Source organism: Delphinapterus leucas, chromosome 7, assembly GCF_059928025.1.
Source record: "Delphinapterus leucas isolate spDelLeu-1000000601 "Yukka" chromosome 7, BTC_Dleu_Yukka2, whole genome shotgun sequence".
Taxonomy (NCBI): domain Eukaryota; kingdom Metazoa; phylum Chordata; class Mammalia; order Artiodactyla; family Monodontidae; genus Delphinapterus; species Delphinapterus leucas.
In genome coordinates, this window is record NC_143135.1 from 117,613,363 (window position 1) to 117,685,451 (window position 72,089).

A 72,089-nucleotide genomic window follows, 5' to 3' on the forward strand; every position below is an offset into this window, starting at 1 on the left:
CTTGCTTGGTTGGCCAAAAAGGGCGTATGCGTTTTTTCCTGAATATCAGGAAAAAACGCATACGCCCTTTTTGGCCAAGAGCATCATTGTCGACGTTCTGCCTCTTTTCCTATGCTTTAAATGCAATTCCCGACTACCCCCTGAAATCGTTTTCCTGCAAATCTGTCCCGCTTACAAGTCGTCTTCGCAGCCTTCCTTCAATATATTTTTGGACGATAGCTCTCATTTGTAACTCTGCAGGTTTGTGAGTTACAGTGCCCCTGAGCTCCATTGTTCAACTCGCTATCTTGTGAGCTGCCCGCAAATCCGCAGGATTGCTTCAGGCCCTATCTGGTTCTGGCACGGCATGCTGAGCCTTTGGTTAATTCCTCTTCCTGGTGGGAAATGAGCGTTAAATTTGCCCGTGCAGACACCTACAGCTAGTCTCTCATTGGTTCTCCCTATTCCTTTTCATCTTGCGCAGAAATTGCAAACTGTGCCCAACAGGAGGTTAAAGGCACTGACTCTCCAAGTGGGGAGAGTGTTCGTAAAGGGTCTGGAATGGTGAACCCGAGTAAAAGGGGACGAAAACTGAGATGCATTTGAAAACGTTTGCCAGTCACACGGTGCACCATACTGTGGGTTTCCCATGCATGTTTTAGCTGAAGGAAGAATCCCTTAAACTTGGAGAGTTGGGACCCATGGAATGGGTACCATGCTGTATGACTTCAAAGGGTCTGCATTTGCTCATCGAACCTCACCAATGCTATCAGCCCGAAGTGCCCAACCTTATGTCTCACTCAGCTCTGGGTGTAGATGTGGTAAATCCAGGTTGCATCACAAGCCCTGAATGAATTATTTAAGAATTGCTCTCTATTTCACTGTCCTTGGGTTTTGTTTGTGTAATTCATTTTGATAATGGGATTTATCGGATTTTCTCTGCTGCATTCATGCCGCTGTACACACGCTTCATTCTCTTACAGAGACATATAAATCCATGGGTTTGAAGATTCTTACTAGTCAGGTGTATACCTAGGCGTTGAATATGGGGTGTTTAGTCCATTTCGTTGAGCAAGGGGTAGGTCTTGACTATTACATATTTGGCTTATGGAAAGGTATCTGTGCTAATTTCTATCTCTGGTTTTATGCAGCACCCCAACTCACCTTTCCCCTTAAGCAAGCATAAGTTGGTTTTCTAAATTTGAGACCCTGTTCTGTTTTGTAATTCAGTTCATGTGTAGCCAAGTTTACATTCCGTGTAGTAGTGATATCTTACGATGTTTCATTTTCTGTGTGACTTATTTCACTTAGAATCATCGTATCTGAATCCACTCATTATGCCGCGACGGGCCTGATGACATAGATTTCATTGCTGAGTGATATTCCATTGTACGTACGTACCACAACTTCTTTATCCATTTTTCACATTCTGGGATATTTACCTTGTACCGTAGACGAGGTTCTTGTAAACAGAGCCGTCCGACACTTTGGGGTGGCTGTGTGTTTTTGATTTTAATTTCCCTAAGCTATAGGACCTTAAGTGGAAGTGCCGTGGGCTCCATAGCTTTGTTTTTTCGGTGTTCCGGGAAACACCATACACTTCTCCAGAGTGGCTGTTGGCAATTTACATCCCGCCCATCAGCATAACAAGGCTCCCGGTTCTCCATGGCCTGTGCTGCCTTTCTGGATTTTACACCTTTTTCAGATGGCCCTTTTGACCGGGGGGCAGTGAGACTTCATTGTAGTGCAGATTTCTTTAACATGCTTGCTTGGTTGGCCAAAAAGGGCGTATGCGTTTTTTCCTGAATATCAGGAAAAAACGCATACGCCCTTTTTGGCCAAGAGCATCATTGTCGACGTTCTGCCTCTTTTCCTATGCTTTAAATGCAATTCCCGTCTACCCCCTGAAATCGTTTTCCTGCAAATCTGTCCCGCTTACAAGTCGTCTTTGCAGCCTTCCTTCAATATATTTTTGGACGATAGCCATCATTTATAACTCTGCAGGTTTGTGAGTTACAGTGCCCCTGAGCTCCTTTCTTCAACTCGCTGTCTTGTGAGCTGGCCGCAAATCCGCAGGATTGCTTCAGTCCCTAATCTGGTTCCGGCACGGCATGCTGAGCCTTTGGTTAATTCCTCTTCCTGGTGGGAAATGAGCGTTAAATTTGCCCGTGCAGACACCTACAGCTAGTCTCTCATTGGTTCTCCCTATTCCTTTTCATCTTGCGCAGAAATTGCAAACTGTGCCCAACAGGAGGTTAAAGGCACTGACTCTCCAAGTGGGGAGAGTGTTCGTAAAGGGTCTGGAATGGTGAACCCGAGTAAAAGGGGACGAAAACTGAGATGCATTTGAAAACGTTTGCCAGTCACACGGTGCACCATACTGTGGGTTTCCCATGCATGTTTTAGCTGAAGGAAGAATCCCTTAAACTTGGAGAGTTGGGACCCATGGAATGGGTACCATGCTGTATGACTTCAAAGGGTCTGCATTTGCTCATCGAACCTCACCAATGCTATCAGCCCGAAGTGCCCAACCTTATGTCTCACTCAGCTCTGGGTGTAGATGTGGTAAATCCAGGTTGCATCACAAGCCCTGAATGAATTATTTAAGAATTGCTCTCTATTTCACTGTCCTTGGGTTTTGTTTGTGTAATTCATTTTGTTAAGGGGATTTATCGGATTTTCTATGCTGCATTCATGCCGCTGTACACACGCTTCATTCTCTTACGGAGACATATAAATCCATGTGTTTGAAGATTCTTACTAGTCAGGTGTATTCCTAGGCGTTGAATATGGGGTGTTTAGTCCATTTCGTTGAGCAAGGGGTAGGTCTTGACTATTACATATTTGGCTTATGGAAAGGTATCTGTGCTAATTTCTATCTCTGGTTTTATGCAGCACCCCAACTCACCTTTCCCCTTAAGCAAGCATAAGTTGGTTTTCTAAATTTGAGACCCTGTTCTGTTTTGTAATTCAGTTCATGTGTAGCCAAGTTTACATTCCGTGTAGTAGTGATATCTTATGATGTTTCATTTTCTGTGTGACTTATTTCACTTAGAATCATCGTACCTGAATCCACTCATTATGGCACGACGGGCCTGATGACATAGATTTCATTGCTGAGTGATATTCCATTGTACGTACGTACCACAACTTCTTTATCCATTTTTCACATTCTGGGATATTTAACTTGTACCGTAGACGAGGTTCTTGTAAACAGAGCCGTCCGACACTTTGGGGTGGCTGTGTGTTTTTGATTTTAATTTCCCTAAGCTATAGGACCATAAGTGGAAGTGCCGTAGGCTCCGTAGCTTTGTTTTTTCGGTGTTCCGGGAAACACCATACACTTCTCCAGAGTGGCTGTTGGCAATTTACATCCCGCCCATCAGCATAACAAGGCTCCCTGTTCTCCATGGCCTGTGCTGCCTTTCTGGATTTTACACTTTTTTCAGATGGCCCTTTTGACCGGGGGGCAGTGAGACATCTTTGTAGTGCAGATTTCTTTAACATGCTTGCTTGGTTGGCCAAAAAGGGCGTATGCGTTTTTTCCTGAATATATTCAGGAAAAAACGCATACGCCCTTTTTGGCCAAGAGCATCATTGTCGACGTTCTGCCTCTTTTCCTATGCATTAAATGCAATTCCCGTCTACCCCCTGAAATCGTTTTCCTGCAAATCTGTCCCGCTTACAAGTCGTCTTCGCAGCCTTCCTTCAATATATTTTTGGACGATAGCTGTCATATATAACTCTGCAGGTTTGTGAGTTACAGTGCCCCTGAGCTCCTTTCTTCAACTCGCTATGTTGTGAGCTGGCCGCAAACCCACAGGATTGCTTCAGGCCCTAATCTGGTTCCGGCACGGCATGCTGAGCCTTTGGTTAATTCCTCTTCCTGGTGGGAAATGAGCGTTAAATTTGCCCGTGCAGACACCTACAGCTAGTCTCTCATTGGTTCTCCCTATTCCTTTTCGTCTTGCGCAGAAATTGCAAACTGTGCCCAACAGGAGGTTAAAGGCACTGACTCTCCAAGTGGGGAGAGTGTTCGTAAAGGGTCTGGAATGGTGAACCCGAGTAAAAGGGGACGAAAACTGAGATGCATTTGAAAACGTTTGCCAGTCACACGGTGCACCATACTGTGGGTTTCCCATGCATGTTTTAGCTGAAGGAAGAATCCCTTAAACTTGGAGAGTTGGGACCCATGGAATGGGTACCATGCTGTATGACTTCAAAGGGTCTGCATTTGCTCATCGAACCTCACCAATGCTATCAGCCCGAAGTGCCCAACCTTATGTCTCACTCAGCTCTGGGTGTAGATGTGGTAAATCCAGGTTGCATCACAAGCCCTGAATGAATTATTTAAGAATTGCTCTCTATTTCACTGTCCTTGGGTTTTGTTTGTGTAATTCATTTTGTTAAGGGGATTTATCGGATTTTCTATGCTGCATTCATGCCGCTGTACACACGCTTCATTCTCTTACGGAGACATATAAATCCATGGGTTTGAAGATTCTTACTAGTCAGGTGTATTCCTAGGCGTTGAATATGGGGTGTTTAGTCCATTTCGTTGAGCAAGGGGTAGGTCTTGACTATTACATATTTGGCTTATGGAAAGGTATCTGTGCTAATTTCTATCTCTGGTTTTATGCAGCACCCCAACTCACCTTTCCCCTTAAGCAAGCATAAGTTGGTTTTCTAAATTTGAGACCCTGTTCTGTTTTGTAATTCAGTTCATGTGTAGCCAAGTTTACATTCCGTGTAGTAGTGATATCTTACGATGTTTCATTTTCTGTGTGACTTATTTCACTTAGAATCATCGTATCTGAATCCACTCATTATGCCGCGACGGGCCTGATGACATAGATTTCATTGCTGAGTGATATTCCATTGTACGTACGTACCACAACTTCTTTATCCATTTTTCACATTCTGGGATATTTACCTTGTACCGTAGACGAGGTTCTTGTAAACAGAGCCGTCCGACACTTTGGGGTGGCTGTGTGTTTTTGATTTTAATTTCCCTAAGCTATAGGACCTTAAGTGGAAGTGCCGTGGGCTCCATAGCTTTGTTTTTTCGGTGTTCCGGGAAACACCATACACTTCTCCAGAGTGGCTGTTGGCAATTTACATCCCGCCCATCAGCATAACAAGGCTCCCGGTTCTCCATGGCCTGTGCTGCCTTTCTGGATTTTACACCTTTTTCAGATGGCCCTTTTGACCGGGGGGCAGTGAGACTTCATTGTAGTGCAGATTTCTTTAACATGCTTGCTTGGTTGGCCAAAAAGGGCGTATGCGTTTTTTCATGAATATCAGGAAAAAACGCATACGCCCTTTTTGGCCAAGAGCATCATTGTCGACGTTCTGCCTCTTTTCCTATGCTTTAAATGCAATTCCCGTCTACCCCCTGAAATCGTTTTCCTGCAAATCTGTCCCGCTTACAAGTCGTCTTTGCAGCCTTCCTTCAATATATTTTTGGACGATAGCCATCATTTATAACTCTGCAGGTTTGTGAGTTACAGTGCCCCTGAGCTCCTTTCTTCAACTCGCTGTCTTGTGAGCTGGCCGCAAATCCGCAGGATTGCTTCAGTCCCTAATCTGGTTCCGGCACGGCATGCTGAGCCTTTGGTTAATTCCTCTTCCTGGTGGGAAATGAGCGTTAAATTTGCCCGTGCAGACACCTACAGCTAGTCTCTCATTGGTTCTCCCTATTCCTTTTCATCTTGCGCAGAAATTGCAAACTGTGCCCAACAGGAGGTTAAAGGCACTGACTCTCCAAGTGGGGAGAGTGTTCGTAAAGGGTCTGGAATGGTGAACCCGAGTAAAAGGGGACGAAAACTGAGATGCATTTGAAAACGTTTGCCAGTCACACGGTGCACCATACTGTGGGTTTCCCATGCATGTTTTAGCTGAAGGAAGAATCCCTTAAACTTGGAGAGTTGGGACCCATGGAATGGGTACCATGCTGTATGACTTCAAAGGGTCTGCATTTGCTCATCGAACCTCACCAATGCTATCAGCCCGAAGTGCCCAACCTTATGTCTCACTCAGCTCTGGGTGTAGATGTGGTAAATCCAGGTTGCATCACAAGCCCTGAATGAATTATTTAAGAATTGCTCTCTATTTCACTGTCCTTGGGTTTTGTTTGTGTAATTCATTTTGTTAAGGGGATTTATCGGATTTTCTATGCTGCATTCATGCCGCTGTACACACGCTTCATTCTCTTACGGAGACATATAAATCCATGGGTTTGAAGATTCTTACTAGTCAGGTGTATTCCTAGGCGTTGAATATGGGGTGTTTAGTCCATTTCGTTGAGCAAGGGGTAGGTCTTGACTATTACATATTTGGCTTATGGAAAGGTATCTGTGCTAATTTCTATCTCTGGTTTTATGCAGCACCCCAACTCACCTTTCCCCTTAAGCAAGCATAAGTTGGTTTTCTAAATTTGAGACCCTGTTCTGTTTTGTAATTCAGTTCATGTGTAGCCAAGTTTACATTCCGTGTAGTAGTGATATCTTATGATGTTTCATTTTCTGTGTGACTTATTTCACTTAGAATCATCGTACCTGAATCCACTCATTATGGCACGACGGGCCTGATGACATAGATTTCATTGCTGAGTGATATTCCATTGTACGTACGTACCACAACTTCTTTATCCATTTTTCACATTCTGGGATATTTAACTTGTACCGTAGACGAGGTTCTTGTAAACAGAGCCGTCCGACACTTTGGGGTGGCTGTGTGTTTTTGATTTTAATTTCCCTAAGCTATAGGACCTTAAGTGGAAGTGCCGTGGGCTCCATAGCTTTGTTTTTTCGGTGTTCCGGGAAACACCATACACTTCTCCAGAGTGGCTGTTGGCAATTTACATCCCGCCCATCAGCATAACAAGGCTCCCGGTTCTCCATGGCCTGTGCTGCCTTTCTGGATTTTACACCTTTTTCAGATGGCCCTTTTGACCGGGGGGCAGTGAGACTTCATTGTAGTGCAGATTTCTTTAACATGCTTGCTTGGTTGGCCAAAAAGGGCGTATGCGTTTTTTCCTGAATATCAGGAAAAAACGCATACGCCCTTTTTGGCCAAGAGCATCATTGTCGACGTTCTGCCTCTTTTCCTATGCTTTAAATGCAATTCCCGTCTACCCCCTGAAATCGTTTTCCTGCAAATCTGTCCCGCTTACAAGTCGTCTTTGCAGCCTTCCTTCAATATATTTTTGGACGATAGCCATCATTTATAACTCTGCAGGTTTGTGAGTTACAGTGCCCCTGAGCTCCTTTCTTCAACTCGCTATGTTGTGAGCTGGCCGCAAACCCACAGGATTGCTTCAGGCCCTAATCTGGTTCCGGCACGGCATGCTGAGCCTTTGGTTAATTCCTCTTCCTGGTGGGAAATGAGCGTTAAATTTGCCCGTGCAGACACCTACAGCTAGTCTCTCATTGGTTCTCCCTATTCCTTTTCGTCTTGCGCAGAAATTGCAAACTGTGCCCAACAGGAGGTTAAAGGCACTGACTCTCCAAGTGGGGAGAGTGTTCGTAAAGGGTCTGGAATGGTGAACCCGAGTAAAAGGGGACGAAAACTGAGATGCATTTGAAAACGTTTGCCAGTCACACGGTGCACCATACTGTGGGTTTCCCATGCATGTTTTAGCTGAAGGAAGAATCCCTTAAACTTGGAGAGTTGGGACCCATGGAATGGGTACCATGCTGTATGACTTCAAAGGGTCTGCATTTGCTCATCGAACCTCACCAATGCTATCAGCCCGAAGTGCCCAACCTTATGTCTCACTCAGCTCTGGGTGTAGATGTGGTAAATCCAGGTTGCATCACAAGCCCTGAATGAATTATTTAAGAATTGCTCTCTATTTCACTGTCCTTGGGTTTTGTTTGTGTAATTCATTTTGTTAAGGGGATTTATCGGATTTTCTATGCTGCATTCATGCCGCTGTACACACGCTTCATTCTCTTACGGAGACATATAAATCCATGGGTTTGAAGATTCTTACTAGTCAGGTGTATTCCTAGGCGTTGAATATGGGGTGTTTAGTCCATTTCGTTGAGCAAGGGGTAGGTCTTGACTATTACATATTTGGCTTATGGAAAGGTATCTGTGCTAATTTCTATCTCTGGTTTTATGCAGCACCCCAACTCACCTTTCCCCTTAAGCAAGCATAAGTTGGTTTTCTAAATTTGAGACCCTGTTCTGTTTTGTAATTCAGTTCATGTGTAGCCAAGTTTACATTCCGTGTAGTAGTGATATCTTACGATGTTTCATTTTCTGTGTGACTTATTTCACTTAGAATCATCGTATCTGAATCCACTCATTATGCCGCGACGGGCCTGATGACATAGATTTCATTGCTGAGTGATATTCCATTGTACGTACGTACCACAACTTCTTTATCCATTTTTCACATTCTGGGATATTTACCTTGTACCGTAGACGAGGTTCTTGTAAACAGAGCCGTCCGACACTTTGGGGTGGCTGTGTGTTTTTGATTTTAATTTCCCTAAGCTATAGGACCTTAAGTGGAAGTGCCGTGGGCTCCATAGCTTTGTTTTTTCGGTGTTCCGGGAAACACCATACACTTCTCCAGAGTGGCTGTTGGCAATTTACATCCCGCCCATCAGCATAACAAGGCTCCCGGTTCTCCATGGCCTGTGCTGCCTTTCTGGATTTTACACCTTTTTCAGATGGCCCTTTTGACCGGGGGGCAGTGAGACTTCATTGTAGTGCAGATTTCTTTAACATGCTTGCTTGGTTGGCCAAAAAGGGCGTATGCGTTTTTTCCTGAATATCAGGAAAAAACGCATACGCCCTTTTTGGCCAAGAGCATCATTGTCGACGTTCTGCCTCTTTTCCTATGCTTTAAATGCAATTCCCGACTACCCCCTGAAATCGTTTTCCTGCAAATCTGTCCCGCTTACAAGTCGTCTTCGCAGCCTTCCTTCAATATATTTTTGGACGATAGCTCTCATTTGTAACTCTGCAGGTTTGTGAGTTACAGTGCCCCTGAGCTCCATTGTTCAACTCGCTATCTTGTGAGCTGCCCGCAAATCCGCAGGATTGCTTCAGGCCCTATCTGGTTCTGGCACGGCATGCTGAGCCTTTGGTTAATTCCTCTTCCTGGTGGGAAATGAGCGTTAAATTTGCCCGTGCAGACACCTACAGCTAGTCTCTCATTGGTTCTCCCTATTCCTTTTCATCTTGCGCAGAAATTGCAAACTGTGCCCAACAGGAGGTTAAAGGCACTGACTCTCCAAGTGGGGAGAGTGTTCGTAAAGGGTCTGGAATGGTGAACCCGAGTAAAAGGGGACGAAAACTGAGATGCATTTGAAAACGTTTGCCAGTCACACGGTGCACCATACTGTGGGTTTCCCATGCATGTTTTAGCTGAAGGAAGAATCCCTTAAACTTGGAGAGTTGGGACCCATGGAATGGGTACCATGCTGTATGACTTCAAAGGGTCTGCATTTGCTCATCGAACCTCACCAATGCTATCAGCCCGAAGTGCCCAACCTTATGTCTCACTCAGCTCTGGGTGTAGATGTGGTAAATCCAGGTTGCATCACAAGCCCTGAATGAATTATTTAAGAATTGCTCTCTATTTCACTGTCCTTGGGTTTTGTTTGTGTAATTCATTTTGATAATGGGATTTATCGGATTTTCTCTGCTGCATTCATGCCGCTGTACACACGCTTCATTCTCTTACAGAGACATATAAATCCATGGGTTTGAAGATTCTTACTAGTCAGGTGTATACCTAGGCGTTGAATATGGGGTGTTTAGTCCATTTCGTTGAGCAAGGGGTAGGTCTTGACTATTACATATTTGGCTTATGGAAAGGTATCTGTGCTAATTTCTATCTCTGGTTTTATGCAGCACCCCAACTCACCTTTCCCCTTAAGCAAGCATAAGTTGGTTTTCTAAATTTGAGACCCTGTTCTGTTTTGTAATTCAGTTCATGTGTAGCCAAGTTTACATTCCGTGTAGTAGTGATATCTTACGATGTTTCATTTTCTGTGTGACTTATTTCACTTAGAATCATCGTATCTGAATCCACTCATTATGCCGCGACGGGCCTGATGACATAGATTTCATTGCTGAGTGATATTCCATTGTACGTACGTACCACAACTTCTTTATCCATTTTTCACATTCTGGGATATTTACCTTGTACCGTAGACGAGGTTCTTGTAAACAGAGCCGTCCGACACTTTGGGGTGGCTGTGTGTTTTTGATTTTAATTTCCCTAAGCTATAGGACCTTAAGTGGAAGTGCCGTGGGCTCCATAGCTTTGTTTTTTCGGTGTTCCGGGAAACACCATACACTTCTCCAGAGTGGCTGTTGGCAATTTACATCCCGCCCATCAGCATAACAAGGCTCCCGGTTCTCCATGGCCTCTGCTGCCTTTCTGGATTTTACACCTTTTTCAGATGGCCCTTTTGACCGGGGGGCAGTGAGACTTCATTGTAGTGCAGATTTCTTTAACATGCTTGCTTGGTTGGCCAAAAAGGGCGTATGCGTTTTTTCCTGAATATCAGGAAAAAACGCATACGCCCTTTTTGGCCAAGAGCATCATTGTCGACGTTCTGCCTCTTTTCCTATGCTTTAAATGCAATTCCCGTCTACCCCCTGAAATCGTTTTCCTGCAAATCTGTCCCGCTTACAAGTCGTCTTTGCAGCCTTCCTTCAATATATTTTTGGACGATAGCCATCATTTATAACTCTGCAGGTTTGTGAGTTACAGTGCCCCTGAGCTCCTTTCTTCAACTCGCTATGTTGTGAGCTGGCCGCAAACCCACAGGATTGCTTCAGGCCCTAATCTGGTTCCGGCACGGCATGCTGAGCCTTTGGTTAATTCCTCTTCCTGGTGGGAAATGAGCGTTAAATTTGCCCGTGCAGACACCTACAGCTAGTCTCTCATTGGTTCTCCCTATTCCTTTTCGTCTTGCGCAGAAATTGCAAACTGTGCCCAACAGGAGGTTAAAGGCACTGACTCTCCAAGTGGGGAGAGTGTTCGTAAAGGGTCTGGAATGGTGATCCCGAGTAAAAGGGGACGAAAACTGAGATGCATTTGAAAACGTTTGCCAGTCACACGGTGCACCATACTGTGGGTTTCCCATGCATGTTTTAGCTGAAGGAAGAATCCCTTAAACTTGGAGAGTTGGGACCCATGGAATGGGTACCATGCTGTATGACTTCAAAGGGTCTGCATTTGCTCATCGAACCTCACCAATGCTATCAGCCCGAAGTGCCCAACCTTATGTCTCACTCAGCTCTGGGTGTAGATGTGGTAAATCCAGGTTGCATCACAAGCCCTGAATGAATTATTTAAGAATTGCTCTCTATTTCACTGTCCTTGGGTTTTGTTTGTGTAATTCATTTTGTTAAGGGGATTTATCGGATTTTCTATGCTGCATTCATGCCGCTGTACACACGCTTCATTCTCTTACGGAGACATATAAATCCATGGGTTTGAAGATTCTTACTAGTCAGGTGTATTCCTAGGCGTTGAATATGGGGTGTTTAGTCCATTTCGTTGAGCAAGGGGTAGGTCTTGACTATTACATATTTGGCTTATGGAAAGGTATCTGTGCTAATTTCTATCTCTGGTTTTATGCAGCACCCCAACTCACCTTTCCCCTTAAGCAAGCATAAGTTGGTTTTCTAAATTTGAGACCCTGTTCTGTTTTGTAATTCAGTTCATGTGTAGCCAAGTTTACATTCCGTGTAGTAGTGATATCTTACGATGTTTCATTTTCTGTGTGACTTATTTCACTTAGAATCATCGTATCTGAATCCACTCATTATGCCGCGACGGGCCTGATGACATAGATTTCATTGCTGAGTGATATTCCATTGTACGTACGTACCACAACTTCTTTATCCATTTTTCACATTCTGGGATATTTACCTTGTACCGTAGACGAGGTTCTTGTAAACAGAGCCGTCCGACACTTTGGGGTGGCTGTGTGTTTTTGATTTTAATTTCCCTAAGCTATAGGACCTTAAGTGGAAGTGCCGTGGGCTCCATAGCTTTGTTTTTTCGGTGTTCCGGGAAACACCATACACTTCTCCAGAGTGGCTGTTGGCAATTTACATCCCGCCCATCAGCATAACAAGGCTCCCGGTTCTCCATGGCCTGTGCTGCCTTTCTGGATTTTACACCTTTTTCAGATGGCCCTTTTGACCGGGGGGCAGTGAGACTTCATTGTAGTGCAGATTTCTTTAACATGCTTGCTTGGTTGGCCAAAAAGGGCGTATGCGTTTTTTCCTGAATATCAGGAAAAAACGCATACGCCCTTTTTGGCCAAGAGCATCATTGTCGACGTTCTGCCTCTTTTCCTATGCTTTAAATGCAATTCCCGACTACCCCCTGAAATCGTTTTCCTGCAAATCTGTCCCGCTTACAAGTCGTCTTCGCAGCCTTCCTTCAATATATTTTTGGACGATAGCTCTCATTTGTAACTCTGCAGGTTTGTGAGTTACAGTGCCCCTGAGCTCCATTGTTCAACTCGCTATCTTGTGAGCTGCCCGCAAATCCGCAGGATTGCTTCAGGCCCTATCTGGTTCTGGCACGGCATGCTGAGCCTTTGGTTAATTCCTCTTCCTGGTGGGAAATGAGCGTTAAATTTGCCCGTGCAGACACCTACAGCTAGTCTCTCATTGGTTCTCCCTATTCCTTTTCATCTTGCGCAGAAATTGCAAACTGTGCCCAACAGGAGGTTAAAGGCACTGACTCTCCAAGTGGGGAGAGTGTTCGTAAAGGGTCTGGAATGGTGAACCCGAGTAAAAGGGGACGAAAACTGAGATGCATTTGAAAACGTTTGCCAGTCACACGGTGCACCATACTGTGGGTTTCCCATGCATGTTTTAGCTGAAGGAAGAATCCCTTAAACTTGGAGAGTTGGGACCCATGGAATGGGTACCATGCTGTATGACTTCAAAGGGTCTGCATTTGCTCATCGAACCTCACCAATGCTATCAGCCCGAAGTGCCCAACCTTATGTCTCACTCAGCTCTGGGTGTAGATGTGGTAAATCCAGGTTGCATCACAAGCCCTGAATGAATTATTTAAGAATTGCTCTCTATTTCACTGTCCTTGGGTTTTGTTTGTGTAATTCATTTTGATAATGGGATTTATCGGATTTTCTCTGCTGCATTCATGCCGCTGTACACACGCTTCATTCTCTTACAGAGACATATAAATCCATGGGTTTGAAGATTCTTACTAGTCAGGTGTATACCTAGGCGTTGAATATGGGGTGTTTAGTCCATTTCGTTGAGCAAGGGGTAGGTCTTGACTATTACATATTTGGCTTATGGAAAGGTATCTGTGCTAATTTCTATCTCTGGTTTTATGCAGCACCCCAACTCACCTTTCCCCTTAAGCAAGCATAAGTTGGTTTTCTAAATTTGAGACCCTGTTCTGTTTTGTAATTCAGTTCATGTGTAGCCAAGTTTACATTCCGTGTAGTAGTGATATCTTACGATGTTTCATTTTCTGTGTGACTTATTTCACTTAGAATCATCGTATCTGAATCCACTCATTATGCCGCGACGGGCCTGATGACATAGATTTCATTGCTGAGTGATATTCCATTGTACGTACGTACCACAACTTCTTTATCCATTTTTCACATTCTGGGATATTTACCTTGTACCGTAGACGAGGTTCTTGTAAACAGAGCCGTCCGACACTTTGGGGTGGCTGTGTGTTTTTGATTTTAATTTCCCTAAGCTATAGGACCTTAAGTGGAAGTGCCGTGGGCTCCATAGCTTTGTTTTTTCGGTGTTCCGGGAAACACCATACACTTCTCCAGAGTGGCTGTTGGCAATTTACATCCCGCCCATCAGCATAACAAGGCTCCCGGTTCTCCATGGCCTCTGCTGCCTTTCTGGATTTTACACCTTTTTCAGATGGCCCTTTTGACCGGGGGGCAGTGAGACTTCATTGTAGTGCAGATTTCTTTAACATGCTTGCTTGGTTGGCCAAAAAGGGCGTATGCGTTTTTTCCTGAATATCAGGAAAAAACGCATACGCCCTTTTTGGCCAAGAGCATCATTGTCGACGTTCTGCCTCTTTTCCTATGCTTTAAATGCAATTCCCGTCTACCCCCTGAAATCGTTTTCCTGCAAATCTGTCCCGCTTACAAGTCGTCTTTGCAGCCTTCCTTCAATATATTTTTGGACGATAGCCATCATTTATAACTCTGCAGGTTTGTGAGTTACAGTGCCCCTGAGCTCCTTTCTTCAACTCGCTATGTTGTGAGCTGGCCGCAAACCCACAGGATTGCTTCAGGCCCTAATCTGGTTCCGGCACGGCATGCTGAGCCTTTGGTTAATTCCTCTTCCTGGTGGGAAATGAGCGTTAAATTTGCCCGTGCAGACACCTACAGCTAGTCTCTCATTGGTTCTCCCTATTCCTTTTCGTCTTGCGCAGAAATTGCAAACTGTGCCCAACAGGAGGTTAAAGGCACTGACTCTCCAAGTGGGGAGAGTGTTCGTAAAGGGTCTGGAATGGTGATCCCGAGTAAAAGGGGACGAAAACTGAGATGCATTTGAAAACGTTTGCCAGTCACACGGTGCACCATACTGTGGGTTTCCCATGCATGTTTTAGCTGAAGGAAGAATCCCTTAAACTTGGAGAGTTGGGACCCATGGAATGGGTACCATGCTGTATGACTTCAAAGGGTCTGCATTTGCTCATCGAACCTCACCAATGCTATCAGCCCGAAGTGCCCAACCTTATGTCTCACTCAGCTCTGGGTGTAGATGTGGTAAATCCAGGTTGCATCACAAGCCCTGAATGAATTATTTAAGAATTGCTCTCTATTTCACTGTCCTTGGGTTTTGTTTGTGTAATTCATTTTGTTAAGGGGATTTATCGGATTTTCTATGCTGCATTCATGCCGCTGTACACACGCTTCATTCTCTTACGGAGACATATAAATCCATGGGTTTGAAGATTCTTACTAGTCAGGTGTATTCCTAGGCGTTGAATATGGGGTGTTTAGTCCATTTCGTTGAGCAAGGGGTAGGTCTTGACTATTACATATTTGGCTTATGGAAAGGTATCTGTGCTAATTTCTATCTCTGGTTTTATGCAGCACCCCAACTCACCTTTCCCCTTAAGCAAGCATAAGTTGGTTTTCTAAATTTGAGACCCTGTTCTGTTTTGTAATTCAGTTCATGTGTAGCCAAGTTTACATTCCGTGTAGTAGTGATATCTTACGATGTTTCATTTTCTGTGTGACTTATTTCACTTAGAATCATCGTATCTGAATCCACTCATTATGCCGCGACGGGCCTGATGACATAGATTTCATTGCTGAGTGATATTCCATTGTACGTACGTACCACAACTTCTTTATCCATTTTTCACATTCTGGGATATTTACCTTGTACCGTAGACGAGGTTCTTGTAAACAGAGCCGTCCGACACTTTGGGGTGGCTGTGTGTTTTTGATTTTAATTTCCCTAAGCTATAGGACCTTAAGTGGAAGTGCCGTGGGCTCCATAGCTTTGTTTTTTCGGTGTTCCGGGAAACACCATACACTTCTCCAGAGTGGCTGTTGGCAATTTACATCCCGCCCATCAGCATAACAAGGCTCCCGGTTCTCCATGGCCTGTGCTGCCTTTCTGGATTTTACACCTTTTTCAGATGGCCCTTTTGACCGGGGGGCAGTGAGACTTCATTGTAGTGCAGATTTCTTTAACATGCTTGCTTGGTTGGCCAAAAAGGGCGTATGCGTTTTTTCCTGAATATCAGGAAAAAACGCATACGCCCTTTTTGGCCAAGAGCATCATTGTCGACGTTCTGCCTCTTTTCCTATGCTTTAAATGCAATTCCCGACTACCCCCTGAAATCGTTTTCCTGCAAATCTGTCCCGCTTACAAGTCGTCTTCGCAGCCTTCCTTCAATATATTTTTGGACGATAGCTCTCATTTGTAACTCTGCAGGTTTGTGAGTTACAGTGCCCCTGAGCTCCATTGTTCAACTCGCTATCTTGTGAGCTGCCCGCAAATCCGCAGGATTGCTTCAGGCCCTATCTGGTTCTGGCACGGCATGCTGAGCCTTTGGTTAATTCCTCTTCCTGGTGGGAAATGAGCGTTAAATTTGCCCGTGCAGACACCTACAGCTAGTCTCTCATTGGTTCTCCCTATTCCTTTTCATCTTGCGCAGAAATTGCAAACTGTGCCCAACAGGAGGTTAAAGGCACTGACTCTCCAAGTGGGGAGAGTGTTCGTAAAGGGTCTGGAATGGTGAACCCGAGTAAAAGGGGACGAAAACTGAGATGCATTTGAAAACGTTTGCCAGTCACACGGTGCACCATACTGTGGGTTTCCCATGCATGTTTTAGCTGAAGGAAGAATCCCTTAAACTTGGAGAGTTGGGACCCATGGAATGGGTACCATGCTGTATGACTTCAAAGGGTCTGCATTTGCTCATCGAACCTCACCAATGCTATCAGCCCGAAGTGCCCAACCTTATGTCTCACTCAGCTCTGGGTGTAGATGTGGTAAATCCAGGTTGCATCACAAGCCCTGAATGAATTATTTAAGAATTGCTCTCTATTTCACTGTCCTTGGGTTTTGTTTGTGTAATTCATTTTGATAATGGGATTTATCGGATTTTCTCTGCTGCATTCATGCCGCTGTACACACGCTTCATTCTCTTACAGAGACATATAAATCCATGGGTTTGAAGATTCTTACTAGTCAGGTGTATACCTAGGCGTTGAATATGGGGTGTTTAGTCCATTTCGTTGAGCAAGGGGTAGGTCTTGACTATTACATATTTGGCTTATGGAAAGGTATCTGTGCTAATTTCTATCTCTGGTTTTATGCAGCACCCCAACTCACCTTTCCCCTTAAGCAAGCATAAGTTGGTTTTCTAAATTTGAGACCCTGTTCTGTTTTGTAATTCAGTTCATGTGTAGCCAAGTTTACATTCCGTGTAGTAGTGATATCTTACGATGTTTCATTTTCTGTGTGACTTATTTCACTTAGAATCATCGTATCTGAATCCACTCATTATGCCGCGACGGGCCTGATGACATAGATTTCATTGCTGAGTGATATTCCATTGTACGTACGTACCACAACTTCTTTATCCATTTTTCACATTCTGGGATATTTAACTTGTACCGTAGACGAGGTTCTTGTAAACAGAGCCGTCCGACACTTTGGGGTGGCTGTGTGTTTTTGATTTTAATTTCCCTAAGCTATAGGACCATAAGTGGAAGTGCCGTAGGCGCCGTAGCTTTGTTTTTTCGGTGTTCCGGGAAACACCATACACTTCTCCAGAGTGGCTGTTGGCAATTTACATCCCGCCCATCAGCATAACAAGGCTCCCTGTTCTCCATGGCCTGTGCTGCCTTTCTGGATTTTACACTTTTTTCAGATGGCCCTTTTGACCGGGGGGCAGTGAGACTTCATTGTAGTGCAGATTTCTTTAACATGCTTGCTTGGTTGGCCAAAAAGGGCGTATGCGTTTTTTCATGAATATCAGGAAAAAACGCATACGCCCTTTTTGGCCAAGAGCATCATTGTCGACGTTCTGCCTCTTTTCCTATGCTTTAAATGCAATTCCCGTCTACCCCCTGAAATCGTTTTCCTGCAAATCTGTCCCGCTTACAAGTCGTCTTCGCAGCCTTCCTTCAATATATTTTTGGACGATAGCTGTCATTTATAACTCTGCAGGTTTGTGAGTTACAGTGCCCCTGAGATCCTTTCTTCAACTCGCTATCTTGTGAGCTGTCCGCAAACCCACAGGATTGCCTCAGGCCCTAATCTGGTTCCGGCACGGCATGCTGAGCCTTTGGTTAATTCCTCTTCCTGGTGGGAAATGAGCGTTAAATTTGCCCGTGCAGACACCTACAGCTAGTCTCTCATTCGTTCTCCCTATTCCTTTTCATCTTGCGCAGAAATTGCAAACTGTGCCCAACAGGAGGTTAAAGGCACTGACTCTCCAAGTGGGGAGAGTGTTCGTAAAGGGTCTGGAATGGTGAACCCGAGTAAAAGGGGACGAAAACTGAGATCCATTTGAAAACGTTTGCCAGTCACACGGTGCACCATACTGTGGGTTTCCCATGCATGTTTTAGCTGAAGGAAGAATCCCTTAAACTTGGAGAGTTGGGACCCATGGAATGGGTACCATGCTGTATGACTTCAAAGGGTCTGCATTTGCTCATCGAACCTCACCAATGCTATCAGCCCGAAGTTCCCAACCTTATATCTCACTCAGCTCTGGGTGTAGATGTGGTAAATCCAGGTTGCATCACAAGCCCTGAATGAATTATTTAAGAATTGCTCTCTATTTCACTGTCCTTGGGTTTTGTTTGTGTAATTCATTTTGATAATGGGATTTATCGGATTTTCTCTGCTGCATTCATGCCGCTGTACACACGCTTCATTCTCTTACGGAGACATATAAATCCATGGGTTTGAAGATTCTTACTAGTCAGGTGTATTCCTAGGCGTTGAATATGGGGTGTTTAGTCCATTTCGTTGAGCAAGGGGTAGGTCTTGACTATTACATATTTGGCTTATGGAAAGGTATCTGTGCTAATTTCTATCTCTGGTTTTATGCAGCACCCCAACTCACCTTTTCCCTTAAGCAAGCATAAGTTGCTTTTCTAAATTTGAGACCCTGTTCTGTTTTGTAATTCAGTTCATGTGTAGCCAAGTTTACATTCCGTGTAGTAGTGATATCTTATGATGTTTCATTTTCTGTGTGACTTATTTCACTTAGAATCATCGTACCTGAATCCACTCATTATGCCGCGACGGGCCTGATGACATAGATTTCATTGCTGAGTGATATTCCATTGTACGTACGTACCACATCTTGTTTATCCATTTTTCACATTCTGGGATATTTACCTTGTACCGTAGACGAGGTTCTTGTAAACAGAGCCATCCGACACTTTGGGGTGGCTGTGTGTTTTTGACTTTAATTTCCCAAACTATAGGACCATAAGTGGAAGTGCCGTAGGCTCCGTAGCTTTGTTTTTTCGGTGTTCCGGGAAACGCCATACACTTCTCCAGAGTGGCTGTTGGCAATTTACATCCCGCCCATCAGCATAACAAGGCTCCCTGTTCTCCATGGCCTGTGCTGCCTTTCTGGATTTTACACTTTTTTCAGATGGCCCTTTTGACTGGGGGGCCGTGAGACTTCATTGTAGTGCAGATTTCTTTAACATGCTTGCTTGGTTGGCCAAAAAGGGCGTATGCGTTTTTTCCTGAATATATTCAGGAAAAAACGCATACGCCCTTTTTGGCCAAGAGCATCATTGTCGACGTTCTGCCTCTTTTCCTATGCTTTAAATGCAATTCCCGTCTACCCCCTGAAATCGTTTTCCTGCAAATCTGTCCCGCTTACAAGTCGTCTTCGCAGCCTTCCTTCAATATATTTTTGGACGATAGCTGTCATTTATAACTCTGCAGGTTTGTGAGTTACAGTGCCCCTGAGCTCCTTTCTTCAACTCGCTATCTTGTGAGCTGGCGGCAAACCCACAGGATTGCTTCAGGCCATAATCTGGTTCCGGCATGGCATGCTGAGCCTTTGGTTAATTCCTCTTCCTGGTGGGAAATGAGCGTTAAATTTGCCCGTGCAGACACCTAGAGCTAGTCTCTCATTCGTTCTCCCTATTCCTTTTCATCTTGCGCAGAAATTGCAAACTGTGCCCAACAGGAGGTTAAAGGCACTGACTCTTCAAGTGGGGAGAGTGTTCGTAAAGGGTCTGGAATGGTGAACCCGAGTAAAAGGGGACGAAAACTGAGATGCATTTGAAAACGTTTGCCAGTCACACGGTGCACCATACTGTGGGTTTCCCATGCATGTTTTAGCTGAAGGAAGAATCCCTTAAACTTGGAGAGTTGGGACCCATGGAATGGGTACCATGCTGTATGACTTCAAAGGGTCTGCATTTGCTCATCGAACCTCACCAATGCTATCAGCCCGAAGTGCCCAACCTTATGTCTCACTCAGCTCTGGGTGTAGATGTGGTAAATCCGGGTTGCATCAGAAGCCCTGAATGAATTATTTAAGAATTGCTCTCTATTTCACTGTCCTTGGGTTTTGTTTGTGTAATTCATTTTGATAAAGGGATTTATCGGATTTTCTCTGCTGCATTCATGCCGCTGTACACACGCTTCATTCTCTTACGGAGACATATAAATCCATGGGTTTGAAGATTCTTACTAGTCAGGTGTATTCCTAGGCGTTGAATATGGGGTGTTTAGTCCATTTCGCTGAGCAAGGGGTAGGTCTTGACTATTACATATTTGGCTTATGGAAAGGTATCTGTGCTAATTTCTATCTCTGGTTTTATGCAGCACCCCAACTCACCTTTCCCCTTAAGCAAGCATAAGTTGGTTTTCGAAATTTGAGACCCTGTTCTGTTTTGTAATTCAGTTCATGTGTAGCCAAGTTTACATTCCGTGTATTAGTGATATCTTATGATGTTTCATTTTCTGTGTGACTTATTTCACTTAGAATCATCGTACCTGAATCCACTCATTATGCCGCGACAGGCCTGATGACATAGATTTCATTGCTGAGTGATATTCCATTGTACGTACGTACCACAACTTCTTTATCCATTTTTCACATTCTGGGATATTTAACTTGTACCGTAGACGAGGTTCTTGTTAACAGAGCCGTCCGACACTTTGGGGTGGCTGTGTGTTTTTGATTTTAATTTCCCTAAGCTATAGGACCATAAATAGAAGTGCCGTAGGCTCCGTAGCTTTGTTTTTTCGGTGTTCCGGGAAACACCATACACTTCTCCAGAGTGGCTGTTGGCAATTTACATCCCGCCCATCAGCATAACAAGGCTCCCTGTTCTCCATGGCCTGTGCTGCCTTTCTGGATTTTACACTTTTTTCAGATGGCCCTTTTGACCGGGGGGCAGTGAGACTTCATTGTAGTGCAGATTTCTTTAACATGCTTGCTTGGTTGGCCAAAAAGGGCGTATGCGTTTTTTCCTGAATATATTCAGGAAAAATCGCATACGCCCTTTTTGGCCAAGAGCATCATTGTCGACGTTCTGCCTCTTTTCCTATGCTTTTAATACAATTCCCGTCTACCCCCTGAAATCGTTTTCCTGCAAATCTGTCCCGCTTACAAGTCGTCTTTGCAGCCTACCTTCAATATATTTTTGGACGATAGCTGTCATTTATAACTCTGCAGGTTTGTGAGTTACAGTGCCCCTGAGCTCCTTTCTTCAACTCGCTATCCTGTGAGCTGGCCGCAAACCCACAGGATTGCCTCAGGCCCTAATCTGGTTCCGGCACGGCATGCTGAGCCTTTGGTTAATTCCTCTTCCTGTTGGGAAATGAGCGTTAAATTTGCCCGTGCAGACACCTACAGCTAGTCTCTCATTCGTTCTCCCTATTCCTTTTCATCTTGCGCAGAAATTGCAAACTGTGCCCAACAGGAGGTTAAAGGCACTGACTCTCCAAGTGGGGAGAGTGTTCGTAAAGGGTCTGGAATGGTGAACCCGAGTAAAAGGGGACGAAAACTGAGATGCATTTGAAAACGTTTGCCAGTCACACGGTGCACCATACTGTGGGTTTCCCATGCATGTTTTAGCTGAAGGAAGAATCCCTTAAACTTGGAGAGTTGGGACCCATGGAATGGGTACCATGCTGTATGACTTCAAAGGGTCTGCATTTGCTCATCGAACCTCACCAATGCTATCAGCCCGAAGTGCCCAACCTTATGTCTCACTCAGCTCTGGGTGTAGATGTGGTAAATCCAGGTTGCATCACAAGCCCTGAATGAATTATTTAAGAATTGCTCTCTATTTCACTGTCCTTGGGTTTTGTTTGTGTAATTCATTTTGATAAAGGGATTTATCGGATTTTCTCTGCTGCATTCATGCCGCTGTACACACGCTTCATTCTCTTACGGAGACATATAAATCCATGGGTTTGAAGATTCTTACTAGTCAGGTGTATTCCTAGGCGTTGAATATGGGGTGTTTAGTCCATTTCGCTGAGCAAGGGGTAGGTCTTGACTATTACATATTTGGCTTATGGAAAGGTATCTATGCTAATTTCTATCTCTGGTTTTATGCAGCACCCCAACTCACCTTTCCCCTTAAGCAAGCATAAGTTGGTTTTCGAAATTTGAGACCCTGTTCTGTTTTGTAATTCAGTTCATGTGTAGCCAAGTTTACATTCCGTGTATTAGTGATATCTTATGATGTTTCATTTTCTGTGTGACTTATTTCACTTAGAATCATCGTACCTGAATCCACTCATTATGCCGCGACGGGCCTGATGACATAGATTTCATTGCTGAGTGATATTCCATTGTACGTACGTACCACAACTTCTTTATCCATTTTTCACATTCTGGGATATTTAACTTGTACCGTAGACGAGGTTCTTGTAAACAGAGCCGTCCGACACTTTGGGGTGGCTGTGTGTTTTTGATTTTAATTTCCCTAAGCTATAGGACCATAAATAGAAGTGCCGTAGGCTCCGTAGCTTTGTTTTTTCGGTGTTCCGTGAAACACCATACACTTCTCCAGAATTGCTGTTGGCAATTTACATCCCGCCCATCAGCATAACAAGGCTCGCTGTTCTCCATGGCCTGTGCTGCCTTTCTGGATTTTACACTTTTTTCAGATGGCCCTTTTGACCGGGGGGCAGTGAGACTTCATTGTAGTGCAGATTTCTTTAACATGCTTGCTTGGTTGGCCAAAAAGGGCGTATGCGTTTTTTCCTGAATATATTCAGGAAAAATCGCATACGCCCTTTTTGGCCAAGAGCATCATTGTCGACGTTCTGCCTCTTTTCCTATGCTTTTAATGCAATTCCCGTCTACCCCCTGAAATCGTTTTCCTGCAAATCTGTCCCGCTTACAAGTCGTCTTCGCAGCCTTCCTTCAATATATTTTTGGACGATAGCTGTCATTTATAACTCTGCAGGTTTGTGTGTTACAGTGCCCCTGAGCTCCTTTCTTCAACTCGCTATACTGTGAGCTGGCCGCCAACCCACAGGATTGCCTCAGGCCCTAATCTGGTTCCGGCACGGCATGCTGAGCCTTTGGTTAATTCCTCTTCCTGGTGGGAAATGAGCGTTAAATTTGCCCGTGCAGACACCTAGAGCTAGTCTCTCATTCGTTGTCCCTATTCCTTTTCATCTTGCGCAGAAATTGCAAACTGTGCCCAACAGGAGGTTAAAGGCACTGACTCTCCAAGTGGGGAGAGTGTTCGTAAAGGGTCTGGAATGGTGAACCCGAGTAAAAGGGGACGAAAACTGAGATGCATTTGAAAACGTTTGCCAGTCACACGGTACACCATACTGTGGGTTTCCCATGCATGTTTTAGCTGAAGGAAGAATCCCTTAAACTTGGAGAGTTGGGACCCATGGAATGGGTACCATGCTGTATGACTTCAAAGGGTCTGCATTTGCTCATCGAAGCTCACCAATCCTATCAGCCCGAAGTGCCCAACCTTATGTCTCACTCAGCTCTGGGTGTAGATGTGGTAAATCCAGGTTGCATCACAAGCCCTGAATGAATTATTTAAGAATTGCTCTCTATTTCACTGTCCTTGGGTTTTGTTTGTGTAATTCATTTTGATAATGGGATTTATCGGATTTTCTCTGCTGCATTCATGCCGCTGTACACACGCTTCATTCTCTTACGGAGACATATAAATCCATGGGTTTGAAGATTCTTACTAGTCAGGTGTATTCCTAGGCGTTGAATATGGGGTGTTTAGTCCATTTCGTTGAGCAAGGGGTAGGTCTTGACTATTACATATTTGGCTTATGGAAAGGTATCTGTGCTAATTTCTATCTCTGGTTTTATGCAGCACCCCAACTCACCTTTCCCCTTAAGCAAGCATAAGTTGGTTTTCTAAATTTGAGACCCTGTTCTGTTTTGTAATTCAGTTCATGTGTAGCCAAGTTTACATTCCGTGTAGTAGTGATATCTTATGATGTTTCATTTTCTGTGTGACTTATTTCACTTAGAATCATCGTACCTGAATCCACTCATTATGCCGCGACGGGCCTGATGACATAGATTTCATTGCTGAGTGATATTCCATTGTACGTACGTACCACAACTTCTTTATCCATTTTTCACATTCTGGGATATTTACCTTGTACCGTAGACGAGGTTCTTGTAAACAGAGCTATCCGACACTTTGGGGTGGCTGTGTGTTTTTGATTTTAATTTCCCAAACTATAGGACCATAAGTGGAAGTGCCGTAGGCTCCGTAGCTTTGTTTTTTCGGTGTTCCGGGAAACACCATACACTTCTCCAGAGTGGCTGTTGGCAATTTACATCCCGCCCATCAGCATAACAAGGCTCCCTGTTCTCCATGGCCTGTGCTGCCTTTCTGGATTTTACACTTTTTTCAGATGGCCCTTTTGACTGGGGGGCCGTGAGACTTCATTGTAGTGCAGATTTCTTTAACATGCTTGCTTGGTTGGCCAAAAAGGGCGTATGCGTTTTTTCCTGAATATATTCAGGAAAAAACGCATACGCACTTTTTGGCCAAGAGCATCATTCTCGACGTTCTGCCTCTTTTCCTATGCTTTAAATGCAATTCCCGTCTACCCCCTGAAATCGTTTTCCTGCAAATCTGTCCCGCTTACAAGTCGTCTTCGCAGCCTTCCTTCAATATATTTTTGGACGATAGCTGTCATTTATAACTCTGCAGGTTTGTGAGTTACAGTGCCCCTGAGCTCCTTTCTTCAACTCGCTATCTTGTGAGCTGGCGGCAAACCCACAGGATTGCTTCAGGCCATAATCTGGTTCCGGCACGGCATGCTGAGCCTTTGGTTAATTCCTCTTCCTGGTGGGAAATGAGCGTTAAATTTGCCCGTGCAGACACCTAGAGCTAGTCTCTCATTCGTTCTCCCTATTCCTTTTCATCTTGCGCAGAAATTGCAAACTGTGCCCAACAGGAGGTTAAAGGCACTGACTCTTCAAGTGGGGAGAGTGTTCGTAAAGGGTCTGGAATGGTGAACCCGAGTAAAAGGGGACGAAAACTGAGATGCATTTGAAAACGTTTGCCAGTCACACGGTGCACCATACTGTGGGTTTCCCATGCATGTTTTAGCTGAAGGAAGAATCCCTTAAACTTGGAGAGTTGGGACCCATGGAATGGGTACCATGCTGTATGACTTCAAAGGGTCTGCATTTGCTCATCGAACCTCACCAATGCTATCAGCCCGAAGTGCCCAACCTTATGTCTCACTCAGCTCTGGGTGTAGATGTGGTAAATCCAGGTTGCATCACAAGCCCTGAATGAATTATTTAAGAATTGCTCTCTATTTCACTGTCCTTGGGTTTTGTTTGTGTAATTCATTTTGATAATGGGATTTATCGTATTTTCTCTGCTGCATTCATGCCGCTGTACACACGCTTCATTCTCTTACGGAGACATATAAATCCATGGGTTTGAAGATTCTTACTAGTCAGGTGTATTCCTAGGCGTTGAATATGGGGTGTTTAGTCCATTTCGTTGAGCAAGGGGTAGGTCTTGACTATTACATATTTGGCTTATGGAAAGGTATCTGTGCTAATTTCTATCTCTGGTTTTATGCAGCACCCCAACTCACCTTTCCCCTTAAGCAAGCATAAGTTGGTTTTCGAAATTTGAGACCCTGTTCTGTTTTGTAATTCAGTTCATGTGTAGCCAAGTTTACATTCCGTGTAGTAGTGATATCTTATGATGTTTCATTTTCTGTGTGACTTATTTCACTTAGAATCATCGTACCTGAATCCACTCATTATGCCGCGACGGGCCTGATGACATAGATTTCATTGCTGAGTGATATTCCATTGTACGTACGTACCACAACTTCTTTATCCATTTTTCACATTCTGGGATATTTAACTTGTACCGTAGACGAGGTTCTTGTAAACAGAGCCGTCCGACACTTTGGGGTGGCTTTGTGTTTTTGATTTTAATTTCCCTAAGCTATAGGACCATAAGTGGAAGTGCCGTAGGCTCCTTAGCTTTGTTTTTTCGGTGTTCCGGGAAACACCATACACTTCTCCAGAGTGGCTGTTGGCAATTTACATCCCGCCCATCAGCATAACAAGGCTCCCTGTTCTCCATGGCCTGTGCTGCCTTTCTGGATTTTACACTTTTTTCAGATGGCCCTTTTGACCGGTGGGCAGTGAGACTTCATTGTAGTGCAGATTTCTTTAACATGCTTGCTTGGTTGGCCAAAAAGGGCGTATGCGTTTTTTCCTGAATATATTCAGGAAAAAACGCATACGCCCTTTTTGGCCAAGAGCATCATTGTCGACGTTCTGCCTCTTTTCCTATGCTTTAAATGCAATTCCCGTCTACCCCCTGAAATCGTTTTCCTGCAAATCTGTCCCGCTTACAAGTCATCTTCGCAGCCTTCCTTCAATATATTTTTGGACGATAGCTGTCATTTATAACTCTGCAGGTTTGTGAGTTACAGGGCCCCTGAGCTCCATTCTTCAACTCGCTATCTTGTGAGCTGGCCGCAAACCCACAGGATTGCCTCAGGCCCTAATCTGGTTCTGGCACGGCATGCTGAGCCTTTGGTTAATTCCTCTTCCTGGTGGGAAATGAGAATTAAATTTGCCCGTGCAGACACCTAGAGCTAGTCTCTCATTCGTTCTCCCTATTCCTTTTCATCTTGCGCAGAAATTGCAAACTGTGCCCAACAGGAGGTTAAAAGCACTGACTCACCAAGTGGGGAGAGTGTTCGTAAAGGGTCTGGAATGGTGAACCCGAGTAAAAGGGGACGAAAACTGAGAGGCATTTGAAAACGTTTGCCAGTCACACGGTGCACCATACTGTGGGTTTCCCATGCATGTTTTAGCTGAAGGAAGAATCCCTTAAACTTGGAGAGTTGGGACCCATGGAATGGGTACCATGCTGTATGACTTCAAAGGGTCTGCATTTGCTCATCGAACCTCACCAATGCTATCAGCCCGAAGTGCCCAACCTTATGTCTCACTCAGCTCTGGGTGTAGATGTGGTAAATCCAGGTTGCATCACAAGCCCTGAATGAATTATTTAAGAATTGCTCTCTATTTCACTGTCCTTGGGTTTTGTTTGTGTAATTCATTTTGATAATGGGATTTATCGGATTTTCTCTGCTGCATTCATGCCGCTGTACACACGCTTCATTCTCTTACGGAGACATATAAATCCATGGGTTTGAAGATTCTTACTAGTCAGGTGTATTCCTAGGCGTTGAATATGGGGTGTTTAGTCCATTTCGTTGAGCAAGTGGTAGGGCTTGACTATTACATATTTGGCTTATGGAAAGGTATCTGTGCTAATTTCTATCTCTGGTTTTATGCAGCACCCCAACTCACCTTTCCCCTTAAGCAAGCATAAGTTGGTTTTCGAAATTTGAGACCCTGTTCTGTTCTGTAATTCAGTTCATGTGTAGCCAAGTTTACATTCCGTGTAGTAGTGATATCTTATGATGTTTCATTTTCTGTGTGACTTATTTCACTTAGAATCATCGTACCTGAATCCACTCATTATGCCGCGACAGGCCTGATGACATAGATTTCATTGCTGAGTGATATTCCATTGTACGTACGTACCACAACTTCTTTATCCATTTTTCACATTCTGGGATATTTACCTTGTACCGTAGACGAGGTTCTTGTAAACAGAGCCGTCCGACACTTTGGGGTGGCTGTGTGTTTTTGATTTTAATTTCCCTAAGCTATAGGACCATAAGTGGAAGTGCCGTAGGCTCCGTAGCTTTGTTTTTTCGGTGTTCCGGGAAACACCATACACGTCTCCAGAGTGGCTGTTGGCAATTTACATCCCGCCCATCAGCATAACAAGGCTCCCTGTTCTCCATGGCCTGTGCTGCCTTTCTGGATTTTACACTTTTTTCAGATGGCCCTTTTGACCGGGGGGCAGTGAGACTTCATTGTAGTGCAGATTTCTTTAACATGCATGCTTGGGTGGCCAAAAAGGGCGTATGCATTTTTTCCTGAATATATTCAGGAAAAAACGCATACGCCCTTTTTGGCCAAGAGCATCATTGTCGACGTTCTGCCTCTTTTCCTATGCTTTAAAAGCAATTCCCGTCTACCCCCTGAAATCGTTTTCCTGCAATTCGGCCCCACTTACAAGTCGTCTTCGCAGCCTTCCTTCAATATATTTTTGGACGATAGCTGTCATTTATAACTCTGCAGGTTTGTGAGTTACAGTGCCCCTGAGCTCATTTCTTCAACTCGCTATCTTGTGAGCTGGCCGCAAACCCACAATATTGCCTCAGGCCCTAATCTGTTTCCGGCACGGCATGCTGAGCCTTTGGTTAATTCTTCTTCCTGGTGGGAAATGAGCGTTAAATTTGCCCGTGCAGACACCTAGAGCTAGTCTCTCATTGGTTCTCCCTATTCCTTTTCATCTTGCGCAGAAATTGCAAACTGTGCCCAACAGGAGGTTAAAGGCACTGACTCTCCAAGTGGGGAGAGTGTTCGTAAAGGGTCTGGAATGGTGAACCCGAGTAAATGGGGACGAAAACTGAGATGCATTTGAAAACGTTTGCCAGTCACACGGTGCACCATACTGTGGGTTTCCCATGCATGTTTTAGCTGAAGGAATAATCCCTTAAACTTGGAGAGTTGGGACCCATGGAAAGGGTACCATGCTGTATGACTTCAAAGAGTCTGCATTTGCTCATCGAACCTCACCAATTCTATCAGCACGAAGTGCCCAACCTTATGTCTCACTCAGCTCTGGGTGTAGATGTGGTAAATCCAGGTTGCATCACAAGCCCTGAATGAATTATTTAAGAATTGCTCTCTATTTCACTGTCCTTGGGTTTTGTTTGTGTAATTCATTTTGATAATGGGATTTATCGGATTTTCTCTGCTGCATTCATGCCGCTGTACACACGCTTCATTCTCTTACGGAGACCTATAAATCCATGGGTTTGAAGATTCTTACTAGTCAGGTGTATTCCTAGGCGTTGAATATGGGGTGTTTAGTCCATTTCGTTGAGCAAGGGGTAGGTCTTGACTATTACATATTTGGCTTATGGAAAGGTATCTGTGCTAATTTCTATCTCTGGTTTTATGCAGCACCCCAACTCACCTTTCCCCTTAAGCAAGCATAAGTTGGTTTTCTAAATTTGAGACCCTGTTCTGTTTTGTAATTCAGTTCATGTGTAGCCAAGTTTACATTCCGTGTAGTAGTGATATCTTACGATGTTTCATTTTCTGTGTGACTTATTTCACTTAGAATCATCGTATCTGAATCCACTCATTATGCCGCGACGGGCCTGATGACATAGATTTCATTGCTGAGTGATATTCCATTGTACGTACGTACCACAACTTCTTTATCCATTTTTCACATTCTGGGATATTTAACTTGTACCGTAGATGAGGTTCTTGTAAACAGAGCCGTCCGACACTTTGGGGTGGCTGTGTGTTTTTGATTTTAATTTCCCTAAGCTATAGGACGTTAAGTGGAAGTGCCGTGGGCTCCATAGCTTTGTTTTTTCGGTGTTCCGGGAAGCACCATACACTTCTCCAGAGTGGCTGTTGGCAATTTACATCCCGCCCATCAGCATAACAAGGCTCCCGGTTCTCCATGGCCTGTGCTGCCTTTCTGGATTTTACACTTTTTTCAGATGGCCCTTTTGACCGGGGGGCAGTGAGACTTCATTGTAGTGCAGATTTCTTTATCATGCTTGCTTGGTTGGCCAAAAAGGGCGTATGCGTTTTTTCCTGAATATCAGGAAAAAACGCATACGCCCTTTTTGGCCAAGAGCATCATTGTCGACGTTCTGCCTCTTTTCCTATGCTTTAAATGCAATTCCCGTCTACCCCCTGAAATCGTTTTCCTGCAAATCTGTCCCGCTTACAAGTCGTCTTCGCAGCCTTCCTTCAATATATTTTTGGACGATAGCTGTCATTTATAACTCTGCAGGTTTGTGAGTTACAGTGCCCCTGAGCTCCTTTCTTCAACTCGCTATCTTGTGAGCTGGCCGCAAATCCGCAGGATTGCTTCAGGCACTAATCTGGTTCCGGCACGGCATGCTGAGCCTTTGGTTAATTCCTCTTCCTGGTGGGAAATGAGCGTTAAATTTGCCCGTGCAGACACCTACAGCTAGTCTCTCATTGGTTCTCCCTATTCCTTTTCATCTTGCGCAGAAATTGCAAACTGTGCCCAACAGGAGGTTAAAGGCAGTGACTCTCCAAGTGGGGAGAGTGTTCGTAAAGGGTCTGGAATGGTGTACCCGAGTAAAAGGGGACGAAAACTGAGATGCATTTGAAAACGTTTGCCAGTCACACGGTACACCATACTGTGGGTTTCCCATGCATGTTTTAGCTGAAGGAAGAATCCCTTAAACTTGGAGAGTTGGGACCCATAGAATGGGTACCATGCTGTATGACTTCAAAGGGTCTGCATTTGCTCATCGAACCTCACCAATGCTATCAGCCCAAAGTGCCCAACCTTATGTCTCACTCAGCTCTGGGTGTAGATGTGGTAAATCCAGGTTGCATCACAAGCCGTGAATGAATTATTTAAGAATTGCTCTCTATTTCACTGTCCTTGGGTTTTGTTTGTGTAATTCATTTGGTAATGGGATTTATCGGATTTTCTCTGCTGCATTCATGCCGCTGTACACACGCTTCATTCTCTTACGGAGACATATAAATCCATGGGTTTGAAGATTCTTACTAGTCAGGTGTATTCCTAGGCGTTGAATATGGGGTGTTTAGTCCATTTCGTTGAGCAAGGGGTAGGTCTTGACTATTACATATTTGGCTTATGGAAAGGTATCTGTGCTAATTTCTATCTCTGGTTTTATGCAGCACCCCAACTCACCTTTCCCCTTAAGCAAGCATAAGTTGGTTTTCTAAATTTGAGACCCTGTTCTGTTTTGTAATTCACTTCATGTGTAGCCAAGTTTACATTCCGTGTAGTAGTGATATCTTATGATGTTTCATTTTCTGTGTGACTTATTTCACTTAGAATCATCGTACCTGAATCCACTCATTATGCCGCGACGGGCCTGATGACATAGATTTCATTGCTGAGTGATATTCCATTGTACGTACGTACCACAACTTCTTTATCCATTTTTCACATTCTGGGATATTTAACTTGTACGGTAGACGAGGTTCTTGTAAACAGAGCCGTCCGACACTTTGGGGTGGCTGTGTGTTTTTGATTTTAATTACCCTAAGCTATAGGACCATAAATAGAAGTGCCGTAGGCTCCGTAGCTTTGTTTTTTTGTATTCCGGGAAACACCATACACTTCTCCAGAGTGGCTGTTGCCAATTTACATCCCGCCCATCAGCATAACAAGGCTCCCTGTTCTCCATGGCCTGTGCTGCCTTTCTGGATTTTACACTTTTTTCAGATGGCCCTTTTGACTGGGGGGCCGTGAGACTTCATTGTAGTGCAGATTTCTTTAACATGCTTGCTTGGTTGGCCAAAAAGGGCGTATGCGTTTTTTCCTGAATATATTCAGGAAAAAACGCATACGCACTTTTTGGCCAAGAGCATCATTCTCGACGTTCTGCCTCTTTTCCTATGCTTTAAATGCAATTCCCGTCTACCCCCTGAAATCGTTTTCCTGCAAATCTGTCCCGCTTACAAGTCGTCTTCGCAGCCTTCCTTCAATATATTTTTGGACGATAGCTGTCATTTATAACTCTGCAGGTTTGTGAGTTACAGTGCCCCTGAGCTCCTTTCTTCAACTCGCTATCTTGTGAGCTGGCGGCAAACCCACAGGATTGCTTCAGGCCATAATCTGGTTCCGGCACGGCATGCTGAGCCTTTGGTTAATTCCTCTTCCTGGTGGGAAATGAGCGTTAAATTTGCCCGTGCAGACACCTAGAGCTAGTCTCTCATTCGTTCTCCCTATTCCTTTTCATCTTGCGCAGAAATTGCAAACTGTGCCCAACAGGAGGTTAAAGGCACTGACTCTTCAAGTGGGGAGAGTGTTCGTAAAGGGTCTGGAATGGTGAACCCGAGTAAAAGGGGACGAAAACTGAGATGCATTTGAAAACGTTTGCCAGTCACACGGTGCACCATACTGTGGGTTTCCCATGCATGTTTTAGCTGAAGGAAGAATCCCTTAAACTTGGAGAGTTGGGACCCATGGAATGGGTACCATGCTGTATGACTTCAAAGGGTCTGCATTTGCTCATCGAACCTCACCAATGCTATCAGCCCGAAGTGCCCAACCTTATGTCTCACTCAGCTCTGGGTGTAGATGTGGTAAATCCGGGTTGCATCAGAAGCCCTGAATGAATTATTTAAGAATTGCTCTCTATTTCACTGTCCTTGGGTTTTGTTTGTGTAATTCATTTTGATAATGGGATTTATCGGATTTTCTCTGCTGCATTCATGCCGCTGTACACACGCTTCATTCTCTTACAGAGACATATAAATCCATGGGTTTGAAGATTCTTACTAGTCAGGTGTATTCCTAGGCGTTGAATATGGGGTGTTTAGTCCATTTCGCTGAGCAAGGGGTAGGTCTTGACTATTACATATTTGGCTTATGGAAAGGTATCTGTGCTAATTTCTATCTCTGGTTTTATGTAGCACCCCAACTCACCTTTCCCCTTAAGCAAGCATAAGTTGGTTTTCGAAATTTGAGACCCTGTTCTGTTTTGTAATTCAGTTCATGTGTAGCCAAGTTTACATTCCGTGTATTAGTGATATCTTATGATGTTTCATTTTCTGTGTGACTTATTTCACTTAGAATCATCGTACCTGAATCCACTCATTATGCCGCGACGGGCCTGATGACATAGATTTCATTGCTGAGTGATATTCCATTGTACGTACGTACCACAACTTCTTTATCCATTTTTCACATTCTGGGATATTTAACTTGTACCGTAGACGAGGTTCTTGTAAACAGAGCCGTCCGACACTTTGGGGTGGCTGTGTGTTTTTGATTTTAATTTTCCTAAGCTATAGGACCATAAATAGAAGTGAAGTAGGCTCCGTAGCTTTGTTTTTTCGGTGTTCCGGGAAACACCATACACTTCTCCAGAGTGGCTGTTGGCAATTTACATCCCGCCCATCAGCATAACAAGGCTCCCTGTTCTCCATGGCCTGTGCTGCCTTTCTGGATTTTACACTTTTTTCAGATGGCCCTTTTGACCGGGGGGCAGTGAGACTTCATTGTAGTGCAGATTTCTTTAACATGCTTGCTTGGTTGGCCAAAAAGGGCGTATGCGTTTTTTCCTGAATATATTCAGGAAAAATCGCATACGCCCTTTTTGGCCAAGAGCATCATTGTCGACGTTCTGACTCTTTTCCTATGCTTTTAATGCAATTCCCGTCTACCCCCTGAAATCGTTTTCCCGCAAATCTGTCCCGCTTACAAGTCGTCTTCGCAGCCTTCCTTCAATATATTTTTGGACGATAGCTGTCATTTATAACTCTGCAGGTTTGTGAGTTACAGTGCCCCTGAGCTCCTTTCTTCAACTCGCTATCTTGTGAGCTGGCCGCAAACCCACAGGATTGCCTCAGGCCCTAATCTGGTTCCGGCACGGCATGCTGAGCCTTTGGTTAATTCCTCTTCCTGGTGGGAAATGTGCATTAAATTTGCCCGTGCAGACACCTAGAGCTAGTCTCTCATTCGTTCTCCCTATTCCTTTTCATCTTGCGCAGAAATTGCAAACTGTGCCCAACAGGAGCTTAAAGGCACTGACTCTCCAAGTGGGGAGAGTGTTCGTAAAGGGTCTGGAATGGTGAACCCGAGTAAAAGGGGACGAAAACTGAGATGCATTTGAAAACGTTTGCCAGTCACACGGTGCACCATACTGTGGGTTTCCCATGCATGTTTTAGCTGAAGGAAGAATCCCTTAAACTTGGAGAGTTGGGACCCATGGAATGGGTACCATGCTGTATGACTTCAAAGGGTCTGCATTTGCTCATCGAACCTCACCAATGCTATCAGCCCGAAGTGCCCAACCTTATGTCTCACTCAGCTCTGGGTGTAGATGTGGTAAATCCAGGTTGCATCACAAGCCCTGAATGAATTATTTAAGAATTGCTCTCTATTTCACTGTCCTTGGGTTTTGTTTGTGTAATTCATTTTGATAATGGGATTTATCGGATTTTCTCTGCTGCATTCATGCCGCTGTACACACGCTTCATTCTCTTACGGAGACATATAAATCCATGGGTTTGAAGATTCTTACTAGTCAGGTGTATTCCTAGGCGTTGAATATGGGGTGTTTAGTCCATTTCGTTGAGCAAGGGGTAGGTCTTGACTATTACATATTTGGCTTATGGAAAGGTATCTGTGCTAATTTCTATCTCTGGTTTTATGCAGCACCCCAACTCACCTTTCCCCTTAAGCAAGCATAAGTTGGTTTTCGAAATTTGAGACCCTGTTCTGTTTTGTAATTCAGTTCATGTGTAGCCAAGTTTACATTCCGTGTATTAGTGATATCTTATGATGTTTCATTTTCTGTGTGACTTATTTCACTTAGAATCATCGTACCTGAATCCACTCATTATGCCGCGACGGGCCTGATGACATAGATTTCATTGCTGAGTGATATTCCATTGTACGTACGTACCACAACTTCTTTATCCATTTTTCACATTCTGGGATATTTAACTTGTACCGTAGACGAGGTTCTTGTAAACAGAGCCGTCCGACACTTTGGGGTGGCTGTGTGTTTTTGATTTTAATTTCCCTAAGCTATAGGACCATAAGTGGAAGTGCCGTAGGCTCCGTAGCTTTGTTTTTTCGGTGTTCCGGGAAACACCATACACGTCTCCAGAGTGGCTGTTGGCAATTTACATCCCGCCCATCAGCATAACAAGGCTCCCTGTTCTCCATGGCCTGTGCTGCCTTTCTGGATTTTACACTTTTTTCAGATGGCCCTTTTGACCGGGGGGCAGTGAGACTTCATTGTAGTGCAGATTTCTTTAACATGCTTGCTTGGGTGGCCAAAAAGGGCGTATGCATTTTTTCCTGAATATATTCAGGAAAAAACGCATACGCCCTTTTTGGCCAAGAGCATCATTGTCGACGTTCTGCCTCTTTTCCTATGCTTTAAAAGCAATTCCCGTCTACCCCCTGAAATCGTTTTCCTGCAATTCGGCCCCACTTACAAGTCGTCTTCGCAGCCTTCCTTCAATATATTTTTGGACGATAGCTGTCATTTATAACTCTGCAGTTTTGTGAGTTACAGTGCCCCTGAGCTCCTTTCTTCAACTCGCTATCTTGTGAGCTGGCCGCAAACCCACAGGATTGCCTCAGGCCCTAATCTGTTTCCGGCACGGCATGCTGAGCCTTTGGTTAATTCTTCTTCCTGGTGGGAAATGAGCGTTAAATTTGCCCGTGCAGACACCTAGAGCTAGTCTCTCATTGGTTCTCCCTATTCCTTTTCATCTTGCGCAGAAATTGCAAACTGTGCCCAACAGGAGGTTAAAGGCACTGACTCTCCAAGTGGGGAGAGTGTTCGTAAAGGGTCTGGAATGGTGAACCCGAGTAAAAGGGGACGAAAACTGAGATGCATTTGAAAACGTTTGCCAGTCACACGGTGCACCATACTGTGGGTTTCCCATGCATGTTTTAGCTGAAGGAAGAATCCCTTAAACTTGGAGAGTTGGGACCCATGGAAAGGGTTCCATGCTGTATGACTTCAAAGAGTCTGCATTTGCTCATCGAACCTCACCAATTCTATCAGCACGAAGTGCCCAACCTTATGTCTCACTCAGCTCTGGGTGTAGATGTGGTAAATCCAGGTTGCATCACAAGCCCTGAATGAATTATTTAAGAATTGCTCTCTATTTCACTGTCCTTGGGTTTTGTTTGTGTAATTCATTTTGATAATGGGATTTATCGGATTTTCTCTGCTGCATTCATGCCGCTGTACACACGCTTCATTCTCTTACGGAGACCTATAAATCCATGGGTTTGAAGATTCTTACTAGTCAGGTGTATTCCTAGGCGTTGAATATGGGGTGTTTAGTCCATTTCGTTGAGCAAGGGGTAGGTCTTGACTATTACATATTTGGCTTATGGAAAGGTATCTGTGCTAATTTCTATCTCTGGTTTTATGCAGCACCCCAACTCACCTTTCCCCTTAAGCAAGCATAAGTTGGTTTTCTAAATTTGAGACCCTGTTCTGTTTTGTAATTCAGTTCATGTGTAGCCAAGTTTACATTCCGTGTAGTAGTGATATCTTACGATGTTTCATTTTCTGTGTGACTTATTTCACTTAGAATCATCGTATCTGAATCCACTCATTATGCCGCGACGGGCCTGATGACATAGATTTCATTGCTGAGTGATATTCCATTGTACGTACGTACCACAACTTCTTTATCCATTTTTCACATTCTGGGATATTTAACTTGTACCGTAGATGAGGTTCTTGTAAACAGAGCCGTCCGACACTTTGGGGTGGCTGTGTGTTTTTGATTTTAATTTCCCTAAGCTATAGGACCTTAAGTGGAAGTGCCGTGGGCTCCATAGCTTTGTTTTTTCGGTGTTCCGGGAAACACCATACACTTCTCCAGAGTGGCTGTTGGCAATTTACATCCCGCCCATCAGCATAACAAGGCTCCCGGTTCTCCATGGCCTGTGCTGCCTTTCTGGATTTTACACTTTTTTCAGATGGCCCTTTTGACCGGGGGGCAGTGAGACTTCATTGTAGTGCAGATTTCTTTAACATGCTTGCTTGGTTGGCCAAAAAGGGCGTATGCGTTTTTTCCTGAATGTCAGGAAAAAACGCATACGCCCTTTTTGGCCAAGAGCATCATTGTCGACGTTCTGCCTCTTTTCCTATGCTTTAAATGCAATTCCCGTCTACCCCCTGAAATCGTTTTCCTGCAAATCTGTCCCGCTTACAAGTCGTCTTCGCAGCCTTCCTTCAATATATTTTTGGACGATAGCTGTCATTTATAACTCTGCAGGTTTGTGAGTTACAGTGCCCCTGAGCTCCTTTCTTCAACTCGCTATCTTGTGAGCTGGCCGCAAACCCACAGGATTGCCTCAGGCCCTAATCTGGTTCCGGCACGGCATGCTGAGCCTTTGGTTAATTCCTCTTCCTGGTGGGAAATGAGCGTTAAATTTGCCCGTGCAGACACCTACAGCTAGTCTCTCATTGGTTCTCCCTATTCCTTTTCATCTTGCGCAGAAATTGCAAACTGTGCCCAACAGGAGGTTAAAGGCACTGACTCTCCAAGTGGGGAGAGTGTTCGTAAAGGGTCTGGAATGGTGTACCCGAGTAAAAGGGGACGAAAACTGAGATGCATTTGAAAACGTTTGCCAGTCACACGGTACACCATACTGTGGGTTTCCCATGCATGTTTTAGCTGAAGGAAGAATCCCTTAAACTTGGAGAGTTGGGACCCATAGAATGGGTACCATGCTGTATGACTTCAAAGGGTCTGCATTTGCTCATCGAACCTCACCAATGCTATCAGCCCAAAGTGCCCAACCTTATGTCTCACTCAGCTCTGGGTGTAGATGTGGTAAATCCAGGTTGCATCACAAGCCGTGAATGAATTATTTAAGAATTGCTCTCTATTTCACTGTCCTTGGGTTTTGTTTGTGTAATTCATTTGGTAATGGGATTTATCGGATTTTCTCTGCTGCATTCATGCCGCTGTACACACGCTTCATTCTCTTACGGAGACATATAAATCCATGGGTTTGAAGATTCTTACTAGTCAGGTGTATTCCTAGGCGATGAATATGGGGTGTTTAGTCCATTTCGTTGAGCAAGGGGTAGGTCTTGACTATTACATATTTGGCTTATGGAAAGGTATCTGTGCTAATTTCTATCTCTGGTTTTATGCAGCACCCCAACTCACCTTTCCCCTTAAGCAAGCATAAGTTGGTTTTCTAAATTTGAGACCCTGTTCTGTTTTGTAATTCAGTTCATGTGTAGCCAAGTTTACATTCCGTGTAGTAGTGATATCTTATGATGTTTCATTTTCTGTGTGACTTATTTCACTTAGAATCATCGTACCTGAATCCACTCATTATGCCGCGACGGGCCTGATGACATAGATTTCATTGCTGAGTGATATTCCATTGTACGTACGTACCACAACTTCTTTATCCATTTTTCACATTCTGGGATATTTAACTTGTACGGTAGACGAGGTTCTTGTAAACAGAGCCGTCCGACACTTTGGGGTGGCTGTGTGTTTTTGATTTTAATTACCCTAAGCTATAGGACCATAAATAGAAGTGCCGTAGGCTCCGTAGCTTTGTTTTTTTGTATTCCGGGAAACACCATACACTTCTCCAGAGTGGCTGTTGCCAATTTACATCCCGCCCATCAGCATAACAAGGCTCCCTGTTCTCCATGGCCTGTGCTGCCTTTCTGGATTTTACACTTTTTTCAGATGGCCCTTTTGACCGGGGGGCAGTGAGACTTCATTGTAGTGCAGATTTCTTTAACATGCTTGCTTGGTTGGCCAAAAAGGGCGTATGCGTTTTTTCCTGAATATATTCAGGAAAAAACGCATACGCCCTTTTTGGCCAAGAGCATCATTGTCGACGTTCTGCCTCTTTTCCTATGCTTTAAATACAATTCCCGTCTACCCCCTGAAATCGTTTTCCTGCAAATCTGTCCCGCTTACAAGTTGTCTTCGCAGCCTTCCTTCAATATATTTTTGGACGATAGCTGTCATTTATAACTCTGCAGGTTGTGAGTTACAGTGCACCTGATCTCCTTTCTTCAACTCGCTATCTTGTGAGCTGGCCGCAAACCCACAGGATTGCCTCAGGCCCTAATCTGGTTCCGGCACGGCATGCTGAGCCTTTGGTTAATTCCTCTTCCTGGTGGGAAATGAGCGTTAAATTTGCCCGTGCAGACACCTAGAGCTAGTCTCTCATTCGTTCTCCCTATTCCTTTTCATCTTGCGCAGAAATTGCAAACTGTGCCCAACAGGAGGTTAAAGGCACTGACTCACCAAGTGGGGAGAGTGTTCGTAAAGGGTCTGGAATGGTGAACCCGAGTAAAAGGGGACGAAAACTGAGATGCATTTGAAAACGTTTGCCAGTCACACGGTGCACCATACTGTGGGGTTCCCATGCATGTTTTAGCTGAAGGAAGAATCCCTTAAACTTGGAGAGTTGGGACCCATGGAATGGGTACCATGCTGTATGACTTCAAAGGGTCTGCATTTGCTCATCGAACCTCACCAATGCTATCAGCCCGAAGTGCCCAACCTTATGTCTCACTCAGCTCTGGGTGTAGATGTGGTAAATCCAGGTTGCATCACAAGCCCTGAATGAATTATTTAAGAATTGCTCTCTATTTCACTGTCCTTGGGTTTTGTTTGTGTAATTCATTTTGTTAAGGGGATTTATCGGATTTTCTCTGCTGCATTCATGCCGCTGTACACACGCTTCATTCTCTTACGAAGACATATAAATCCATGGGTTTGAAGATTCTTACTAGTCAGGTGTATTCCTAGGCGTTGAATATGGGGTGTTTAGTCCATTTCGTTGAGCAAGGGGTAGGTCTTGACTATTACATATTTGGCTTATGGAAAGGTATCTGTGCTAATTTCTATCTCTGGTTTTATGCAGCACCCCAACTCACCTTTCCCCTTAAGCAAGCATAAGTTGGTTTTCTAAATTTGAGACCCTGTTCTGTTTTGTAATTCAGTTCATGTGTAGCCAAGTTTACATTCCGTGTATTAGTGATATCTTATGATGTTTCATTTTCTGTGTGACTTATTTCACTTAGAATCATCGTACCTGAATCCACTCATTATGCCGCGACGGGCCTGATGACATAGATTTCATTGCTGAGTGATATTCCATTGTACGTACGTACGACAACTTCTTTATCCATTTTTCACATTCTGGGATATTTAACTTGTACGGTAGACGAGGTTCTTGTAAACAGAGCCGCCCGAGACTTTTGGGTGGCTGTGTGTTTTTGATTTTAATTTTCCTAAGCTATAGGACCATAAGGGGAAGTGCCGTAGGCTCCGTTGCTTTGTTTTTTAGATGTTCCAGGAAACACCATACACTTTTCCAGACTGGCTGTTGGCAATTTACATCCCGCCCATCAGCATAACAAGGCTCCCTGTTCTCCATGGCCTGTGCTGCCTTTCTGGATTTTACACTTTTTTCAGATGGCCCTTTTGACCGGGGGGCAGTGAGACTTCATTGAAGTGCACATTTTTTAACGTGCCTGCTTGGTTGGCCAAAAAGGGCGTATGCGTTTTTTCCTGAATATATTCAGGAAAAAACGCATACGCCCTTTTTGGCCAAGAGCATCATTGTCGACGTTCTGCCTCTTTTCCTATGCTTTAAATGAAATTCCCGTCTGCCCCCTGAAATCGTTTTCCTGCAAATCTGCCCCGCTTACAAGTCGTCTTCGCAGCCTTCCTTCAATATATTTTTGTTCGATAGCTGTCATTTATAACTCTGCAGGTTTGTGAGTTACAGTGCCCCTGAGCTCCTTTCTTCAACTCGCTATCTTGTGAGCTGGCCGCCAACCCGCAGGATTGCTTCAGGTCCTAATCTGGTTCCGGCACGGCATGCTGAGCCTTTGGTTAATTCCTCTTCCTGGTGGGAAATGAGCGTTAAATTTGCCCGTGCAGACACCTAGAGCTAGTCTCTCATTCGCTCTCCCTATTCCTTTTCATCTTGTGCAGAAATTGCAAACTGTGCCCAACAGGAGGTTAAAGGCACTGACTCTCCAAGTGGGGAGAGTGTTCGTAAAGGGTCTGGAATGGTGAACCCGAGTAAAAGGGGACGAAAACTGAGATGCATTTGAAAACGTTTGCCAGTCACACGGTGCACCATACTGTGGGTTTCCCATGCATGTTTTAGCTGAAGGAAGAATCCCTTAAACTTGGAGAGTTGGGACCCATAGAATGGGTACCATGCTGTATGACTTCAAAGGGTCTGCATTTGCTCATCGAACCTCACCAATGCTATCAGCCCAAAGTGCCAAACCTTATGTCTCACTCAGCTCTGGGTGTAGATGTGGTAAATCCGGGTTGCATCAGAAGCCCTGAATGAATTATTTAAGAATTGCTCTCTATTTCACTGTCCTTGTGTTTTGTTTGTGTAATTCATTTTGATAATGCGATTTATCGGATTTTCTCTGCTGCATTCATGCCGCTGTACACACGCTTCATTCTCTTACGGAGACATATAAATCCATGGGTTTGAAGATTCTTACTAGTCAGGTGTATTCCTAGGCGTTGAATATGGGGTGTTTAGTCCATTTCGTTGAGCAAGGGGTAGGTCTTGACTATTACATATTTGGCTTATGGAAAGGTATCTGTGCTAATTTCTATCTCTGGTTTTATGCAGCACCCCAACTCACCTTTCCCCTTAAGCAAGCATAAATTGGTTTTCTAAATTTGAGACCCTGTTCTGTTTTGTAATTCAGTTCATGTGTAGCCAAGTTTACATTCCGTGTAGTAGTGATATCTTATGATGTTTCATTTTCTGTGTGACTTATTTCACTTAGAATCATCGTACCTGAATCCACTCATTATGCCGCGACGGGCCTGATGACATAGATTTCATTGCTGAGTGATATTCCATTGTACGTACGTACCACAACTTCTTTATCCATTTTTCACATTCTGGGATATTTAACTTGTACCGTAGACGAGGTTCTTGTAAACAGAGCCGTCCGACACTTTGGGGTGGCTGTGTGTTTTTGATTTTAATTTCCCTAAGCTATAGGACCATAAATAGAAGTGCCGTAGGCTCCGTAGCTTTGTTTTTTCGGTGTTCCGGGAAACACCATACACTTCTCCAGAGTGGCTGTTGGCAATTTACATCCCGCCCATCAGCATAACAAGGCTCCCTGTTCTCCATGGCCTGTGCTGCCTTTCTGGATTTTACACTTTTTTCAGATGGCCCTTTTGACTGTGGGGCAGTGAGACTTCATTGTAGTGCAGATTTCTTTAACATGCTTGCTTGGTTGGCCAAAAAGGGCGTATGCGTTTTTTCCTGAATATATTCAGGAAAAAACGCATACGCACTTTTTGGCCAAGAGCATCATTGTCGACGTTCTGCCTCTTTTCCTATGCTTTAAATGCAATTCCCGTCTACCCCCTGAAATCGTTTTCCTGCAAATCTGTCCCGCTTACAAGTCGTCTTCGCAGCCTTCCTTCAATATATTTTTGGACGATAGCTGTCATTTATAACTCTGCAGGTTTGTGAGTTACAGTGCCCCTGAGCTCCTTTCTTCAACTCGCTATCTTGTGAGCTGGCGGCAAACCCACAGGATTGCTTCAGGCCCTAATCTGGTTCCGGCACGGCATGCTGCGCGTTTGGTTAATTCCTCTTCCTGGTTGGAAATGAGCGTTAAATTTGCCCGTGCAGACACCTACAGCTATTCTCTCATTGGTACTCCCTATTCCTGTTCATCTTGCGCAGAAATTGCAAACTGTGCCAAATAGGAGGTTAAAGGCACTGACTCTCCAAGTGGGGAGAGTGTTAGTAAAGGGTCTGGAATGGTGAACCCGAGTAAAAGGGGACAAAAACTGAGATGCATTTGAAAATGTTTCCCGGTCACACGGTGCACCATACTGTGGGCTTCCCATGCATGCTTTAGCTGAAGGAAGAATCGCTTAAACCTGGAGAGTTGGGACCCATGGAATGGGTACCATGTAGTATGACTTCAAATGGTCTGCATTTGCTCATCGAACCTCACCAATGCTATCAGCCCGAAGTGTCCAACCTTATGTCTCACTCAGCTCTGGGTTTAGATGAGGTAAATCCAGGTTGCATCACAAGCCCTGAATGAATTATTTAAGAATTGCTCTCTATTTCACTGTCATTGTGTTTTGTTTTTGTAATTCATTTTGATAATGGGATTTATCAGATTTTCTCTGCTGCCTTCATGCAGCTGTACACACGCTTGATTCTCTTATGGAGACATATAAATCCATGGGTTTGAAGATTCTTACTAGTCAGGTGTATTCCTAGGCGTTGAATATAGGGTGTTTAGCCCATTTCGTTGAGCAAGTGGTAGGTCTTGACTATTACATATTTGACGTATGGAATGGTATCTGTGCTAATTTCTATCTCTGGTTTTATGCAGCACCCCAACTCACCTTTCCCCTTAAGCAAACATAAGTTGGTTTTCTAAATTTGAGACCCTGTTCTGTTTTGTAATTCAGTTCATGTGTAGCCAAGATTACATTCGGTGTATTAGAGATAACTTATGATGTTTCATTTTCTGTGTGACTTATTTCTCTTAGAATCATCGTACCGGAATCCACTCATTATGCCACGACGGGCCAGATGACATAGATTTCATTGGTGAGTGATATTCCATTGTACGTACGTACCACAACTTCTTTATCCATTTTTCGCTTTCTGGGATATTTAACTTGTACCGTAGACGAGGTTCTTGTAAACAGCGCCGTCTGAAACTTTGGGGTGGCTGTGTGTTTTTGATTTTAATTTCCCTAAGCTATAGGACCATAAGTGGAAGTGCCATAGGCTCCGTTGCTTTGTTTTTTAGGTGTTTCAGGAAACACAATACACTTCTCCAGAGTGGCTCTTGGCAATTTACATCCCACCCATGAGCATAACAAGGCTCCCTGTTCTCCATGGCCTGTGCTGCCTTTCTGGATTTTACACTTTTTTCAGATGGCCCTTTTGACCGGGGGGCAGTGAGACTTCATTGTAGTGCAGATTTCTTTAACATGCTTGCTTGGTTGGCCAAAAAGGGCGTATGCGTTTTTTCCTGAATATATTCAGGAAAAAACGCATACGCACTTTTTGGCCAAGAGCATCATTGTCGACGTTCTGCCTCTTTTCCTATGCTTTAAATGCAATTCCCGTCTACCCCCTGAAATCGTTTTCCTGCAATTTTGCCCCGCTTTCAAGTCCTCTTCGCAGCCTTCCTTCAATATATTTTTGGACGATAGCTGTCATTTATAACTCTGCAGGTTTGTGAATTAGAGTGCCCCGGAGCTCCTTTCTTCAAATCGCTTTCTTTTGAGCTGGCCGCAAACCCGCAGGATTGCTTCAGGCCCTAATCTGGTTCCGGCACGGCATGCTGAGCGTTTGGTTAATTCCTCTTCCTGGTTGGAAATGAGCGTTAAATTTGCCCGTGCAGACACCTACAGCTAGTGTCTCATTGGTTCTTCCTATTCCTATTCCTCTTGCGCAGAAATTGCAAACTGTGCCAAACAGCAGGTTAAAGGCACTGACTCTCCAAGTGGGGAGAGTGTTCGTAAAGGGTCTGGAATTCTGAACCCGAGTAAACGGGGACAAAAACTGAGATGCATTTGAAAATGTTTCCCGGTCACACGGTGCACCATACTGTGGGCTTCCCATGCATGCTTTACCTGAAGGAAGAATCGCTTAAACCTGGAGAGTTGGGACCCATGGAATGGGTACCATGAAGTATGACTTCAAATGATCTGCATTTGCCCACCGAACCTCACCAATGCTATCAGCCCGAAGTGTCCAACCTTAGGTCTCACTCAGCTCTGGGTTTAGATGAGGTAAATCCAGGTTGCATCACAAGCCCTGAATGAATTATTTAAGAATTGCTCTCTATTTCACTGTCATTGTGTTTTGTATTTGTAATTCATTTTGATAATAGGATTTATCGGATTTTCTCTGCTGCCTTCATGCAGCTGTACACATGCTTGATTCTCTTATGGAGACATATAAATCCATGGGTTTGAAGATTCTTACTAGTCAGGTGTATTCCTAGGCGTTGAATATAGGGTGTTTAGCCCATTTCGTTGAGCAAGGGGTAGGTCTTGACTATTACATATTTGACGTATGGAATGGTATCTGTGCTAATTTCTATCTCTGGTTTTATGCAGCACCCCAACTCACCTTTCCCCTTAAGCAAACATAAGTTGGTTTTCTAAATTTGAGACCCTGTTCTGTTTTGTAATTCAGTTCATGTGTAGCCAAGATTACATTCGGTGTATTAGTGATATATTATGATGTTTCATTTTCTGTGTGACTTATTTCACTTAGAATCATCGTACCTGAATCCACTCATTATGCCACGACGGGCCAGATGACATAGACTTCATTGGTGAGTGATATTCCATTGTACGTACGTACCACAACTTCTTTATCCATTTTTCGCTTTCTGGGATATTTAACTTGTACCGTAGACGAGGTTCTTGTAAACAGAGCCGTCTGAAACTTTGGCGTGGCTGTGTGTTTTTTATTTTAATTTCCCTAAGCTATAGGACCATAAGTGGAAGTGCTGTAGGCTCCGTTGCTTTGTTTTTTAGGTGTTTCAGGAAACACCATACACTTCTCCAGAGTGGCTGTTGGCAATTTACATCCCACCCATCAGCATAACAAGGCTCCCTGTTCTCCATGGCCTGTGCTGCATTTCTGGATTTTACACTTTTTTCAGATGGCCCTTTTGACCGGGGGGCAGTGAGACTTCATTGTAGTGCAGATTTCTTTAACATGGTTGCTTGGTTGGCCAAAAAGAGCGTATGCGTTTTTTCCTGAATATATTCAGGAAAAAACGCATACGCTCTTTTTGGCCAAGTGCATCATTGTCGACGTTCTGCCTCTTTTCCTATGCTTTAAATGCAATTCCAGTCTACCCCATGAAATCGTTTTCCTGAAATTCTGCCCAGCTTTCAAGTCCTCTTCGCAGCCTTCCTTCAATATATTTTTGGACGATAGCTGTCATTTACAACACTGCAGGTTTTCAATTACAGTGCCCCGGAGCTCCTTTCTTCAAATCGCTTTCTTGTGAGCTGGCCGCAAACCCTCAGGATTGCTTCAGGCCCTAATCTGGTTCCGGCACAGCATGCTGAGCCTTCGGTTAATTCCCCTTCCTGGTGGGAAATGAGCGTTAAATTTGCCCCTGCAGACACCTACAGCTAGTCTCTCATTGGTTCTCCCTATTCCTGTTCATCTTGCGCAGAAATTGCAAACTGTCCCAAACAGGAGGTTAAAGGCACTGACTCTCCAAGTGGGGAGAGTTTTAGTAAAGGGTCTGGAATTGTGAACCCGAGTAAAAGGGGACAAATCTGAGATGCATTTGAAAACGTTTCCCGGTCACACGCTGCACCATACTGTGTGTTTCCCATGCATGCTTTAGCTGAAGGAAGAATCGCTTAAACCTGGAGAGTTGGGACCCATGGAATGGGTACCATGCAGTATGACTTCAAATGGTCTGCATTGGCTCATCGAACCTCACCAACGGTATCAGCCCGAAGTGTCCAACCTTATGTCTCACTCAGCTCTGGGTTTAGATGAGGTAAATCCAGGTTGCATCACAAGACATGAATGAATTATTTAAGAATTGCTCTCTATTTCACTGTCATTGTGTTTTGTTTTTGTAATTTATTTTGATAATAGGATTTATCGGATTTTCTCTGCTGCCTTCATGCCGCTGTACACACGCTTCATTCTCTTACGGAGACATATAAATCCATGGGTTTGAAGATTCTTACTAGTCAGTTGTATTCCTAGGCGTTGAATATGGGGTGTTTAGTCCATTTCGTTGAGCAAGGGGTAGGTCTTGACTATTACATATTTGGCTTATGGAAAGGTATCTGTGCTAATTTCTATCTCTGGTTTTATGCAGCACCCCAACTCACCTTTCCCCTTAAGCAAGCATAAGTTGGTTTTCTAAATTTGAGACCCTGTTCTGTTTTGTAATTCAGTTCATGTGTAGCCAAGTTTACATTCCGTGTATTAGTGATATCTTATGATGTTTCATTTTCTGTGTGACTTATTTCACTTAGAATCATCGTACCTGAATCCACTCATTATGCCGCGACGGGCCTGATGACATAGATTTCATTGCTGAGTGATATTCCAGTGTACGTACGTACCACAAATTCTTTATCCATTTTTCACATTCTGGGATATTTAACTTGTACCGTAGACGAGGTTCTTGTAAACAGAGCCGCCCGCGACTTTTGGGTGGCTGTTTGTTTTTGATTTTAATTTTCCTAAGCTATAGGACCATAAGGGGAAGTGCCGTAGGCTCTGTTGCTTTGTTTTTTAGATGTTCCGGGAAACACCATACATTTTTCCAGACTGGCTGTTGGCAATTTACATCCCGCCCATCAGCATAACAAGGCTCCCTGTTCTCCATGGCCTGTGCTGCCTTTCTGTATTTTACACTTCTTTCAGATGGCCCTTTGGACCGGGGGGCAGTGAGACTTCATTGTAGTGCAGATTTCTTGAACATGCTTGCTTGGTTGGCCAAAAAGGGCGTATGCGTTTTTTCCTGAATATATTCAGGAAAAAACGCATACGCCCTTTTTGGCCAAGAGCATCATTGTCGACGTTCTGCCTCTTTTCCTATGCTTTAAATGCAATTACAGTCTACCCCCTGAAATCGTTTTCCTGCAAATCTGTCCCGCTTACAAGTCGTCTTCACAGCCTTCCTTCAATATATTTTTGGACGATAGCTGTCACTTATAACTCTGCAGGTTTGTGAATTAGAGTGCCCCTGAGCTCCTTTCTTCAAATCGCTTTCTTTTGAGCTGGTCGCAAACCCGCAGGATTGCTTCAGGCCCTAATCTGGTTCCGGCACGGCATGCTGCGCGTTTGGTTAATTCCTCTTCCTGGTTGGAAATGAGCGTTAAATTTGCCCGTGCAGACACCTACAGCTAGTCTCTCATTGGTACTCCCTATTCCTGTTCATCTTGCGCAGAAATTGCAAACTGTGCCAAATAGGAGGTTAAAGGCACTGACTCTCCAAGTGGGGAGAGTGTTCGTAAAGGGTCTGGAATGGTGAACCCGAGTAAAAGGGGACAAAAACTGAGATGCATTTGAAAATGTTTCCCGGTCACACGGTGCACCATACTGTGGGCTTCCCATGCATGCTTTAGCTGAAGGAAGAATCGCTTAAACCTGGAGAGTTGGGACCCATGGAATGGGTACCATGTAGTATGACTTCAAATGGTCTGCATTTGCTCATCGAACTTCACCAATGCTATCAGCCCGAAGTGTCCAACCTTATGTCTCACTCAGCTCTGGGTTTAGATGAGGTAAATCCAGGTTGCATCACAAGCCCTGAATGAATTATTTAAGAATTGCTCTCTATTTCACTGTCATTGTGTTTTGTTTTTGTAATTCATTTTGATAATGGGATTTATCGGATTTTCTCTGCTGCCTTCATGCAGCTGTACACACGCTTGATTCTCTTATGGAGACATATAAATCCATGGGTTTGAAGATTCTTACTAGTCAGGTGTATTCCTAGGCGTTGAATATAGGGTGTTTAGCCCATTTCGTTGAGCAAGTGGTAGGTCTTGACTATTACATATTTGACGTATGGAATGGTATCTGTGCTAATTTCTATCTCTGGTTTTATGCAGCACCCCAACTCACCTTTCCCCTTAAGCAAACATAAGTTGGTTTTCTAAATTTGAGACCCTGTTCTGTTTTGTAATTCAGTTCATGTGTAGCCAAGATTACATTCGGTGTATTAGAGATAACTTATGATGTTTCATTTTCTGTGTGACTTATTTCTCTTAGAATCATCGTACCGGAATCCACTCATTATGCCACGACGGGCCAGATGACATAGATTTCATTGGTGAGTGATATTCCATTGTACGTACGTACCACAACTTCTTTATCCATTTTTCGCTTTCTGGGATATTTAACTTGTACCGTAGACGAGGTTCTTGTAAACAGCGCCGTCTGAAACTTTGGGGTGGCTGTGTGTTTTTGATTTTAATTTCCCTAAGCTATAGGACCATAAGTGGAAGTGCCATAGGCTCCGTTGCTTTGTTTTTTAGGTGTTTCAGGAAACACAATACACTTCTCCAGAGTGGCTCTTGGCAATTTACATCCCACCCATGAGCATAACAAGGCTCCCTGTTCTCCATGGCCTGTGCTGCCTTTCTGGATTTTACACTTTTTTCAGATGGCCCTTTTGACCGGGGGGCAGTGAGACTTCATTGTAGTGCAGATTTCTTTAACATGCTTGCTTGGTTGGCCAAAAAGGGCGTATGCGTTTTTTCCTGAATATATTCAGGAAAAAACGCATACGCCCTTTTTGGCCAAGTGCATCATTGTCGACGTTCTGCCTCTTTTCCTATGCTTTAAATGCAATTCCAGTCTAACCCCTGAAATCGTTTTCCTGCAATTTTGCCCCGCTTTCAAGTCCTCTTCGCAGCCTTCCTTCAATATATTTTTGGACGATAGCTGTCATTTATAACTCTGCAGGTTTGTGAATTAGAGTGCCCCGGAGCTCCTTTCTTCAAATCGCTTTCTTTTGAGCTGGCCGCAAACCCGCAGGATTGCTTCAGGCCCTAATCTGGTTCCGGCACGGCATGCTGAGCGTTTGGTTAATTCCTCTTCCTGGTTGGAAATGAGCGTTAAATTTGCCCGTGCAGACACCTACAGCTAGTCTCTCATTGGTTCTTCCTATTCCTATTCCTCTTGCGCAGAAATTGCAAACTGTGCCAAACAGCAGGTTAAAGGCACTGACTCTCCAAGTGGGGAGAGTGTTCGTAAAGGGTCTGGAATTCTGAACCCGAGTAAACGGGGACAAAAACTGAGATGCATTTGAAAATGTTTCCCGGTCACACGGTGCACCATACTGTGGGCTTCCCATGCATGCTTTACCTGAAGGAAGAATCGCTTAAACCTGGAGAGTTGGGACCCATGGAATGGGTACCATGAAGTATGACTTCAAATGATCTGCATTTGCCCACCGAACCTCACCAATGCTATCAGCCCGAAGTGTCCAACCTTAGGTCTCACTCAGCTCTGGGTTTAGATGAGGTAAATCCAGGTTGCATCACAAGCCCTGAATGAATTATTTAAGAATTGCTCTCTATTTCACTGTCATTGTGTTTTGTTTTTGTAATTCATTTTGATAATAGGATTTATCGGATTTTCTCTGCTGCCTTCATGCAGCTGTACACATGCTTGATTCTCTTATGGAGACATATAAATCCATGGGTTTGAAGATTCTTACTAGTCAGGTGTATTCCTAGGCGTTGAATATAGGGTGTTTAGCCCATTTCGTTGAGCAAGGGGTAGGTCTTGACTATTACATATTTGACGTATGGAATGGTATCTGTGCTAATTTCTATCTCTGGTTTTATGCAGCACCCCAACTCACCTTTCCCCTTAAGCAAACATAAGTTGGTTTTCTAAATTTGAGACCCTGTTCTGTTTTGTAATTCAGTTCATGTGTAGCCAAGATTACATTCGGTGTATTAGTGATATATTATGATGTTTCCTTTTCTGTGTGACTTATTTCACTTAGAATCATCGTACCTGAATCCACTTATTATGCCACGACGGGCCAGATGACATAGACTTCATTGGTGAGTGATATTCCATTGTACGTACGTACCACAACTTCTTTATCCATTTTTCGCTTTCTGGGATATTTAACTTGTACCGTAGACGAGGTTCTTGTAAACAGAGCCGTCTGAAACTTTGGCGTGGCTGTGTGTTTTTTATTTTAATTTCCCTAAGCTATAGGACCATAAGTGGAAGTGCCGTAGGCTCCGTTGCTTTGTTTTTTAGGTGTTTCAGGAAACACCATACACTTCTCCAGAGTGGCTGTTGGCAATTTACATCCCACCCATCAGCATAACAAGGCTCCCTGTTCTCCATGGCCTGTGCTGCATTTCTGGATTTTACACTTTTTTCAGATGGCCCTTTTGACCGGGGGGCAGTGAGACTTCATTGTAGTGCAGATTTCTTTAACATGGTTGCTTGGTTGGCCAAAAAGAGCGTATGCGTTTTTTCCTGAATATATTCAGGAAAAAACGCATACGCTCTTTTTGGCCAAGTGCATCATTGTCGACGTTCTGCCTCTTTTCCTATGCTTTAAATGCAATTCCAGTCTACCCCATGAAATCGTTTTCCTGAAATTCTGCCCAGCTTTCAAGTCCTCTTCGCAGCCTTCCTTCAATATATTTTTGGACGATAGCTGTCATTTACAACACTGCAGGTTTTGAATTACAGTGCCCCGGAGCTCCTTTCTTCAAATCGCTTTCTTGTGAGCTGGCCGCAAACCCTCAGGATTGCTTCAGGCCCTAATCTGGTTCCGGCACAGCATGCTGAGCCTTCGGTTAATTCCCCTTCCTGGTGGGAAATGAGCGTTAAATTTGCCCCTGCAGACACCTACAGCTAGTCTCTCATTGGTTCTCCCTATTCCTGTTCATCTTGCGCAGAAATTGCAAACTGTCCCAAACAGGAGGTTAAAGGCACTGACTCTCCAAGTGGGGAGAGTTTTAGTAAAGGGTCTGGAATTGTGAACCCGAGTAAAAGGGGACAAATCTGAGATGCATTTGAAAACGTTTCCCGGTCACACGCTGCACCATACTGTGTGTTTCCCATGCATGCTTTAGCTGAAGGAAGAATCGCTTAAACCTGGAGAGTTGGGACCCATGGAATGGGTACCATGCAGTATGACTTCAAATGGTCTGCATTGGCTCATCGAACCTCACCAACGGTATCAGCCCGAAGTGTCCAACCTTATGTCTCACTCAGCTCTGGGTTTAGATGAGGTAAATCCAGGTTGCATCACAAGACATGAATGAATTATTTAAGAATTGCTCTCTATTTCACTGTCATTGTGTTTTGTTTTTGTAATTTATTTTGATAATAGGATTTATCGGATTTTCTCTGCTGCCTTCATGCAGCTGTACACACGCTTGATTCTCTTATGGACACATATAAATCCATGGGTTTTAAGATTCTTACTAGTCAGGTGTATTCCTAGGCGTTGAATATAGGGTGTTTAGCCCATTTCGTTGAGCAAGGGGTAGGTCTTGACTATTACATATTTGACGTATGGAATGGTATCTGTGCTAATTTCTATCTCTGGTTTTATGCAGCACCCCAACTCACCTTTCCCCTTAAGCAAACATAAGTTGGTTTTCTAAATTTGAGACCCTGTTCTGTTTTGTAATTCAGTTCATGTGTAGCCCAGATTACATTCGGTGTATTAGTGATATCTTATGATGTTTCATTTTCTGTGTGACTTATTTCTCTTAGAATCATCGTACCGGAATCCACTCATTATGCCACGACGGGCCAGATGACATAGATTTCATTGGTGAGTGATATTCCATTGTACGTACGTACCACAACTTCTTTATCCATTTTTCGCTTTCTGGGATATTTAACTTGTACCGTAGACGAGGTTCTTGTAAAGAGAGCCGCCCGAGATTTTTGGGTGGCTGTGTGTTTTTGATTTTAATTTCCCTAAGCTATAGGACCATAAGTGGAAGTGCCATAGGCTCCGAGGCTTTGTTTTTTCGGTGTTCCGGGAAACACCATACACTTCTCCAGAGTGGCTGTTGGCAATTTACATCCCGCCCATCAGCATAACAAGGCTCCCTGTTCTCCATGGCCTGTGCTGCCTTTCTGGATTTTACACTTTTTTCAGATGGCCCTTTTGACCGGGGGGCAGTGAGACTTCATTGTAGTGCAGATTTCTTTAACATGCTTGCTTGGTTGGCCAAAAAGTGCGTATGCGTTTTTTCCTGAATATATTCAGGAAAAAACGCATACGCCCTTTTTGGCCAAGAGCATCATTGTTGACGTTCTGCCTCTTTTCCTATGCTTTAAATGCAATTCCCGTCTACCCCTTGAAATCGTTTTCCTGCAATTCTGCCCCACTTACAAGTCGTCTTCGCAGCCTTCCTTCAATATATTTTTGGATGATAGCTGTCATTTATAACTCTGCAGGTTTGTGAATTACAGTGCCCCTGAGCTCATTTCTTCAACTCGCTATCTTGTGAGCTGGCCGCAAACCCACAGGATTGCCTCAGGCACTAATCTGGTTCCGGCACGGCATGCTGAGCCTTTGGTTAATTCCTCTTCCTGGTGGGAAATGAGCGTTAAATTTGCCCATGCAGACACCTAGAGCTAGTCTCTCATTGGTTCTCCCTATTCCTTTTCATCTTGCGCAGAAATTGCAAACTGTGCCCAACAGGAGGTTAAAGGCACTGACTCTCCAAGTGGGGAGAGTGTTCGTAAAGGGTCTGGAATGGTGAACCCGAGTAAAAGGGGACGAAAACTGAGATGCATTTGAAAACGTTTGCCAGTCACACGGTGCACCATACTGTGGGTTTCCCATGCATGTTTTAGCTGAAGGAAGAATCCCTTAAACTTGGAGAGTTGGGACCCATGGAATGGGTACCATGCTGTATGACTTCAAAGGGTCTGCATTTGCTCATCGAACCTCACCAATGCTATCAGCCCGAAGTGCCCAACCTTATGTCTCACTCAGCTCTGGGTGTAGATGTGGTAAATCCAGGTTGCATCACAAGCCCTGAATGAATTATTTAAGAATTGCTCTCTATTTCACTGTCCTTGGGTTTTGTTTGTGTAATTCATTTTGATAATGGGATTTATCGTATTTTCTCTGCTGCATTCATGCCGCTGTACACACGCTTCATTCTCTTACGGAGACATATAAATCCATGGGTTTGAAGATTCTTACTAGTCAGTTGTATTCCTAGGCGTTGAATATGGGGTGTTTAGTCCATTTCGTTGAGCAAGGGGTAGGTCTTGACTATTACATATTTGGCTTATGGAAAGGTATCTGTGCTAATTTCTATCTCTGGTTTTATGCAGCACCCCAACTCACCTTTCCCCTTAAGCAAGCATAAGTTGGTTTTCTAAATTTGAGACCCTGTTCTGTTTTGTAATTCACTTCATGTGTAGCCAAGTTTACATTCCGTGTATTAGTGATATCTTATGATGTTTCATTTTCTGTGTGACTTATTTCACTTAGAATCATCGTACCTGAATCCACTCATTATGCCGCGACGGGCCTGATGACATAGATTTCATTGCTGAGTGATATTCCAGTGTACGTACGTACCACAAATTCTTTATCCATTTTTCACATTCTGGGATATTTAACTTGTACCGTAGACGAGGTTCTTGTAAACAGAGCCGCCCGCGACTTTTGGGTGGCTGTTTGTTTTTGATTTTAATTTTCCTAAGCTATAGGACCATAAGGGGAAGTGCCGTAGGCTCTGTTGCTTTGTTTTTTAGATGTTCCGGGAAACACCATACATTTTTCCAGACTGGCTGTTGGCAATTTACATCCCGCCCATCAGCATAACAAGGCTCCCTGTTCTCCATGGCCTGTGCTGCCTTTCTGGATTTTACACTTCTTTCAGATGGCCCTTTGGACCGGGGGGCAGTGAGACTTCATTGTAGTGCAGATTTCTTGAACATGCTTGCTTGGTTGGCCAAAAAGGGCGTATGCGTTTTTTCCTGAATATATTCAGGAAAAAACGCATACGCCCTTTTTGGCCAAGAGCATCATTGTCGACGTTCTGCCTCTTTTCCTATGCTTTAAATGCAATTACAGTCTACCCCCTGAAATCGTTTTCCTGCAAATCTGTCCCGCTTACAAGTCGTCTTCACAGCCTTCCTTCAATATATTTTTGGACGATAGCTGTCACTTATAACTCTGCAGGTTTGTGAATTAGAGTGCCCCTGAGCTCCTTTCTTCAAATCGCTTTCTTTTGAGCTGGTCGCAAACCCGCAGGATTGCTTCAGGCCCTAATCTGGTTCCGGCACGGCATGCTGCGCGTTTGGTTAATTCCTCTTCCTGGTTGGAAATGAGCGTTAAATTTGCCCGTGCAGACACCTACAGCTAGTCTCTCATTGGTACTCCCTATTCCTGTTCATCTTGCGCAGAAATTGCAAACTGTGCCAAATAGGAGGTTAAAGGCACTGACTCTCCAAGTGGGGAGAGTGTTCGTAAAGGGTCTGGAATGGTGAACCCGAGTAAAAGGGGACGAAAACTGAGATGCATTTGAAAACGTTTGCCAGTCACACGGTGCACCATACTGTGGGTTTCCCATGCATGTTTTAGCTGAAGGAAGAATCCCTTAAACTTGGAGAGTTGGGACCCATGGAATGGGTACCATGCTGTATGACTTCAAAGGGTCTGCATTTGCTCATCGAACCTCACCAATGCTATCAGCCCGAAGTGCCCAACCTTATGTCTCACTCAGCTCTGGGTGTAGATGTGGTAAATCCAGGTTGAATCACAAGCCCTGAGTGAATTATTTAAGAATTGCTCTCTATTTCACTGTCCTTGGGTTTTGTTTGTGTAATTCATTTTGATAATGGGATTTATCGGATTTCCTCTGCTGCATTCATGCCGCTGTACACACGCTTCATTCTCTTACGGAGACATATAAATCCATGGGTTTGAAGATTCTTACTAGTCAGTTGTATTCCTAGGCGTTGAATATGGGGTGTTTAGTCCATTTCGTTGAGCAAGGGGTAGGTCTTGACTATTATATATTTGGCTTATGGAAAGGTATCTGTGCTAATTTCTATCTCTGGTTTTATGCAGCACCCCAACTCACCTTTCCCCTTAAGCAAGCATAAGTTGGTTTTCTAAATTTGAGACCCTGTTCTGTTTTGTAATTCAGTTCATGTGTAGCCAAGTTTACATTGCGTGTATTAGTGATATCTTATGATGTTTCATTTTCTGTGTGACTTATTTCACTTAGAATCATCGTACCTGAATCCACTCATTATGCCGCGATGGGCCTGATGACATAGATTTCATTGCTGAGTGATATTCCATTGTACGTATGTACCACAACTTCTTTATCCATTTTTCACTTTCTGGGATATTTAACTTGTACCGTAGACGAGGTTCTTGTAAACAGAGCCGTCTGAAACTTTTGGGTGGCTGTGTGTTTTTGATTTTAATTTCCCTAAGCTATAGGACCATAAGTGGAAGTGCCATAGGCTCCGTAGCTTTGTTTTTTCGGTGTTCCGGGAAACACCATACACTTGTCCAGAGTGGCTGTTGGCAATTTACGTCCCGCCCATCAGCATAACAAGGCTCCCTGTTCTCCAAGGCCTGTGCTGCCTTTCTGGATTTTACACTTTTTTCAGATGGCCCTTTTGACCGGGGGGGGCAGTGAGACTTCATTGTAGTGCAGATTTCATTAACATGCTTGCTTGGTTGGCCAAAAAGGGCGTATGCGTTTTTTCCTGAATATATTCAGGAAAAAACGCATACGCCCTTTTTGGCCAAGAGCATCATTGTTGACGTTCTGCCCCTTTTCCTATGCTTTAAATGCAATTCCCGTCTACCCCCTGAAATCGTTTTCCTGCAAATCTGTCCAGCTTACAAGTCGTCTTTGCAGACCTCCTTCAATATATTTTTGGACGATAGCTGTCATTTATTACTCTGCAGGTTTATGAGTTACAGTGCCCCTGAGCTCCTTTCTTCAACTCGCTATCTTGTGAGCTGGCTGCAAACTCGCACGATTGTCAGGCCCTAATCTGTTTCAGGCACAGCATGTTGAGCCTTTGGTTAATTCCTCTTCCTGGTGCGAAATGAGCATTAAATTTGCCCGTGCAGACACCTACAGCTAGTCTCTCATTCGTTCTCCCTATTCCTGTTCATCTTGCGCAGAAATTGCAAACTGTGCCCAACAGGAGGTTAAAGGCACCTACTCTCCAAGTGGTGAGAGTGTTAGTAAAGGGTCTGGAATGGTGAACCCAAGTAAAAGGGGACGAAATCTGAGATGCATTTGAAAACGTTTGTCGGTCACACGGTGCACCATACTGTGGGTTTCCCATGCATGTTTTAGCTGAAGGAAGAATCCCTTAAACTTGGAGAGTTGGGACCCATGGAATGGGTACCATGCTGTATGACTTCAAAGGGTCTGCATTTGCTCATCGAACCTCACCAATGCTATCAGCCCGAAGTGCCCAACCTTATGTCTCTCTCAGCTCTGGGTGTAGATGTGGTAAATCCAGGTTGCATCACAAGCCCTGAATGAATTATTTAAGAATTGCTCTCTATTTCACTGTCCTTGGGTTTTGTTTGTGTAATTCATTTTGATAATGGGATTTATCGGATTTCCTCTGCTGCATTCATGCCGCTGTACACACGCTTCATTCTCTTACGGAGACATATAAATCCATGGGTTTGAAGATTCTTACTAGTCAGGTGTATTCCTAGGCGTTGAATATGGGGTGTTTAGTCCATTTCGTTGAGCAAGGTGTAGGTCTTGACTATTACATATTTGGCTTATGAAAAGGTATCTGTGCTAATTTCTATCTCTGGTTTTATGCAGCACCCCAACTCACCTTTCCCCTTAAGCAAGCATAAGTTGGTTTTCTAAATTTGAGACCCTGTTCTGTTTTGTAATTCAGTTCATGTGTAGCCAAATTTACATTCCGTGTATTAGTGATATCTTATGATATTTCATTTTCTGTGTGACTTATTTCACTTAGAATCATCGTACCTGAATCCACTCATTATGCCGCGACGGGCCTGATGACATAGATTTCATTGCTGTGTGATATTCCACTGTACGTACGTACCACAACTTCTTTATCCATTTTTCACATTCTGGGATATTTAACTTGTACCGTAGACGAGGTTCTTGTAAACAGAGCCGCCAGAGACTTTTGGGTGGCTGTGTGTTTTTGATTTTAATTTTCCTAAGCTATAGGACCATAAGGGGAAGTGCCGTAGGCTCCGTTGCTTTGTTTTTTAGATGTTCCGAGAAACACCATACACTTCTCCAGAGTGGCTGTTGGCAATTTACATCCCGCCCATCAGCATAACAAGGCTCGCTGTTCTCCATGGCCTTGCTGCCTTTCTGGATTTTACACTTTTTTCAGATGGCCCTTTTGACCTGGGGGCAGTGAGACTTCATTGTAGTGCAGATTTCTTTAACATGCTTGCTTGGTTGGCCAAAAAGGGCGTATGCGTTTTTTCATGAATATATTCAGGAAAAAACGCATACGCCCTTTTTGGCCAAGAGCATCATTGTCGACGTTCTGCCTCTTTTCCTATGCTTTAAATGCAATTACAGTCTACCCCCTGAAATCGTTTTCCTGCAAATCTGTCCCGCTTACAAGGCGTCTTCACAGCCTTCCTTCAATATATTTTTGGACGATAGCTGTCATTTATAACTCTGCAGGTTTGTGAGTTACAGTGCCCCTGAGCTCCTTTCTTCAACTCGCTATCTTGTGAGCTGGCCGCAAACCCACAGGATTGCTTCAGGCCCTAATCTGGTTCCGGCACGGCATGCTGAGCCTTTGGTTAATTCCTCTTCCTGGTGGGAAATGAGCGTTAAATTTGCCCGTGCAGACACCTAGAGCTAGTCTCTCATTGGTTCTCCCTATTCCTTTTCATCTTGCGCAGAAATTGCAAACTGTGCCCAACAGGAGGTTAAAGGCACTGACTCTCCAAGTGGGGAGAGTGTTCGTAAAGGGTCTGGAATGGTGAACCCGAGTAAAAGGGGACGAAAGCTGAGATGCATTTGAAAACGTTTGTCGGTCACACGGTGCACCATACTGTGGGTTTCCCATGCATGTTTTATCTGAAGGAAGAATCCCTTAAATCTGGAGAGGTGGGAACCATGGAATGGGTACCATGCTGTATGACTTCAAAGGGTCTGCATTTGCTCATCGAACCTCACCAATGCTATCAGCCCAAAGTGCCCAAACTTATGTCTCACTCAGCTCTGGGTGTAGATGTGGTAAATCCAGGTTGCATCACAAGCCCTGAATGAATTATTTAAGAATTGCTCTCTATTTCACTGTCCTTGGGTTTTGTTTGTGTAATTCATTTTGATAATGGGATTTATCGGATTTTCTCTGCTGCGTTCATGCCGCTGTACACACGCTTCATTCTCTTACGGAGACATATCAATCCATGGGTTTGAAGATTCTTACTAGTCAGGTGTATTACTAGGCGTTGAATATGGGGTGTTTAGTCCATTTCGTTGAGCAAGGGGTAGGTCTGGGCTATTACATATTTGGCTTATGGAAAGGTATCTGTGCTAATTTCTATCTCTGGTTTTATGCAGCACCCCAACTCACCTTTCCCCTTAAGCAAGCATAAGTTTGTTTTCTAAATTTGAGACCCTGTTCTGTTTTATAATTCAGTTCATGTGTAGCAAAGTTTACATTGCGTGTATTAGTGATATCTTATGATGTTTCATTTTCTGTGTGACTTATTTCCCTTAGAATCATCGTACCTGAATCCACTCATTATGCCGCGATGGGCCTGATGACATAGCTTTCATTGCTGAGTGATATTCCATTGTACGTACGTACCACAACTTCTTTATCCATTTTTCACATTCTGGGATATTTAACTTGTACCGTAGAAGAGGTTCTTGTAAACAGAGCCGTCCGACATTTTGGGGTGGCTGTGTGTTTTTGATTTTAATTTCCCTAAGCTATAGGACCATAAGTGGAAGTGCCGTAGGCTCCGTTGCTTTGTTTTTCAGGGGTTTCAGGAAACACCATACACTTCTCCAGAGTGGCTGTTGGCAATTTACATCCCGACCATCAGCATAACAAGGCTCCCTGTTCTCCTTGGCCTGTCCTGTCTTTGTGGATTTTACACTTGTTTCACATGTCCCTTTTGACCGGGGGGCAGTGAGACTTCATTGTAGTGCAGATTTCTTTAACATGCTTGCTTGGTTGGCCAAAAAGCGCATATGCTTTTTTTCCTCAATAAATTCAGGAAAAAACGCATACACCCTTTTTGGCCAAGAGCATCATTGTTGACGTTCTGCCTCTTTTCCTATGCTTTAAATGCAATTCCCGTCTACCCCCTGAAATCGCTTTCCTGAAATTCTGCCCCACTTACAAGTCGTCTTCGCAGCCTTCCTTCAATATATTTTTGGACGATAGCTGTCATTTATAACTCTGCATGTTTGTGAGTTACAGTGCCCCTGAGCTCCTTTCTTCAACTCGCAACTTGTGAGCTGGGCGCAAACCCGCAGGATTGCTTCAGGCCCTAATCTGTTTCCGGCACGTCATGCTGATCCTTTGGTTAATTCCTCTTCCTGGTGGGAAATGAGCATTAAATTTGCCCGTGCAGACACTTACTGCTAGTCTCTCATTGGTTCTCCCTATTCCTGTTCATCTTGCGCAGAAATTGCAAACTGTGCCAAACAGGAGGTTAAAGGCACTGACTCTCCAAGTGGGGAGAGTGTTAGTAAACGTTCTGGAATGGTGAACCCGAGTAAAAGGGGACGAAAACTGAGATGCATTTGAAAACCTTTCCTGGTCACACGGTGCACCATACTGTGGGTTTCCCATGCATGTTTTAGCTGAAGAAAGAATCCCTTAATCCTGGAGAGTTGGGACCCATGGAATGGGTACCATGCAGTATGACTTCAAAGGGTCTGCATTTGCTCATCGAACCTCAACAATGCTATCAGCCCGAAGTGCCCAACCTTATGTCTCACTCAGCTCTGGGTGTAGATGTGGTAAATCCAGGTTGCATCACAAGCCCTGAATGAATTATTTAAGAATTGCTCTCTATTTCACTGTCCTTGGGTTTTGTTTGTGTAATTCATTTTGATAATGGGATTTATCGCATTTTCACTGCTGTGTTCATGCCGCTGTACTCACGCTTGATTCTCTTACGGAGACATATAAATCCATGAGTTTGAAGATTCTTACTAGTCAGGTGTATTCGTAGGTGTTGAATATGGCGTGTTGAGTCCATTTTGTTGACCAGGGAGTAGGTTTTTTCTATTACATATTTGGCTTATCGAACGGTATCTGTGCTAATTTCAATCTCTGGTTTTATGCAGCTCCCCAACTCTCCTTTTTCCTTAAGCAAACATAAGTTGGTCTTCTAAATTTGAGACCCCATTCTGTTTTGTAATTCAGGTACTTTGTAGCCACGTTTACATTCCATGTATTAGTAATATCGTATGTCTTTTTCTTTTTGAATTATGTGACTTTGAATGATCATACGTAACTACTCTGGGGTTGTTACAACTGGCCATATTTCACTGATTTTCAGGCTGAGTAATATTCCACTCTACATAAGTGCCACACCTCTATCCATTTTTTCCCTCCAGAGACATATAAATTATATCCTAGTCGAGGATCTTTGAAACAGAGAGGCGGTAAACATTGGGGTGCCTGTGTCCTCTCCATTTTTGTCTTTCCCAAGATATACGTCCATGAGTGCAAGTGCCCTGTGCTCTGTAGCTCATTTTTTAGATGCTTTAGTAAACACAATACACTTCTCAAGAGTGACCATTGGCAATATACATTTCCACTATAAGCCTCACAGGGCTCCCTTTTCTCCTTGCCCTGTCCTGCATTTCTGGTGTTTACACTTTATGAGGAAGGCTCTTCTGACTGATGCGAAGTGATATGTTTTGTAGTACTGATTTCCAGTGCCCACCTGTTTGGTTGGCTAAAAAAGTGTATGCCCTTTTCTTGAATATATACAGAAAAAGACGCATACACCCTTTTTGGCCAACTGCAATGTTGGCAATGTTCAGCCCCTTTTCTTGTGCTTAATGGCGAGTCCTTTCTACCTCTTCCAATCCCTTTCCTGCCATTCTCCGTTGCTTACAAGTCCTTTTCTCTGACTTTCCTCAAGACATTTTTCAGTGAGAGATATTTTCAACTCTGCAGTTTCGTGAATTTTAGCGGCCCTGAGTTCCATTTTTCAACTTGTGTTTATGGGAACTGGCCACAAAGCAGCGGGATTTCCTCAAGCCCTATTCTGTTTCCATGGGCAACCCTAGCTTTTAGTCAATTCGTCTTCCTGATTGGAAATTAGAGTGACATGTGCCTGTCCGAACACCTAGGACTTGTCTCTCATTGTTCCTCCTCCTTCTGCTTCATTCTCTGGACAAATTCCAAACGGTATGCAACAGGATGTTGACAGTGCTGACATCTCCAAGTGGGAAGACTGTTCGTAAAGACGCTGGAGGGGTGAACCCGAGCACCAGGAGATGAGGAGATGAGATGCCTTTTCCAAACTCTTCCCGATCAGACGGTATACCATCTTCTGGGTGTGACAGGCATATTTTAGCTGTAGGAAGTGTCCCATTCATGTGAGGAGAACACCAGGGCTTTTTCAAAATCACTGTCTCTCCACAACCCAAACTGGGGAATTTTTTAAGCTACGGCTACACATATGTTCATTAAGGGCCTTGGGAAGTAGGCAGAGTCCAAACTTTAGATGATTGAAGTCTTCAGGGTCAGAAGCACTCACCACCGGCTTCCGTTAGGTTCCATTTTAACTGTCATTAATAGATGATGTCAATAAAAATATCTATTCTTTTTTCAGATTATTTCCCCTTATAGGTTTTTGCAAAATATTGAGTGTAGTTCCCTGTGCTGTACAGTAGTTCCTTGTTGATGATCGATTTTATACATAGCAGTGTGTATGTGTTAATCCCAAACTGTTAATTTATCCCTCCTCCCACCTTTCCCCTTTGGTAATAATAAATTATAAGATTTTATACTTCTCAGAAATGGGGGAGCTGAAAGAGAGGTATCATTTTCAATGGAAAAGCATTTAAAACAAGATTGAAGCTTTAACCAAGATTATTAGATGTACATCCTTGGAAAGAAATCACTTCGTTTCTCTAGTATTGACCTGACAAATAAGACAAACCTTTCACTGAACTTGCTTATAATAAAGTGATGGAAATATCAAATGGAAGTGTTAGAAACATCTTATTTTACCCGAGCCTTATACACTGTTCTATGTTAATTACAGTTTGGCTCACACATCTGTTCATTGAAGTTACAATGTTCTCAATTTCTGTTACTGATCCTCCAGAGTGGACCCCAACAAGTGTCCCCCTGCCCAGTGTCATTGGAGCCAACAGATCGAGTCTGAGTTTGGTTCAGAAGCAAAGGAAACTTTATATTTTGATCAGAGAATGCAGAGGTGAGAGCATGTGCTACCCCGTGGGCTGTGGGCTGGGCTGCTGTGTAGAGATCCTGTCAGAGTCAGTGGGAGGGAGGGGGTGGAGCTCTCGAGGGCCCGGTTGGCTGCAGCTCAGGCTCTATATCGGGGAGTCTGCACTGTGCTCCAGGAGCTGAAGTGTCGACCCAGCCATTCTGCACTAGGAAATCTGGTCTGAAGTGCCGGCTGTTGAACCTCTGTATGCGGGACCCTAGGAGCACGTGAAATTAGACAAAGCACAAAGGATAAAAAAGGTTAGACTTTATTTTATTGCCCAGATTCTATTTTTATCTCCCAGGGATTTTTAAGGGGCTTTGCCTGGGACAAACCCCTCTTCTGCATTTTGTCCCCTTCCTCATTCTTAGAGTGCTGAGGGTGCAGACCCTTCATCTGTAACTGCTGAGTGCTGAGTTAGGAGCCCTCATACCTGTGGGAGAGGGTCTGAACTTCTCCCCAGCAGCCTCCAGGTGACGTCGTTTGTCCGCAGGCCTCCTGCCTCCCTGCTCCTCCGCCTGAGCACAAGTATTGGTAGTGTTATAGATTCTAATGACCTTTAAGGGTCCAGGAAGGAGATGTGCAGTGACGCTGTGAGGTCCAGTTTCACCCCGCCCCACATTTGTTCGGCCACCTTAGGCTGACCGTTTCTGCCAGCCTAGATGCTCTGACCAGTAGTCTGTGCTTTCTTCAGTTAGGCCCCTGAATTAACGTAAAAACAGCACCAGGTGTCAGCACCCTGACTGCTCAACTCCCAGACAGTCCAGGGTCAGTGGTGATGAAGGACCATGATGGCCACTGAGTCAACAGCCTTTTGAAGTAAACAGGAGTCCAGCCGGTCTTATTGGCCACCATCATCACAGTGTCTGTAGGCTTTTCTATGGTGACAGCGTGATATACGGTTCCCCTGCCAAGATTATTACCTCCCCTCTGGGTGCAGTAAGTCCTGCAAGCAGTAGTCTACTCTTTTGGGACACACTCTTGTTGTTTTATGAGAGAAACTCCAGGTCAAGTGATGGTCACACAAGTCGTCATGGTGCCCCTTTGCCCCAGTTATCTCTCTGGAGGTTGGAGTTGGAGGACCTCCTCACTCAGGTCAGTGTGCCCACGGAGCAAACCCTGCAACTTCAGGGCATGGTTGGGGGTTAGGATCACCACGTGGGGTCCTTTTCCCTTAGGAGGGAGGTGGCCTTTTGGGCTGCTGATTTCCAGGTTTTCAGATACTGCCAGTATCTTGGCCAGATGTGGCGGTGGGCCAAGCCCCTTGGTGACCGTAGTTTATCCTACCTGGATGGCATTCTTGCATTGTTCCATTTCAAGTGGTCCCAGGTTTTGCACTAATACTCCACTGGCCATTCAAATTTCACTAGGAATGTAAAGGTCAAAGGGTTTAGCTAAATTAGGGAGTTCCAGGGCAAGGGTCTGAATTGACTGCTCTTTCCATTCTTGAAAGGCCACTTCTGGATTCTATTCAAAAGGATCATCATCTTTTTCTTTCAGTGTTTCATATAGAGGCCCAGCTAGTAGACTGTAGTTAGGGATCCAGAAGCAGCAAACCCTGGCCTCCCCAGGAACCCCTAAGCTGTCTTCTAGTTTTAGAAATGGGTAAGGCTGTAAATTGTTTCTTCCCTTTCCTGGGATGGGCTTCTCCGACCTTCTGTGAGAATGCAGCCCACGCAGGTCACCATAGTCTGTGATATTTGAGCTTTTTCTTGGACAACTTGTATCCTTTATTGGCTTGGTAGTTCAGAGGTCTCCTTAGTAGGGCTGGCGATCAGAATGTCGTCTGCATATTGAAGGAGTGTTTCCTTTTCCAGAGGTAGAACTTTTAGGTCTTTAGCTGAGCTTTCCCCAAAGATGGTGTGGGAATTTTTGAACCCTTGGGGCAAGACGGCCCGGAAGTATTGTTTTAGTTGTATGTTGAGTCCTGCCACTCACAAGCCAAAATTTCTTGTGACTCTGGGACTAATAGAATACAAAAGAAGGCTTCATTGAAGACTAATACAGAATACCATGTCCTGGTGGTTAGTAGAATGACCAGCAGGGTGTAGGGTTTAGGAACTACTGGAGGTATATCCTCGGTGGCTTCACTGACTGTCCTGACATCTTTTACCAGGACTCCAGCAGCCCATGGGGCTCTCGAGGTCAGGCCAATCCCAGGATATGGAGCTCACCTGGGCAGGTACCCCACCCCCACCCCAGCCCACGGGGCTCTCGTGGTCAGGCCCCTCCCAGGATACAGAGCAACCCTTTCAGGTACCGTGGCAGGGCTGGGCACACAGGAGCCATGCACATCGCCCTCATTGCAGAGCACTCCCAGCTCACCTGTCACTCAGATCTGACACAGAGCACCTCAGAGCAGGACTTGAACTAACAAACAGCAGCTCCGACAGGTCTGTGACCCTGGGCATCACTCTGTGTGGCCTCCCTCCACCTGGTCTTCCAGAGACTTCCACTGCACCCGGGGCACCAGGCCTCTGTCTCCACCCACCACCCACCCCTCCTCTCCCTGACTCCTGGGTTCCTCTCATTAGGAGAGGGTTTTCTTGAAGTTGTCTCCCACTCATGGGCCAGATAATATAATTAGAAAACAAGCCAGAGCTGCAGCCCCTTGTCTATCCTGACTCTCAGGAGCCCACACCTGTTCCTTGGACCTGGCCGATTCAGCAAGTTCCAGTTTCTGCAACTGTGAGCCCCTGAGGGGTGATTATTGGCTGGCCTGGGAAGCCCGACCGTGCCGGCCAGACCTCCCCAGGTGTGCCTGGGTTGAGATCAATATAAACACCGCTCCAGGCAGCAAGAGCACCTGCAGCTGTGCCTGACGCCATTTTCTGCCCTGTCAGCAGTCTCGGGGCTGGACTGGTGGGAGGGAGTGAGAGGCCACGGCTTTGTGGGTTGCCCAGTGTGAGTGGGGCTCTGCTGGACTTTCTGCAGCAGTTGCCAAGATGCCACCTGCTAAAGAAGAGGATGTGCCACCCATACCTGCCGCTGGAATTTCTCCCTGGGCAGAGGTGAGTAAGGAAGAAAGCAGTGGGGGCCGGGACAGGAGGGGTATCTCAGGCAGGGAAATGGAAAGCTTCCAGAAGAGCACCCAGGGCCAGGACCATCCTGTCTGGCCTGCAGGCACCAAGTCGGCTGGCATGCTGTCGCTCATGTGGCTCCATGGCCCTTCCTCTAGGCTTTCAAGTCCTTGTACATATTCAGGTGTTTTACCTGGGAAGGGTGGGAACATTTCTGCAGCAGCTGGCCTGGGGCTCGGCCCACGTTTACTCACAGATGCCTCGGCACGGGCCCCCAGCTTTGCAATGAGGACGCTTGTTGCGTGGGGCATGCTGGCTGAATGGGAGATGATTCCCCACCACTGACCAACTTCAGAATTGTTTACAACTGGAGCAAGGGCCCTGATACGGTTTTCCTCTGTGTAACTGGTGGGTTCTGTTTTTTTTTCTTTTTTTCGTTTTTGGTTCAAGGTAGATTTTATTCCTCTTTTTTGTATTTACAGATATAAGCATGGAAATAATTTATTCATATAAATACATGTATGTGAAGGGAAGAATATTTTTTCTGTTTTACTTTTTGTAATTTTGAATTTTATTTTATTTTTTTATACAGCAGGTTCTTTTTGGTTACCTATTTTATACATAGAAATGTATACATGCCAATCCCAATCTCTCAACTCCTCCCACCACCACCCCCCAACAGCTTTCCCCCCTTGGTGTCCATACGTTTGTTGTCTACATCTGTTGCTCTATTTCTGCCTTGCAAAACGCTTCATCTGTACAACTTTTCTAGGTTCCACATATATGCATTTATATACAGGATTTGTTTTTCTCTTTCTGACTTACTTCACTCTGTATGACAGTCTCTAGATCCATCAACGTCTCTACAAATGACCCAATTTCATTCCTTTTTATGGCTTAGTAATATTCCATTTTATATATGTACCTCATCTTTATGCATTCGTCTGTCTGTGGGCATTTAGGTTGCTTCCATTACCTGGATATTGTAAATAGTGATGCAATGAACATTGCGGTGAATGTCTCTTTTCGTTTTATGGTTTTGTCTGGGTATATGCCCAGTAGTGGGATTGCTGTATTATATGGTAATTCTATTCTTAGTTTTATAAGAAACTCCATAATGTTCTCCACAGTGACTGCATCAATTTACATTCCCAACAATAGTGGAAGAGGTTTCCTTATCTCCGCACCCTTTCCAGCATTTGTTGTTTGTAGATTTTCTGATGATGCCCATTCTAACAGGTGTGAGGTGATACACCATGGATTAGTCTATTTCGTTGAGCAAAGAGTAGGTCTTGTCTATTACATATTTGGCTTATGGAACGGTATGTGTGCTCATTTCAATCTCTGGTTTTATACAGCACCCCAACTCAACTTTCCCGTTAAGCAAGCATAAGTTTTTATCTAAATGTGAGACTCTGCTCGGTTTTGTAATTCAGTTTATGTGTAGCCAAGTTTACACTCCCTCTATTTGTGATATCTTATGATAATTATGTTTCTCTGTGTGACATATTTCTCTTAGAATCATCATACTTAAATCCACTCAATTTGCTGCTACAGGCCTGATGACATTGATTTCATTGCTGAGTGATATTCCATTGTACGTAAGTAGGACAATTCCTTTATCCATTTTTTTCTTTCTGGGATATTTAATTTGTACTGGACTCAAGGTTCTTGTAAACACAGCAGCCCTGGATATTGTGTTGGCTGTGTCTTGTTGATTTTAATTTTCCTAAGCTATAGGGCCAAAAGTGGAAGTGCCCTAGGCTCTGTAGCTTTGTTTTTTAGATGTTTCAGCATACACTATAAACATCACCAGAGTGTCTGTTGGCAATTTACATCCCGTCCATCAGCATAACAAGGCTCCCTGTTCTCCATGGCCTGTCCTGTGTTTCTGGGTTTTACACTTTTTTCAGATGGCTCTTTTGACAAATGGGAAATGAGAGTTCATTGTAGTGCGGATTTCCATTGCTCGAATTCTTGGTTGGCCACAAAGGGCATATGCGTTTTTTCCTGAATATATTCAGGAAAAAATGTATACGCACTTTTTGTCCAAGTGCATCACTGTCAAAGATCTGCCGCTTTTCACATGCTTTAAATGCAATTCCAATCTACCTCCTGAAATATGATTCCTGCAATTCTGCCTCGTTTTCAAGTCCTCTGTGCAGACTTACTTCAATATATTTTTGCCAATAGCTGTCATTTACAACTCTGCAGGTTTGTGAATTACAGTGCCTGTGATTTCCTTTCTTAACTCGTTTCCTTGAAAGCTGGCCACAGAACCGCAGGTTTGCTTCAGGCCGTAATCAGGGTCCCGCACGGCACTCTGAGCCTTTGGTTAATTCCTCTTCCTGGTGGGAAATTAGAGTTAAATGTGCCCCTCCAGACACCTGCCTCACTCCCAGCCCCTTGGTGATGTGTGTCCTCTGGTTTGAGGCCACATGTGCTGGGTTCCTCACCTTTCGCAGATGTGGCCCCACTGGTGTGCGGACACTCCTGCCTGGTTCCCATCCCCTTGGTGATGTGAGCCCTCCAGTGAGAGTCTGATCCTGGTTGGGCTCCTCACACTTCTGTGAGGTGGGCCCTCTTCTCTGAGGTCACTCCTGCCTGGCTGACACACCCCGCCTTGGCGACGTCGGCCCTCTGGTGGCAGTTGGAGCCCGCTGGGAGCCTCCTCCCCTCAGTGATGAGACCCTCTGGCATCAGGCCCTAACTGCTGGTTACCCACATTTTCTGATACGTGCTAAGTGGTGTGAGGGCACTCCTGCCAGGTTCCCATCCCCATGTGCCTTCTGCTCTATGGTCCCAACACCTGTGTTGTTCACAGTTTCAGGATGTTGGCTCTCTGGTGTTAGTTCACTCAGGCCTAGATCCCATAGACTCTGTGCTCTGAGCCGCCTGCTGGGAGGTTCCTACTGCTGGATTCCTTACCATTTTTATTCTTTGGGTCCTGTGTTTTCATGCTCCTCCTTCCTGACTCACTCCCAGCCCCTTTGTGATGTGGGTCCTCTGGTTTGAGGCCACATGTGCCGGTTTCCTCACCTTTATTGATGTGGCCCCACTGGTGTGAGGACACTCCTGCCTGGTTCCCATCCCCTTGGTGATGGGGGCCCTCTGGTGAGAGTCTGATCCTGGCTGGATTCCTCACCCTTCTGGGAGGTGGGCCCTCTGCTGTGAGGTCACTCCTGCCTGGCTGGCACACATCACCTTGGCGATGTGGGTCCTCAGTTGGGAGTTGGTGCCTGCTGGGAGTCTCCTCCCCTCGGTAATGAGGGCCCTCTGGCGTCAGGCCCTAACTCATGGGCTCCCAAAATTTTCTGATATGTGCCCTGTCGTGCGAGTACACTCCTGCCACGTTCCCATCCCCATGGGGATGTGGGCCTTCTGCTCTGAGGTCCCACCAGCTGGATTGCTCACAGTGTCATGATGTGAGCCCTCTGCTGTGAGTTCACTGTGGCCTGGATCCCATAGGCTCCGTACTCTGGGCCACCTGCTGGGGGGTTCCAACTGCTGGATTCCTCACATTTTTTATTCTGTGGGCCCTGTGTTGTTAGGCTACTCCTGCCTGCCTCACTCGGAGCACCTTGGAAATGTGGGTCCTCTGGTTTAGGCCACATGTGCTGGGTTCGTCACCTTTCTATAATGTGGCCACACTGGTGTGAGGACACTCCTGCCTTGTTCCGGTCCCCTTGGTGATGTGGGCTCTCTGGTGAGAGTCTTATCCTGGCTGGTTTCCTCACCCTTCTGTGAGGTAGGCCCTCTGCTGTGAGGTCACTCCTGCCTGACTGGCACACGTCACCTTGGCGACGTGGGCCCTCAGTTGGGAGTTGGTGCCTGCTGGGAGTCTCCTCCCCTCGGTAATGAGGGCCCTCTGGCGTCAGGCTCTAACTCCTGGGCTCCCAAAATTTTCTGATGTGCGCCCTGTGGTGTGAGTACACTCCTGCCAGGCTTCCAACCCCATGGGAATATGGGCCTTCTGCTCTGAGGTCCCAACGGTGGGTGGCTCAGTTTCATGATGAGGGCCCTCTGGTGTGAGTTCACTCCGGCCTGGATCCCATAGCCTCGCTGCTCCTGGCCGCCTGCGGGGAGGTTCCAACTGCGGGATTCCTCACCTTTTCTCTTCTATGGGCCCTCTGTTTGGAGACTCCTCCTGCCTGACTCACTCCCAGCCCCTTGGTGATGTGTGTCCTCTGGTTTGAGGCCACGTGTGCTGGGTCCCTCACCTTTCGATGATGTGGCCCCGCTGGTGTGAGGACACTCCTGCCTGGTTTCTATCCCCTTGGTGATGTGGGCCCTCTGGTGAGAGTCTGATCCTGGCTGGGTTCCTCACCCTTCTGTGAGGTGGGCCCTCTGCTGTGAGGTCACTACTGACTGGCTGGCACACCCCGCCTTGGCGACATCGGCCCTCTTGTGGCAGTTGGAGCCTGCTGGGAGCCACCTCCCCTCGGTGATGAGGGCTCTCTAGCGTCAGGCCGTAACTGCTGGGTACCCACTTTTTCTGATACGTGCTAAGTGGTGCGAGGACACTCTTGCCATGTTCCCAACCCCATGGGGATGTGGGCCTTCTGCTGTGAGGTCCCAATGGCTGGGTTGCTCACAGTTTCATGATATGGGCCCTCTGCTGTGAGTTCACTGCAGCCTGGATCGCATAGACTCGGTGCTCTGGGCCGCCTGCTGGGAGGTTCCCACTGCAGGATTCCTCAGCTTTTTTATTCTATGGGCCCTGTGTTGTGAGGCTACTCCTGCATGCCTCACTCCGAGCCCCTTGGAGATGTGGGTCTTCTGGTTTAGGCCACATGTGCTGGGTTCCTCACCTTTCTATGATGTGGTCACCCTGGTGTGAAGACAGTCCTGCCTGGTTCTGATCCTCTTGGTGATGTGGGCCCTCTGGTGAGAGTCTAATCCTCTTTGGGTTCCTCACACTTTTTTGAGGTTGGCCCTCTGCTCTGAGGTCACTCCTGCCTGGCTGGCACACCCCGCATTGGCGACGTTGGCCCTCTTGTAGCAGTTGGAGCCTGCTGGTAGCCTCCTCTCCTCGGTGATGAGGGCCCTCTGGCATCAGGCCCTAACTGCTGGGCTCCCCACATTTTCTGATGTGTGCCCACTGGTGCGATGACACTCCTGCTTGGTTCGCTTCCCCATGGGGATGTGGGCCTTGTGCTCTGAGGTCACAATGGCTAGGTTGCTCACAGTTTCATGATGAGGGCCCTCTGTTGTGAGTTCATCATTGCCTGGATCCCATAGCCTCGGTGCTCTGGGCCGCCTGCTGGGATGTTCCAACTGCTGGATTCCTCACCTTTTTTATACAATGGGCCACGTGTTTTGAGGTTCATCCTGCCTGCCTCGCTCCGAGACCCATGGAGATGTGGGTCCTCTGGTTTGAGGCCACATGTGCTGGGTACCTCAACTTGCGATGATGTGGCCCCACGGGTGTGAAGACACTCCTGCCTGGTTCCCAGCCCCTTGCTGATGTGGGCCCTCTGGTGAGAGTCTGATAATGGCTGGGTCCCTTACCCTTCTGTGAGGTGGGCCCTCTGATGTGAGGTCACTCCTGCCTGGCTGGCTCACGTCACCTTGGCGATGTGGGCCCTCTGTTGGCCACTGAAGCATGCTGGGAGCCCCCTACCCTCTTTAAGGAGGGCCTTGGAAAAAACGCATATGCACTTTTTGAACAAGTGCATCATTGTCGAGGTTCTGCCTCTTCTCCTATGCTTTCAGTGCATTTCCCGTCTACCTCCTGAAATCGTTTTCCTGGAATTCTGCCCCGCTTTCAAGTCCTCTTCGCAGCCTTCCTTCAATATATTTTTGGACGATAGCTGTCATTTATAACTCTGCAGGTTTGTGAATTACAGTGCCCCTGAGCTCCTTTGTTCAACTCGCTATCTTGTGAGCTGCCTGCACACCCGCAGTATTGCTTCAGGCCCTAATCTGGTTCCGGCACGGCATTCTGAGCCTTTGGTTAATTCCACTTCCTGGTGAGAAATGAGCATTAAATTGCCCGTGCAGACACCTACAGCTAGTCTCTCATTGGTTCTCCCTATTCCTGTTCATCTTGCGCAGAAATTGCAAACTGTGACAAACAGGAGGTTAAAGGCACTGACTCTCCAAGTGGGGAGAGTGTTAGTTAAGCATCTGGAATGGTGAACCCGAGTATAAAGGGACGAAAACTGAGATGCATTTGAAAACGTTTCCCAATCACATGGTGGACCATACTCTGGGTTTCCCATACATGATGTAGCGGAAGGAAGAATCCCTTAAACCTGGAGAGTTGGGACCCTTGGAATGGGTACCATGCAGTATGACTTCAAAGGGTCTGCAATTGCTCACCGAACCTCAACAATACTATCAGGGCGAAGTGTCCGGCCTTATGTCTCCCCAGCACTGGGTGTACATGTGGTAAATCCAGGTTGCATCAGAAGCCCTGAGTGAATTATTTAAGAATTGCTCTCTATTTCACTGTCATTGTGTTTT